The sequence below is a fragment of the Narcine bancroftii genome, unplaced genomic scaffold, assembly GCF_036971445.1.
Source record: "Narcine bancroftii isolate sNarBan1 unplaced genomic scaffold, sNarBan1.hap1 Scaffold_216, whole genome shotgun sequence".
Taxonomy (NCBI): Eukaryota; Metazoa; Chordata; class Chondrichthyes; order Torpediniformes; family Narcinidae; genus Narcine; species Narcine bancroftii.
Genome location: NW_027211951.1, coordinates 67276 through 137666, shown reverse-complemented (window position 1 = coordinate 137666; position 70391 = coordinate 67276). Strand labels below are relative to the sequence as shown.

The window sequence follows — 70391 nt, the reverse complement described above, 5'->3', positions numbered from 1 at the left end:
TGACACTTCCAGTCACCTGTTAGGTCTGCCTTGATGACCTGCGCCCCTTCGCATTTGGGCCCTGGCCTCACCTAAACCATTGGAACGACCAGCGCCTTCTCCCCTCAACAGCCCGAGGGAATCCACACCCTCAGCAACGTCCTGCTGGCACACCCTCGAATGCACTTCACCCCCCTTCCACTTGGGTTCCCTGCTCTTCTTGGCTCCTGGATAGACACCACCCTTCTGAAACTTCCCGTCATCTCTCTATAACTCTGCCTTCTGTCCAGGAGTCTGGGTTGTCTTGTGGGGCTGGTGGAGAAGAAAGCCCCAATTGCAGGAGACGGAGCAGTACAGACATCCCAGCTGGGGTTGATGGCTGTGTTGTTCACGTCTGGGAGTGGGTGGGTCAGGAAGTCTACAATGCTATGCTTCTGGCAGGCAGCATGTCAGACCATGTGGAAGGGCATCATTACCCATGTCTTCAAACGAGGGTTAAGGAGGGTATCGAGAGTTGAGACCCATATCATAATTAAAAGCCAAGTATAAAATCCTGTCCAAGGCATTTGCCAATCGAGTCAAGTCTACTTTAGGACAGATGATCCACCCAGACCAAATCTGCATGGTTCAGGCAGGAAAATCTTGGACTGCCTTCTGCTCCTCAGGGATACAATCACCTTTGTGCAGGAGAGGAGGTGTACACCTGGTCAGCTTGGACCAGGCAGAAAACTTTTGATTGGATATCGCACACATAAATGATGGACATGCTCTCCAAACTGGGTTTTGGGGAGGGAATCCGAATTAAATTAAACTGCTCCACACGATCAACCGTAGCACAGTCCAATCAATGGGTGGGAAACAAGTAGCTTCCCTATCAAGTCTGGAGTTAGGCAGGATTCCCCAATCTCTCCAGTCTTATTTGTGTGTTTGCGCGAAGTCATTTGCTGAATCTATCAGGAAGGACGAGGCCAGGAGTGACGTTGCCAGGCAGCGGAGGCACTCAGGTCAAGGCTTCCCTGTACATGGTCACCGTCTGTACAGCTACACGATCAGTCCCACAGACTGATCAGCATCTGCGATCAGTTTGAGTCTGCAACGGGAACCAGAGTAAACTGGAACAAGAGGGAAGCAGTGCACTTCGGTAAACAGTCCGCTGTCCTCCAGTCAGATCTGATGACCTGAAGGTGTCGGGCCACTGGCTTGGAGGGGCTGAGGCGTGGAACAGGAATTGATCAGAGCGGATTGTCAAGGTCCACCAGAAGTTGGGTCTGTGCCAATGGCACTCCCTCTCAGTAACGGGGAAGAACCTGGTCATCAGGTGCAAGGTGCTCTCGGTACTGCTGCACATGGGGCAGGTGTGGCCCATGTCCCACCCCTCCAACCTGGCAGCTGCAGAGCTGTTTCCCTCTTCATGTGGGGTCCAAAATGGATAGAGTGGGAAGAAGGACCATGTTTGTCGCCAGACAATGGGGGTAATAGTGTAACCAATGTGCCCTCATTGTGTGCGGCTGCATCAGGCTGAGCGTGGAACCAAAGTACAAGGGCCCCAATGCCGCTATGTGCCGAGGTTCTACCTGTCTCAGGTGTTCTGAAGGATTGGCCTGGTCCCGGTGCCAGTCAGCTGGACAATGCCACATCACCTTCGTGGAAAAGTTTTCAGAGACAAACACTTTTGACCACAAGGCCGTCAGGTAGTTGTCAGGATGGAATTCCTGCTGACAGAGAGACTAGGATACTACAGGGTGGTCCCTGAGGAGAGCATCCAGAGACAGACATCCAGAACTGCTGGAATACCAGTAACTCAGTTTAAGATGCCCTGTAGTCCGCCTAAAACCAGATGGGAATAGCAAAAAGTAGAAGACATCCATACAAAACAAAGGGAGGAATGTTGAGGGGAGATATCAGGGGAATTTTCTTTTACACAGAGTTGTGGGTCCCAGCAATGCCTAACCAGGGGTGGTGGTGAGGGCTGAAACAATAGGGGCATTTAAGAGGCTATTAGTCACATGGAGGAAAAAGAATGGAGGGTTATGTGGGAGGTAGGTTTAGTTATTTTTTATTTTGGTGGGAATACATCGGACAGCCCAACATCCAGGGTCGAAGGGATTGTACTGTGCTCCGTGTTCTATGTTAAACCTATTGGTCTTTCAGCACGCGGAGATGTCAGTGAGGGAACCTGCCAAGTGGCACATTCCAGGCTGCATGCTGAGGAATGCACGGCGTCTTGGTGCAGCCAACACGAGGGCATGATGGGATGGATCATAATCCTCCCTTTGCTGGGCATGAGGGACTGAGACCAAGGGAACCCCTCCAACAACAGAGGGAGGGTGGGGGGTGTAACCACAAGGTGGTGGCAATGCAGCTAAACAGAGTCCGTATGCAGCAATATGCAGTGAAGGGAATATATGGATGCAACACGAGGAGGTGAAAAACCTTGGAACGGTCTTCCTGTTTGGAAATAATTTGTGATAAAATCCATTTTGGGGAGTGGGGGGAAAGAGAAAAGCCCTCACTCACTCAACTTTGCTTCATGAGAGACAAATCAGGAAATCTCCTCTGCACCCACTCCAAAGTACAAGTTCAAATTTATTACCATTTGATTGTACAAGTACAACCCGACGAAACCGGGTTCTTGGGGGAAGCCCATGCAAACACACAACCAGATGGACACACTTACAAACAAATGATGCAGGTGAGGTCCATTCTGAAAAATAACTCAGTATTGTTCAATACATAGTAAAGTCGTGGTGTATTTGTATGAGCAATTCATCAATTGTTTAACATTCTCCCCTGCCCTGTACCTGGGGCTGATGGTACCGGCTCTGATATTCTTCGATCTCTTTCCAACTGGAGATGCTGTTGCACGGGTGGGGGCCGGGCAAGGCAAAGTAAATACGCACATTTGTTTCTGACGTACCCTGTATCCCTTTTAAGCTATGTCAAATACAACATTTTATTTTGACAACGATCCCGGTTGATCACATCGATATTTGGGGTGGCAGAGAGCAGGAGGGAGTCCCCAGTGTTATACTCGCCCCTCATGGTCCTATGGATTAACATCTGATCGTTTTAACACATATATTATTGATCAATTTGAAACCACAAAGGACAAATCCAACACAGATCCAGAGATGATAATGCAAAGGAGCCGGGAACTAAGAGTCCCAATTTCCAAATCTCCTCTCTTGCTGCTTCGACTTTAAGAAATGTCTTGAATGAAAATGTAATATCCTTGGGATTCTCCATCCTGGAGGTTTGAAATTGGGCTTCATGGACTTGTGATGCGTTTATTGCCGTTCACATTCGTGGAGGGGACATATGCATGGAACTTCGATGCAGAGACTAGGAGAAAAGGAGAGGACATGAAATGGAAAGTGGTGATAAAAAGGAACAAAGGGAGAGAATCAATAATCTCACTTGCAGTTGGAGTTCAATGTATTTCTTGAGATCAGAGGAATCCTGGAGCTCAGATAAAGAGAAACTGTGTTTCACCAGAATGGGATTGAGTTGTTGGGGTAGTTGAGGTGGAAGGGCCGAAGGGTCTTCTTCGCCTGCCTCTGTTTTCTGTCTGGAGCTTCTCATTGGATGCACATGTGAGATCCCTCGCTTCCTGGTTCAGTGGCGCGAGCCATTGGGTTGACTCGGTGAGGCGGCGATTCGATTGGACGCTGAAGGAGGGTTGGATTAATGTGAGGATTTGCGTGCTGATTGGCCCTTCCTTTGAGAGGGTGGGATGGAGAGTGCGGGCGGAGTGTTGACGGCGGCTCGTCTGCTCCGGGTCCGTCGCGTTGCCGTGGACTTGAACGGGAAGCAATTGGCGGCGGAAACCGGCACCTTCCTCAGCCGCGCGGTTTCAGGAAATCGGGTGAGTCGCAGGCAGCCGGATCGCACCCAGGAGCGGCTGGGCCGGCGGAGGTTTGGGGTGGTGACGAGGCGTCGGTGCGCCGCCTTATGTCACTGACAGGGCGAGGCGGGAGGGCGCGGGGGAACGGGGAGGGGGAGGTGCGGGGCAGGGCAGAGGGTGTGGCCGGGCAAGGGGAGGTGCTGGGCAAGGGGAGTGGGAGGGGCCGGGCTGGGGAGGGGAGGGGCCAGGCAAGGGGTGGGGCAAGGCGAGGGAAGGAGCAAAGGGAGAGTGGTCGGAGGAGGGGAGGGGCAAGGGGAGAGGGGGCAGGGGAGGGGCAAGGGGAGAGGGGTGGGGGAGGGAAGGGGTGAGGGGAGGGGTGGGGCAATGGGACGGGGAGGGGCAGGGCAAAGGGAGGGGCTGGGTAAGGGGAGTGGGAGGGGCCGGGCAAGGGGAGTGGGTGGGGCCGGGCAAGGGGAGAGGAGGGGCCAGGCAATGGGTGTGGCAAGGGGAGGGGAGGGGTAAAGGGAGCGGGGTGGGAGGAGTGGAGATGCAAGGGGAGAGGGTGCGGGGGAGGGGCAAGGGGAGAGGACAGGGGAGGGAAGGGGAAAGGGGTGAGGGGGATGGGCGGGGCAAGGGGACGGGGAGGGGCAGGGCAAGGGGAGGGGCTGGGCAAGGGGCGGGGCTGGGAAAGGGGAGGGTCCGGGCAAGGGGAGGGCGTGGGGCCGGGCAAGGGTAGGGGCTGGGCAAGCGGAGAGGAGGGGCCAGGCAAGGGGTGGGGCGAGGGGAGTGGAAAAGGGAGAGGGGATGGGAAAAGGGAGAGGGGATGGGGGAGGGGAGGGGCCAGGGGAGAGGGGGCGGGGCCCATCTAGGGGAGGGCGAGGGGCTGGGCAAGGGGAGGGGTGGGTCAAGGGGAGGGGGAGGGTCCAGGCAAGGGGAGGGGCAAGGGGAGGGGAGGGGAAAAGGGAGAGGGGATGGGGGAGTGGAGTGGCAAGGGGAGAGGGGGTGGGGCCGTGCAAGGGGATGGGCCGGGCAAGGGGAGGGGGTGGGGCCGGGCAAGGAGCGGGGGTGGGGCCGGGAAAGGGGAGGGTTGGGGCCGGGCAAGGGGAGGGTTGGGGCCGGGCAAGGGGACCAATGGAGCTTATGGACCCCGAAACACTGACTAACAAAGTAAATACACACATTTTGTTTCTGACATACCCTGTATCCCTGTTGAGCTATGTCAAATACAACATTTGATTTTAAAAATCTGCTCTAAAACTTCAGTGCTTCACACACGGGGACAAAATTCGAACTTGCGTCCATTTTGAGATATAACTGATCCTTCAGTCTCAATTACGGTCGTAAGACGGAGAGTACCTGCAGTGGTAATGGGGTAGCTTAGTCAGGGATGGAAAACTAATCCATTTTTCTCTGCTCGACAATGCTCATAGAATTTGTCTGATTCAATCAGTTTTTCCTGTTGTTGTATTCCATTCTTCATAAAGTTAGATGTCATTTTTTAAACTTGTGTCCCTTGAACAATCCTTCTCATCCTGACATATCATGTGTTTAAAATGTAATGTTTCTAAGTTGCTTCTCAGAATGCCTTGAAAATGACAGGGACTTTGGTGTAAACAATATATAGTAAAGATTTCACCAATCCTTTTGAATTTATTATCTCTGGCATTTCTTGTCATTTTTTCTATTGAGGTTGATGTAACTTGCACACCTGTGTGGTCGCATCAAATAAGAATTTCATCCATCATATTGTAGCGTCTGCTGTGGCAGCGCTACCAAATAAAGAGACGTCCACACAAGCTGAATGTCAAAGAAAGACTGGCTTTATTCGTTTGAATTCCCCAAGTGTGCTCGCTGGTCCGCCCACTTCTGGTGATATCCCCCCCCCCCATCCCGACTTCCAGAAGTGACGTCATTTCAACGTGGAAGTGAAGGGCTCCTTAGCCCGCACGTAGCGTGAGGCACTGGCTTCTTCATTGCAGTGAAGGGGCACCTGTGCCTTCTTGGACTGACTGCGTGTTGCAGTGATTCGGCCTGTTGCTCGTGCGGTGCCTCGGCCTGCCACAATCTCAGCATTTGTCAGGGGGAAATACTTTCAATGTTTCATTCACGTTTATGACAGAAGACTACCTTGAATATCTGTGTAACATTGAAGGTTATGGGCTTTCATTATCAGGGATCATGATTTTGCTCTTCATTTGGTGAGCAAATGGTTGGGACCTTTTTTGTTAATGTGCCATGGGAATCGAATTAAAAATGAAGTGACAAAATTGTGAAGGTTTGTTTAGCCTTATTTTTAAGCAGGATGTCAGGATGATTTTCATCTTGCCTCCTGAATTAATGTGATTGGTCAGTTCTCAATGGCAGCTGCCATATTGGCATTGCAAGGAGAGATGGAAAATGGGTCAGGTCTTTGGTGATCCCAGTAATGTAACCTAGGAAGATGTCACGGGGCTGAATGTGGTGTTGAGAGGGAGAGGGTATTAATTTTTAGGAAATGTATATGGCCAGCCATCTATCAATATTTTCCTCAACTAGAATCTCCTGCTGGTAGAAGCCATGTCCTACTTTGAACAGGCCCAATGTCATTATCCAAGCAGATATCACGTAAGGGACATTTAAGAGACTCTTGGGCATACTTGGATGAAAGAGAAATGTTTTTTTTTGGTGGAAATATCTTGGTTGGCACATCATGGGCCAAAGGGCTTCTCGTATGCTGAAATATTCTGTTATTTCTGTTATTGCTTGACTGTGAATATCTGTCGTAAGCACTGAGACATTTCAATAATGTAACAAATGTGCTCAGCAACATTGCAGTCGGAAGTTTGTATCTCTTGGTTGACTTGAGCTTTCCTCATTTTTACACTATGCTTCATAGTTCTGGTCAGTAAGAAAAGAAATATTGTGTGTGTTAAATATGATCTCATGTCTTCCAGTAATATTGAAGAATCAGTAGTGGCTGGTGCAGTTTCCTGATGGGCAGAAGTTATCCGTCAGTGGCCACAGTGAAGTTAAAATGTGGGGAAATTATTTTGTATGGAATTTATACATGGAAAAATTAGCTGTTGTTTGTTTCAATTTCAGGTGGGGTGGTTGCAAAATTATAATTTGTATTTGTTACACATAAGGATAAGGATAGAAAATGGTTGGGAATCAACAACTGGGGCTTGCATTTAATGGTGTGAAAGTCGAAATAGATACCCAGAATAAGGCTCATCTGATTTGGCAAGGCATTGGCTCCTACTCTTCCACCAGAATTGAATTTGGAGTCATTTACAGTGGGGAACTTCAAAGTATGTTGAAGGTAAGACAAAATGAAAAGCCCTTTGCACCTGTCCCTGTTGAAAGATTGTTTTGTTTATGAACTAAATCTTTCTGAGTGGGTGAGTGGACTGAAGCTGCTTTCCTACTCATTGGTGATGAATTTAGCAGTCAGATCTTTTAACAAATTACAGACTCCTCATTACCACATGCAATCCCCAGCATGTGTTGTAGCCAGTAACTTGATCGTTTCGGCCAACAACAACACGATGGAGTTGCATCATCCCCTCCCCACATTCTGTTTTTGTCAGGGTCTGCTTTCATCCAGACTTTCGAGTTCGCTCATCTCTCCCCACGCATTCCTCTCCAGTCTTGGTCATTTTTTCCAACCTGCATCAGTCACCACCATCCAGGGACATAAACAACCATTCTCTTGCAGGGTAAAGTTTCACATTCATCTCCACTGACCATGTCCGTGCTCTTCAAGTATCCTCCTCTGTGGCAGTAAATCCAATTCAGAGTTAATGACTGATTGGCTGGGCTCCATTTGATCACAATGGCCATCTTGGCTCGTGGTCACAAGCTGTTTTAAGTTCCATTCCATTCCCACACTGACCTTTGTCTTCTGCCTCCTCCACTGTCCGGGTGAGGTCAAATCCAGAGGAACCATCTCTTATTTCATTTGTGTAGTCCTATGACTCAATGGTAACCTGCCCACCCCCCCCCCCCCCATGTTTCATTCTGTCTCCTGCTGATTTACCCAGGTCCCCTCGTATTCTCCATTGCAAACCAGATAACTTATAAATGTGGGCAGAGAAATGGCAGATGGAGTTTAATCTGGACAAGTGTCTTGCACTTTGAGAGGACATGCAGTAGTGTTGCAAAGAGGGACTTTGGAGTGTAAGTCTTAGCTCCTTGAAAGTGGCAACACAAGTGTACAGTGTTAAAGAAAGTATTCTTTATTGAGCAGGGCTTAAAGTATAAATGTGGTTAGACCACATTTTGAGTATTTCATGCAATTCTGGTTGCTTGATTACAAAAGGAGTTTATCAGGGTGTTCCTTGGGTTGGAGCTTTGGCTCTGAGGAGAGGTTGGACAAATTTGGAAAGTTTTCTCTGGAGCATTGGCGGCTGAGAGATGACCTGGTTGAAACTTATGAAATTATTGTAGTCCCAGAGAGGGTAGATTTCTTCTTCCCCCACCCCCATGGGAAATGTCAAAATACTACGATGCCAAGATTGAACATGAGAGGGTGAAAGGAGAGAAGCGAGGCAGGATTTTGCACAATGCGCTGGGGGTCTGGACCAAGCTGCTAGGACAGTGGTGAAAGGAGATGCAATCACCACGATTTAAGAGTCATTTGGTTGGGCACATGAACAAGCAGGGAACGGGTGATGTGTATGGACCATGTGCTGACAAATGGGATGAATTGAAATGAGCTTCATGGTCACCACAGACATTGTTTGCCAAATGGCCTGTTCTTGTGGTCAGAGAACGTGGCCAGAGGTCACTCGTGTTTCATTTCAGTCTCATAAACTGTTTTGGTGGTTTTCAGTTGTAAATGTGGCAAATTCCATTTTGGGAATGGATTTCTTCTCTCATTTTTCATTGATGTATTTTTTAAAATCACTGTTTTGTGGACTGCAGTTCTTGAACGCAAGTGAGCTGCATTTGTTGTCCCTCCAATATCATCGACCACCTGACAAGCCTTCAACCTGGCTTTTTCCCTTTCCAAGCCTTGCTCAAGTATTTCCCTCACCTCGTGACCCCATCGTATCGCCATACAGACATGCAATAAGCTACCATATAGAGACTCAGGGTCTACGAGACGGGGGCTCATTGTACCCCTGAATTATCTTAAGATTGTACAATTGGAATTGCAAGAGTAGAGCATAGTTCACAGATCTGACAACTGCTGGGCTTCACCATTGCATACGGTTCTGGATAAAAACTGGGATTAGCAACTTTGCAGTGATTATCCTGCCCTGAACAATTCGACCGTGCCTGACTTATACCATATTCCCAATTACCAAGACTTCTCAGCAAACCTCCACGGAAAATATGTATTTGCCAACATAGATCGAGTCCGTGCTTGTTATTAGATTCCATTTGAGGTCTCTGATGTCACAAAGACTGTAGTGATGACGCCTTTCGGCATGTTTGAGTTTCTGAGAATACCATTCGGTCTATGGAATGCAGCTCAGACATTCCAGCAGTTCATGGACCACGGACTCACTGGCCTTGGGGTTTTATTGGTGGTTGATTTCATCGAGGAGATTCTGGTTGCAAGTGTGGATGAAGAGGAGCACAAGTGCCTCCTTTTCTCATGGTTCCAGCGGCTTGAGGAATTTGGCATCGTGATCAATCCCAGTCAAGCGTTTTGAGGGCTGCTGATCTTCTATTGTTGGGACATCGAGTTACACAACATGGTATTTTGCCTGATGAATCGAAAGTGAGTGGAATTTGAGAATTTCCTACACCTGTTACGTTTGGCCAGTTGTGATTTCTTTTCGGCATGATGAATTTTTATTGCTGTTTCCTGGTGAATGCCGCAGTATCCCTATGACCTCTTACTGAACTACTAAAAGGATCTGATGTCTGTTTCCAAAAAAGGCCTTAACTTTGGGAGACATTGTTTGCCAAATGGCCTGTTCTTGTGCTGCCCTGTTGTGAGATGATTCATTTCTTTTCAAGGATTGTTCAGATGGGCAGTAAATTGTTCAGAGGTCTACCTCCAATTATTGTCTTTAGAAGAAAATGTCTATTATTTAATTCCCTGTAGAAACAGCAGGTTATAATTCAAGCTGTGAAGCCACAGCAATAATGCAAAATTATTGAATCCATTTTAATCAGCCTTCACCTTGTACAGTGTTCAGTTGAGGCAAGGAAAACCAAATTCAATCTTTAACCTATGGGAAAGATTAGTAATCCTCTGTGCCACAGAATTATTTCTGAAAAAAATGTTTGGAAAATGTTGCGAATTCAGCTTGGAAAGTGGTGATGAAGAGGACCCACAACAACATTTAAAAACAATTAAACCCAGAGCATTTATTAGAAACCTTTCATCACAATTAGCATGTTCAGTCTAGGAAATGATAGATGGAGGAATGGCATGTGGTAGTTGTTCTTATTTGAGATAGATTAGTGAAGGCAACTGAGAAAAATGGAGGTAAAATAGAAAATTTCTGGGCAGTTGTTCGAGTAGGTTATTAGTTTGTCATTTAATTGTGGGCCAAAGGGCCTGAAATGTGTTACAGATCTCTATGTAAAACTCCATAACAATCTGTCACTTTGGGAGCAGTGCTGGTCCCTCCAACCCCTGAGGAACATAGACATTCAGTCATGTGTTCTTTCAGCTACAAATGATTCTCTTATTCAAGCATGGCCAGAGGTCACTCGTGTTTCATTTCAGTCTCACAAACTGTTTTGGTGGTTTTCATTTGTAAATGTGGAAAATTCCATTTTGGGAGTAGATTTCTTCTCTCATTTTTCATTGATGTATTTTAAAAAATCACTGCTTTGTGGCCTGCAGTTCTTGAATGCAAGTGAGCTACATTTGTTGTCCAATATCATCTGCCAACTGACAACCCTTCAACCTGACTCCTGCCCTTTCAAAGCCTTGCTCAAGTGTTTCCCTTGCCTCGAGACCCCATCATATCACCATACAGACAAGGAATAAGCTACCATATCGAGACTCAGGGTCTACGAGACGTGGGCTCATTGTACCCCCGGATTATCTTAAAATCGCACAATTGGAATTGCAAGAGTTGGGCATAGTTCACAGATCTGACAGCTGCTGGGCTTCACCATTTCATATGGTTCTGGATAAAAACTGGGGATTGGCAACTTTGCAGTGATTATCCTGCCCTGAACAATTCGACTGTGCCTGACTGTTACAATATTCCCAATTACCAAGACTTCCTCGCAAACCTCCACGGCAGATATGTATTTGCCAAAATAGATCAAGTACGTGCTTACTATTAGATTCCATTTGAGGTTTCTGATGTCATGAAGACTGTAGTGATGACCCCTTTCGGCATGTTTGAGTTTCTGAGAATACCATTCGGTCTATGGGATGCAGCTCAGACATTGCAGCGGTTCATGGACCATGGACTCACTGGCCTTGGGTTTTTATTGGTGGTTGATTTCATCGAGGAGATTCTGGTTGCAAGTGTGGATGAAGAGGAGCACAAGTGCCACCTTATCTCATGGTTCCAGAGGCTTGAGGAATTTGGCATCGTGATCAATCCCAGTCAAGCGTTTTGAGTGCTACTGATCTTGTCCAAGTAGCAGAGCAGAGGAACTCTTCTGAAGAAGAGTAAATCCAAAACTTGGAGACGGCTACAGAGCCGACAAGGGCAGCAACACACAATAAATCACTGTGGTTTCCGCAGGAGGAGGAGGAGGAGATGAAGATTAGAAAGGCCACTAGGCTAGGACTTCTTCTACGAACTGCATTTAGAACCACAGAACCATACAGCAAAGAAACAGGCCCTTCAGCCCTTCTAGTCCATGTCAAATTATAATTGTCCCTAGTCCCACTGGCCTGAACCCCAACCCTAGCCCTCCATATCCTTCCAATCCATGTACCTGTCCAAATTCTTCTTAAATATATAAAATAGAACCATAGGAAAATGCAGCACAAATTTTAGACATACAGCACGGTAACAGGCCCTTTCAGCCCACGAGCCCATGCTACACCCCCAGAACATTTTGAGTGGTGGGAGGAAACCCATACAGACACAGGGAGAAGGAACAAACACCTGACAAATAGCTTGGGATTTGAACCCTGGTTCCGGTCACTGGCACTACAACAGCTTTACACGAACCGCTGTACTTACTGTGCCTCCCCACACTGACTGTGTAAGGATTTGAAACTGAGGCTAAAACTTGAACATTCCTTTGATCAAAAAGATACCAAAATTACTCAAATATTATAAAAATAGAAATATCACATTGATATTGATTAATAGGGTGATTAATACGACTCAACAAGATTATTTTTGTGATAAATATACTTTCAGATTTATTTCTCATTTGGCAGAGGTCATCACTGTTTAAATATTTGGAGAGATTTGTTTTGCTTTGATATGTTAAACTTTGCTTTCAAAAGCTGCCTGATTGTATTGACTCTGATCAGATTACAATCAATGAGGGAGGTGGAGGGGAATTTAAGAGAGGAATTAATTCCCACATTGAGTATGTTTTTAATGGCGGTGCTGCCAAAGCTGCTGTTGTGGACCCGGGAGAGGGGAGACACAGCGCTGCTCCGAAGGGTTCAACTGCACCGTCCTCGTGCCGCTGGCTCCCCACAGTCATTAAAACGCCAATGGTGTTTTTAAACGAAAATCCTGCAGGATCTGGGGGAGCAGCGGACTGGCACAGGCACCAGAAATGAGGAGAACGCCCACCCGTTGGGAAGGAGAGGCAAAGGAGACAAGTAGACAGGACGGTGACCAGCGAGGAACTCAGTGACAACAAAGATTTTGCTTCCTGAACACTTTTGGGTGCATTTATGGATTTTGGGCTGCTGATCACAAAATTTGCCTTAAAATTTTCCTATCATGCATTGGTTTTTTTATATATAACCACTTTTTGAGAGTTCCTATGCCTACTTCAAGCAGACAAAACAATGAAGTGCAACATGTCATTGAAAATTCATTTCCTGCATTCGCACTTGGCCGTCTTTCCCGCTGATCTTGGTGCAGTCAGTGATGAACATGGTGAAAGGTTTCACCAGGACATTGCAATGATGGAAAAGCAGTATCAGGGCGATTGGAATCAATCAATGCTGCCCAACTGTTGTTGGAAACTGACACGAGAGGCATCAGATGCTGAGTACGAGCGGCAAAACATATTTAGGTCAGTTGAACTACGCAATGTGTCACCATCATTATGTGATTAAACAGGCTAAATATAATAAAAGTTAATTTAATTTTTCTCTACCTTCCTGTGATGCAGCAAATCTGAAATGATCTTTGTGTTCAGCTTGAAGATGTCTATCATAGTCCCCATTTTTTTTCAGGAAGCAAACCTTTTGGGGGAAAAATTTCTTGTCCAATGTTATTATCCCTCTGCTGCAAGAGGGAGCTTCCCAAGAACAAAGCTGCTGCTACATTTCCTGAATTACAGTGATTTTCTCAAACACATTTCATGAACCTTAAGATGCTTTGTAATATTCCCAGGGATGTGAAGGGCACCATATCAATCCAAATCTTTCTCGCATGTTGTGCACACTTATGCTGTTAGTATTTACTTCATGTTTCTCACCAAGGCACAACTCAAAGGAAGCCTTGAACTGCTGGCAACTATTAGCGTGGCTCGCTGAGTAAGTCCCAGGCTCGGGCATTCTCCCGCACGGGGGTTTCCACTGCAATTGAAGTCTGAAAGAGAGTGCTGAAGGGAAAGTTGGCAGATGAGAGGGTGGACATTGGAGAGAGAACTGAGGGGAGGCAGCAGACAGATAGAAGGAATAGATGTTGGATGAAAGGGATGGGACTCGGACAGATGATTTGGTGGGGAGGAGAAGTAGGTAGATGGAAGTAATAGGTGTGAGATAAAAAGGGCAGAACTCAGGGAGAGGGTTTGGTGAGATGGGGTCTGAGACATCAACAATGATGGAACGGGGCATCATTTGTGAGGTTAGGGATCTCTAAGGAAGAAGCAGCAGGAACTTGTCCACCCCAAGACCGAAGAGGAGCATTGACTACCAAGCGGAGGTACAGGTATGGTAACTCCCCTCTGCTTAGGATTTGCTCCACGTGCAGTCTGTGAGTCTGGACTTGTACATCACCTAATGTCACTCTGCATGTTCTATGGTTTCTGTGCATTATGCATGTCAGGTGAATAGAAGTGCCAGCTACAATTCTGGTATGTTGTCAACCCCCTTCACCCATTGCAAGTTCCTCTACAGCATGGCATTGCTACCTTTTCTTGGAACTTATGAATCTTAAAAAAAGCAGATGTTTCAGCTGAGCATTTTGATCAGAAAAAAAACCTCCAAAAGAAAAATGCACATGTCAATTTGCTGTGAGCATTTGTGTTTATTTAGAAACAACATCTTCCCAACAGCAAAGCTCTCTGGCTTTAACCAGACAACAAAATATCAACTATCACCAGTGCACAGAGTGGCACCACAGTGAGTCGAGGTTAATGTGAGATATTAGGGGAGACTCAAGGCTTGAATAAACCTGGTTTATAATGCAAGGACAAGGAGGAATTAAATAATCTGCCAATTATGTTCTTGACAGCTCACTGCAGCCCTAACGATTTAAGTCAGTAACATAATCTTGAGTGGTTTTGGTTTGCAAACAATGTTGAAAATTGGCAGTAACAGAACGGAAACTTCTGCCAAAGAGGGCTTTGTCTTCTGGCATCCATTTTGCCACATTATAGCAAGAAAGGAATTATCGGCATGCGGAGGGTGGGGTAATCCTTAAACTCCTTCAGATACACGTGGTGCTTTCCTTTCGCCCAGACCGTCATCTGGAAGAAACCTATCAGGGTGAACAGTCCAACTGAAAGGTATGAGAGAGAAAGTGTTCAATGAGAATTAGAGAGGTGCCCTTCCCAATTTTGTGACTGCACCCATACTTATTACTTTTTTATAGAACATGGAAATCTACAGCACAGTACAGGCCCTTCTGCCCACAGTCTTGTGCTGGCCTAATAACCTACTCTAACAACTGCATAATCCATTTTTTTCTCAGATTCATGTGCCCATCTAATAATTTCTTAAAAGATCATATTATCCAGCCCCCACCACTGTTGCCAGAAGCACATTTCACGTACCATCACTCTTGGAGTTCAAAACTTACTTCTTGCGCTTAACCCCCTGTACTCTATCCCAAGCATCTTAAAACTAAGCCCTTTCATGTTAGCCATTTCAACCCTGGGAAAATAAAGCCTCCATCCATCCATACGGTCAATAGCTCTCATCTCTAACCCTAACCCTGTTTCAGGTCACCTCTCATTCTCCAAACTTCCAGTTCACTCATCCTATCCTCATAAGGAATGCTCTCCAATCCAGGCAGCATCCTTGTAAATCTCTGTAACCCTTTCTTTTGTATCCATGCCCTTCCTGTGGTGAGATAACCAAACATAACACAATATTCCAGTGGGATCTGTCTGGGGTCTTATATAGCTGCAACATTACATCATGGTTCTTGAACTCAATCCCACAGTCACTAAAGGCCAACACTATAAATCAGTGCAGCAGCTTTGAGTCTCCTATGGGCACGGACCTCAAGGTCTCTCAGTTCTTCCACACTGTTCAGTCCTCCCCAATAACATTGCATTTTCCCTTCATATTTCACCTACTGAAATGAACCACTTCACTCTTTTCCGGGTTAAACTCAATCTGCCTCTTCTCAGCCCAGTTCTTCATTGTTTCAATGTCCCTGTGGCATCCCTCCAGACTGTCCAAAACACCACCCACTTCCCTGCCATCTGCAAACTTATTCACCCAACCTTCCACTTCCTCATCCAGGTCATTTATAAAAAAATCACAAAGAAGAGGGGTCCCAGAACAGATCCCTGAGGACCATCACTGTCATTGACCTCCATGCAGGACATGAGCCATCCGCAACCACCCTCTGCCTTTGTGGGCAAGCAATTCTGTATCGACCAAGCAAGGCCTCCTTGGGCTCCAAGCCTTCTGACTTTCCGAATTAACCTTGCATGGGGGACTTACTGATATCCATGTACACTACATCCACTGATCTACCTTTGTCAATAGGATCTGGAACATTAAACCAGCCTTACCTGGAAGACACTGTGTCATTATAGTGAAACCAATCCAAGATCCTACCTGGAGAAGGTGAGCAGATTTAGAGAATCACAGGCTGATTTGTAAATAGTAGGCATCCAAATAACTGTTTTTACTACAACTCCGTAGATTACACTTTTATGTAGGAAACGCTAAAGATAATAAAATTGGTATGTTCATAAGCTTTAAATGTTACATTTGCAGTTAAAGAATAATAACATCTGCAATAAAGGGACTCAGATTATGACAAAAAAATTCTAAAATCCATATTGTTTTACTGATACAAAGTGGACACCAACACTCTCATCCTGACCCTAAGTAATTCTGAAGGTCTAAGCTACTACCAGATGGAGCCGACCAGGGGTCTGAGGTCGAGAAGCTTCGAAAATCCGTACTGCTCAGGGGATTGGGTCGTTCTGGATTTTTCTGCTTCTCGGACGATACTTTTAAGATTCAAATTTAAGGAAGAATAAGGAGATGAACAGGTAAATGTGGATAGTTAATTCATTAACAAATACAGCATGCTTCATTTATCAAAATGAGCAGTATTAAATAAAGATCAACTCAACAAGTTGCTGCTGTACATTTGTGGCACTTACACATGCACACAAAATCCCACTAAATTTTAAAGGTTTGAGAGTTTTCAAAAAGTCTGGATTCGCGGTTGGTCTGGATTTTTGGACTTCTACTGCCCTTGTTTTTAATCAGGAATACTTGTCTTCACCACAGACCACCTGTGACAACCACATGGATTATCAGTGGCCCAGGGACCACAACTTGAGAAACACTGCTCAAACTCAGGAAACTCTGGTGAAGCCAGTAAGAAATTTGTGCAGCACGTCTGCTGGGTATAGATCATAACCAATGCATGGGAGCTCCCGGGGCACAACATACCTCGTAGGTGTAATTGGGACAGGTTACAAAGAAGAAGAGCCAGGTGAAAGGGTTCTTTGTCGGGTGGGGAATCTTGCGCATCTTGGATCCTGTGGAGGGAATGGGCGTACAGATACCATGAAAACTTCCAGACACTAAGAGACGGCCCCTAACACCCTGAAATCCCAGATTAACTTCCAGTGTGATGTACTGCATGGAGATTAACATTCTCCTGTTGAGTTAAGTAATTGAGTTCAGTGATTTTTAAAAAATCCATTGTTGAGCATTGGCATTTCAACAACGGAGCCACAATCGTAGTGTTGGGGTGGGGGGGGAGGGGGTTCACAAACCCAATAAGTTGGGTTGACTTAATAGAGGACTAGAAGATTCTAAGAAGCTTAGATGACAGCCAGCGCCTTTTTCCTAGGGCAGGAGTAGCAAACACAGGATTTCATCTGTACGAAGTAAAGGAAGGAAAGTTTAGGGGAGACATCAGGGGCAAGCTTTTTTTTTGTACAGAGTGTTGTGGGTGCCTGGAATGCATTGTTAGGGTTGGTGGTGGAGGCTGGAACATTAGGGGGATTTAAGAGACTCTTAAGACAGGCACATAGATGAAAGAAAAATAGAGGGTTACAAGGTTGGAAGGGTTTAGAATTTTTTTTTGGTAAGAATATATGGGCACGGCATGGTACCTGTTTTGCCTTCCAATCAGAGTCTCGTGAAGCCATGCATTGCACATGGTGGATGGTTTTTACAGGCAGATTCTACAAATTGGAATTTATGGTTGTAAAACTAAAAACATTGGCCAGATAAATCTGCAGATCAATGGCCAGGGGGACCCATCCAGTATGGACACTGCAAATGAAGAAGGCAACGAGAAACCACTTCAATATATTTCCCATGTATAATCATAAACTCAACATTGACTATGGTCTCAGATCAAAGATGGAGCCTTCACCAAAGGGGAACAGGGAAGGCAGTAACTACAATTTGGAGGGTCAAAGATCATGACGGATGATGATTGCCCACGCCGAACATCAAGGCACCTGAATGATGTAGGTTGGCACAGCATCAAGCGCCGATGTAGGAATAGTGTAAATGAATGCTTAATGATTTGTGTGAACTCATGGGGGGTAAAAGTCTGTTTCTCTGCAGTGTGACAATTATTCTAAATTAATGGAAAAGAACACATCACCTTATATGAAAGGTAAATAAACGAGTTTTTTTTCTGAAAATGTTACAATGCTCTTAAATTTTTGGATTAATTTTTGAGCAGAGCTTACAGTGGGAATTGTTTACATACTTATACAGCAAGGTTATTTATCCAACATTTTCTCAGCCTCTCTTGTCGCAAACCTGAACCTCATCTCCAACAAACCTCCAGATGGGTGGGGATTATTTAAAGGTGAAATTCGAGACTGTTCAGCTTGCCAAGATCTGGCCAACTCTACACAGATGATCCTTGTGTGACCATTAATGTGGAGGTTGAGTTTCAAGTCATTGCCAAAGGTCCTTCATCTCAACCTTCCTGCCAAACAATGTAGCTGCACCCACAATGGGATCCTGCAAATTATGGACGACTTCCAAAATTCTAGGAACCACATCAAAGCAAAAGCAGGTATCAATGAGAAAATTCACTATCATCTGCAGTGCACCAGGACAGCCATTGGCCATCTGAGGAAAAGAGAATTTGAAGAGCAAATGATCCCTGCCTTCTTGTGTCCTTCCAAGACATGGATGACTTACAAAATGCACCTCAAAGCACTGTGGAACTAGGACTAAAACCATAGAACTTTACAGCATAGTTCAGGCCCTTCAGCCCACAATATTGTGCCGACCTATATAAACATACACAACAAAGTAATTCTTCCCTACCTTACACCCATAGCTCCTGATTTTTCTTACATCCAAGAGCCTTTAAAATGTTCCTATTAGAACAGCCTCCACCACCACCCCTGGCAATGCATTCCAGGCACCCACGACTCTCCATGTAAAATATTTACTCCTGGCCTCTCCCCTAAACTTTCCTCCCCTCACCTTGTACAGATGTCCTCTGGTGTTTGCCAGTCTCTCCCCAGAAAAAAAAGGTAGTAGACTGGCAGCTGTGACAAAGGTCACAACCTGTCCACCAGGTTGTACGATCCAGGTCTCTGATGCTGTAGTAGCAGTTAATTCGTGAGAGGGACCTGAGTGGGCTGGTTCAAAGTGGGGGGGACTCCACACTCCATTGTGCCATTAACCCTTTCCCATCTTCCCTTTGATTACCTCTCCTCTCTTCCCCACTTTCTCTCCATTCTTTGTCCCTTTACTCCAGCATTCCATGTGAACACCCAAGTTCTAACGGCTCCAAAAGGGAGAAAATCACAAGATTGCTTCTTAAAATGGGGACAGCCCAATTTCATTGGTGGAAGAAATAAAGGCGTGGAGTATTTTCTGAGTACGTTCAGAAATTAGAAATGCCGAGGGACTTGGGGAGTTCTCATGCAAGACTCCTTAAACACCAATTTGCATGTAGAGTCAGTGGTAAGGAAGGCAAATGCTAGTGTTCATTTCGAGGGGGTAGAATATAAAAGCAGAGATATGATGTTGAGGCTTTATAAGGCATTGGTCAAGCCACACTTGGAATATTGTGAGCAGTTTTGGGCTCCTTACCTAAGGAAGAATGTGTTGACACTGGAGACGATCCAGAGGAGATTTACAAGAATGATCCCCGGAGTGAACGGGTTTTCATATGCTTGAAGGCTCCGGGATTGTATTTGTGGGAGTTTAGAAGAATGAGGAGGGTTCTCATTGGATACTGAATGGACGCTATTAAATATTGAAGGGCTTTGGATATGGAGAAGATGTTTACTATGGTGGGGGACCAGAGGGTACAGTCTCAATACAAAGATGTCCCTTTAGAACAGAGAGGAGGAGGAGGAATATCTTTACCCAGAGAATGGTGAATTTGTGAAATTCAATGCCTTAGAGGCCAAGCCATTGGGTATATTTAAGGTGGAGTTAAGTGCATTCTTGATAGGAAGGGAGAAGGCAGAAGAATTGGTTCAAAACGTATAGTAAATCAGCCATGATGGAATGATGTGTCAGACTCGATGGGCCGAATGGCCTAAGTCCACTCCTATGTCTTACGGCTCCCGCTTTGGTGTTAAGAATGGGTAAAATCCAATTTCAAGACAGCAGTTTTTATTTCTGACTCGAATTTCTGAACATGGAAACAGACTGAGAGAAGTAGGTGAAAAATGGAAAAACAACAGAACAGAGTGGTCTCACTTACCCTCTGACCGCAGGTTTCTCAGAGCTATGTGGATGGAGAAATTCCCAACTTCACACACCTGCAATGACACAGAATAAACAGTTCATTCTTTTCTGTTCTCATGGCAAGGTGGATGTTCGAGCAATCCCAGCAATTCAATTCCCTTGTTTCTTTAGCTCTTACTTGCCCATGAGTTTACATGCTGATTTCTTTGCCAATTGACTGACCAACCCACATGCCTTTGGTGAGTGGGGACCAGAGTACCCAGAGGAAACCCACGTGGTCACAGGTGGACTGTATAATCTCGACACCCGTAGCAGCAGAGGTCAGGATTGAACACTATCAATAATACCAAAAGACTGGCAGTTGCAGGACGACAGGCTTTTAATACCACAAGACATAACCATGCTCCTGTTCTGGTCTGATCCCAGGACTCGTAAGTTGGGAAGGACTTGGCTTAGCTACCTTTATTAGGGGATTCCAGGGGGTGGAGTTACTGAGGGAATGCAGGCCAGCCATACATATACACAGTGCCAGTAACCAAGCAACAGTATACAGTGGTGTATCTCCACAACTACTACTTTCTCTGCCATCTCCATGTTTAAGATGCTCTGAATGTACATTACATTTTCTGAATGTACATTACATTTTAATTGTCTTGCTTGAAACTTGAATCAGTATCTTATTATTGGTAGGCCTTCATCTTCTGGAGGTGGAGAATAACACACTGGCCATGTAGAGTCTAAGATTTAGTCCATTGGTTAATCCACATGTCCGCAACTTATGGGGACATGTCAGTGAACTATTCAACTGTAGAGCTGCAGCCAATTGTCATAAGAAAATTGGAACAAGAGAAATGGGATCAGAAGTCTGCCATATGCCCCGTTGAGCCTTTTTCACCATTCCTCAAGATCGTAGTAGATCTGGCCATGCAAAGCTACTGGAAGCTGAAGCTGATCGCACACTGGTGGAGGAAGTCAGCAGATCCAAGTGCCATCAGTGGGAGAAAAAGAATGATTAGCGTTTGAGCCAAAACCCTTCATCAAAACTGGGAATGTAGAGGAGCTAGTGTCTGAAGGAGTTAAACAGGAATGTCTGTAGACGTTGGGGTAGAGTGCGATGCCCAAAAGTGCTATTGAAACTCAGCAGGTCACGCAGTGTCCGTAGGAAGCAAAGAGCAACCAGCGTTCTGGGCCTGAGCTCTTCATCAAGGTAAATTAGTTGCCAGGAAGGACACATGGCTGTAGAAGCATGTTTGGGTGAGTACATGGTCTTAGAGCTTGAGAGCAGCAGGGATCACAGAAGAGTAACAATGAGAGAGACTCTCTCTGAACTCTCTTTGAAGAGAGGAGAAGAACCTCTTCAGGGTAAACATTCCTTGAAGAGATTTTGCAGTGGAGTAGTTGAATGGAGTTAAACAGGTAATTCTGCCAACACTAGGATTTTAGTGCCCAATACAAAAGCGTTGGAGATACTCAGGAGGACATGCAGCATCTGTAGGAAGCAACGGGTAACCAACATTTCAGGCACTTTTGGGCACTGCACTAGTGTATGAGGGAATCTCTGCACCACCTCCAAAACCAGTACAAGTATTCCCGCACTATTCAAAAGTTCACTTTACACCACTTCTCTTTTACAAAAGACCTACATTAGTATCTTTTTTTCTGCTAACTGAAAGAAATCCGGAGGATTTTCGCTTTTATAAAAAAGGCGAAAAGCGAAAAAAGCATTCAGCGGGGCTGTCAGGAGAGCACGGGACAGTGGGAGTAGTGTGTGGATTGAGAGTGGGCTGTCAAGAGAGCATGGGACAGTGGGATCAGTGTGGGGACATAATGGTATGTCAGGAGAGCGCGGGGCAGTGGAATCAGTGTGTGGATTGAGAGTAGACTGTCGAGAGAGCATGGGACAGTGGGATCAGTGTGGGGACATAGTGGGCTGTCAGGAGAGCGCGGGACAGTGGGATCAGTGTGTGGATTGAGAGTGGGCTGTCGAGAGAGCATGGGACAGTGGGATCAGTGTGGGGACATAATGGGATGTCAGGAGAGCACGGGGCAGTGGGATCAGTGTGGAGACTGAGAGTGGGGCAGTGGGTCTGGGAACGCTCAAAAACGTTTCCCCTATAAATTAATGGTAATTGCTTCTTCATTTTACAGCATTTTAGCTTACGAAAGGTTTCATAGGATGCTCTACTTTTGGATAGCGGGGATACCTGTATATCCTTTCTTGAGTGAAACAAGAAAGTGTGCAGACCCTGCAATTGTAGTTAATACAGAAAAATGCTGGAGAATCTTAGCAGGTACTGCAGTGATCATAGGAAGCAAAAATATATATCCAACATTTCGGGCCTGAGCCTTTAACAAGGTACGAGCAAAAAGCAAGAGGCATCTGAATGAAAAAGTGGGCAGAGGAGCACAGGCCAACAGCCAAGAGGCCATAGGTGGGCAGGAACAAGAGGGAGGAGAGAAAAGCTGAGAATTGATCGGTAGGTGGTGGGGGCTAGTTCTGTGAATGCAAAACTGGAGGAAAGGAGACAGAGAAAGGGAAAGAGAGAGAGACGGGGTTATTAATGGAAAATGGAGGTCAATGTTAATTCCATCTTGTTGGTGGGCCCCCAGTTGGAATATTATGTGTTGTTTCTCCAGTTTGCGGGTGATCTCAGTCTGCCAGGCATGAGGCTGTGGTCAGACACATTGGCATGGGAATGGGATGGAGAACTGAAATGGGTTGCCACTGGGAGATTGCCACTATTGGAGCGGACAGAGTAAAGGTTCTCAGCAAAGTGATCTCCAAGTCTGTGTCCAGTCTCTCCGATGTAGAGGAGGCCACAGCAGGAGCATCAGATGCAGTAGAGAACCCCTGGAAATTCACATGGAAGGACTTTTTGGGGCCCCGAATGATGGTGAAGGAGAAGAGGCAAGCACAACATCTCCTGCTGTGACAGTACCAAGGGGGCGATTGGTGGGAGGGATTGAACACTATCAATAATACCAAAAGACTGGCAGTTGCAGGATGACAGGCTTTTAATACCATAAGACATGACCATGCTCCTGTTCTGGCCCAATCCCAGGACTCGTACGGAGGGAAGGACTTGGCTTAGCTACCTTTATTAGGGGATTCCAGGGGGTGGAGTCACTGAGGGAATGCAGGCCAGCCATACATATACACAGTGCCAGTAACCAAGCAACACTATACAGTGGTGTATCTCCACAACTACTACTTTCTCTGCCATCTCCATGTTTAAGATGCTCTGAATGTACATTACATTTTAATTGTCTTGCTTGAAATCACAGGATGAGGTGAGAGCAGACTCTGCAGAAGGTGGGGAGGGGAGGAGAGGGGAAGATGTGGCTGGTGGTGGGATCAGGTTGGAGGTGATGGAAATTGCGGTGGAGACCAAAATTGTACACCATACTCTCGGGTCTTCCAGCAGTTGGCAGTGGGGAATGATTAAGAATGGAGACCCACATTGCAACTGGCAAAAGTTTTTGTTCCAACTCTTGAGCAGCACGCCAGCTGGAGACACCACTAATTAATTAGATTAATTTTATTCATTCAAGTGATGCTAAGCCTGCGGGCTCCACGGGCTTAGCATCATTTAATTGCCCAACCCTAATTGCCCTTGAGAGGATGGTGGTGGACTGTCTCCTTGAGGCACTCCAGTCCTTGAGGTGTGGCTGTTCCTGTGACATTGCTCGAGACACAGTTCCAGGATTTTGACCCAGCGACAGTAAGAAAGACAATTAAGTAAAACAGGAAGCACTCAGCAAGTCAAGCAGCGTGTGTGGAAAGAGAAACCAAGTCACGTCAACGACATCAAGCTCAATACACAAATGTGCTGGAGAAACTCAGCAGGCCACGCAGAACTTCCGATGGATGCTATGTGACCAGTTGAGTTTCTCCAGCACGTGTGCATTGCACTTAACCCCAGCATCTGCAGACTTTCTAGTTTAGGGTCAATGATCTCATTACACACTTCACTGATTCTGCCCGGCCTGTTGAATTATTCCAGCATATTTCATGTTTGTTTCAAATTTCCAGGGTCGACATTTTTACTGCTACAAATGACAGCATCCAGCTTCTGTCAATTAACCCTCAGTACGAATGGTCAGAAAGTGAAAGCAAGGGCCTACTCATTGTTCGCTGATAACCACTGCTATGGGAGTCTACTCCTTACGATAGCCCATTGGTTGCAGCTTGGGTTTGGGTCGCTCCAGAGGTGGACAGCTGGCTGATGTGTTCTCACCATGACTTTTTACCCCGGGGAGTGTTGACAGACTGCCACTGGATATGACAAGAAATATTTGTGTGCAAATTCCTTGCTTTGAAACACAGAATTTCCCTTGTCTGTTTGTAACCAGATGGATACTGTTGTTCTATATCAGAGCCACAAACGAGCCTGCAGCTGACGTGGACTTTTACCCCCTCCATAAATCTTCGTCCGCGAAGCCAAGCCAAAGATATCAGAGTAGTGTGCCAAAGATGTCCAGCTCAAAGAACCAAGCAGTAGGTGCACCTTGTTTTGGAAAAGCCAACTAAGAGAGGAGAGGAACCCTTCATGAGAAGGGTTCTGTCATCAGGCATACAAGCTAAAGAGGAATCTCAACAACAAGTCCTGTGTAAGAAGTTGTGTTTTGTTGCCCTCTGACTGACTACCATAGAACCAACATTTGATGGCTATTGACAACATCCAAGTTCAACTTGTGAAACTCCTGGCCTGTGTTCCTTTGGAAATCAACCTCATTCCCTTGGATAACTTGAACACCAGGGATGGAAAGCATGCATTCTCTGTGAAGGTGAATCTGAAAAGTGGCAAATGGAATTTAATGCAGACAAGTGTGAGGTGTTGCATTTTGGAAGGACAAATCAAGAATGGACATACACGGTAAATGGTAGGGCACTGAGGCGTGAGGTAGAACAGAAGGATCTGGGGAAAACAGATACATAATTCCCTGAAAGTGGTGTCACAGGTGGATAGGGTTATGAAGAGAGCTTTTGGCATATTTGCCTTCATAAATCAAAGTATTGAGTTGGTATGTTATGTTAAAATTGTATAAGACATTGGTGAGGCAAAATTTGGAGTATTGTGTGCAGTTTTGGTTACCTAACTACAGGAAAGATATGAATAAGAAAGAAAGAGTGCAAAGAAGATTTACTAGGATGTTACCCAGACTTCAGGAACTGAGTTATAGGGCAAGATTAAACAGGTTAAGTCTTTATTCCCTTGGGCATAGAAGAATGAGGGGAGATTTGATAGAGGTATTTAAAATTATGAGGTGTGTAGATAGAGTAAATGCAAGTAATCTTTTTCAACTGAAGTTAGGTGAGAAACAAACCTGAGGACATGGGTAAAAAGTGAAAGGGGAAAAGTTTAGGGAGAACTTCTTCACACAGGGATGTGGGATGAGCTCCCAGCTGAGGTAGTGAATGCAGGCTCAATTTTCACATTTAAGAAAAATTTGGACAGGTATATAGATGGGGAGGGGTATGGAGGGCTATGTACTGGGTGCAGGTCAGTAGGATTGGACAGAATAATAATTTGGCACAGACCAGAAGAGTGGAAGGGCCTGCTTTCTGTGTTATTATGTTCTTTGGTTCTAACCATAACCACCACAGGCTTAGCCAAGATATCTTAGACCCCAGCCTTGGCAGACAAAAAAAAGATGGTTATCAGAGCGTATAAACAGTTGGTGGCTCCTTGTTTAACATTCATGTCTTCAGCTCAAAGCCTCAGTGAATACCTGGCCAAAGCTTGCCTCCTCAAGATATCCAAGGTCCATACACCATCTACAAAATAATAAGGCCTTGGGAGCAGATGATATCCACACTGAAATTCTAAAACCTAATGGGCAGGATCTTCAAACACAACCATATTGTCTGCATCTGGATAAGAGTAAATTTAGTCTCATTATTTTATTGTGATCGCTTGACATCTGGTCAGTGAAACTGATGAATATGGTTGTGTTTGGAGAAAATAAATCCTAACCAACTATAGGTTGCAAGATCCCATTGTTCTGCAGACTGCCAATTTCGTACTTCCAATATGAATGGAAATTGAGTCATTTGATGTGACTGGATATCATAACCTACCAGAAAAGTGCCCAGAGCCAGGTTAACTTGTTGGTCACCATATACTGTAAAAAAAATAAGAATTGAGTGAGAAGGAAAGGTTAAAAAGGTGAGGACCTTATTCCCTGGATCCCATCAGAATGAGGGGACATTTGATAGAGGTATACAAAATTATGAGGGGTATAGAAAATAGAACACTACAGTACAATACAAGCCCTTCGGCCCTCAATGTTGTGCCAACCCATATATCCCTTCCTAAGTACTAAACCATCCCTACCCTATAACCCTCTATTTTTCTCTTATCCATGTGCCTGCCTAAGATTCTCTTAAATGCCCTCAATGTTTCAGCCTCCATCACCATCCCCAGCAAGGCATTCCAGGCACCCACAACTCTCTGTGTAAAAAACTTACCCCTGATGTCTCCCCTAAACTTCCCTCTCTTCACTTTGTACATATGTCCTCTGATGTTTGCTGTTCCTGCCCTGGGAAACAGGTGCTGGCTGTCCACCCTATCTATGTCTCTCATAATCTTGTTGACCTCTATCAAGTCTCCTCTCATCCTTCTAGAGAAAAGTCCCAGCTCTGCTAATCTTGCGTCATAAGACTTGCTTTCCAATCCAGGCAACATCTTGGGAATCTCTTCTGAACCCTCTCCATAGCTTCCACATCCTTCCTATAATGACATTTATAAAAGTCACAAAGAGCAGGGATGGAGTAACTGCAAGCAGGCTTTTTGCACTTAGGTTGGGTGAGATAAAAAAAAACAAAATGACATGGGTTAAGGGTGAAAGGGGAAAGGTTTAAAGGGAACATTAGGGGAACTTCTTCACACAGAGAGTGGTGGAAATATGGGATGAGCTGCCAATTGCTTTGATAAATGCAGATTCAATTTTTGGCATATAAGAAGAATTTAGACAGGTTCATGGATGGGAGGGATATAGAGGGATATGGACTGGGTGCAGGTCAGTGGGACAGCTATAAAATAGTTTAGCACAGACTAGAAGAGCTGAAAGGTGAATTTCTGTGCTATAATATTCTATGGCAAATTAGGGCCAAGCATTTCTTAGAATAGATAATTGACAGGTTTAGGAGTGGGTAGAGGGTACAATATCTCATTACTTACCGGGAGGTGTGTAGAGAGGATGGTTGATGAAATAAGCCAGCCAGGCCGTGAAGCCCCAGTAATAGAAACAGTTCTGTGGAGGCAAAAGGCAACATTCAGACAGCAGGCAGCACCACTTAACCCAAATTAATAGTCTCTGGCGTGATTCCAGGGGATTGGAAAGTTGCAAATGTGGTTCCTCTGTTTAAGAAAAGTGGGAGACAGTAAAAAGGAAACTATAGGCCTATTCGTCTGACGCCGATGGTTGGGAAGATATTAGAGTCAATCCTCAAGGATAAAGTTTAGAAATACCTGGAGATGCACGACAGGATACGTCCAAGTCAGAATGGTTTTTTTAAAGGGTAGATCCTGCCTATTAAAGTTAAACTATTAAAGTTTTTTGAAGAAACCTCAAGTAGGATAGACAAAGGGGAGGCTATGGGTGTTGTGTATTTGGATTTTCAAAAGGCTTTCAATATGGTTCCACATGTTAGGCTGCTAAATAAGATGAGGGCCCATGGAATTACAGTGAAGATATTAGACTGGATAGAAAATTGGCTGATAGGCAGGAAGCAAAGGGTTGAAATTAAGGGTTCCCATTCTGATTGGCTGTCTATAACAAGCGATGTTCCACAAGGGTCGATCTTAGGGTCGCTGCTGTTTACAATTTATATTAATGATTTGGATTATGGAATGAATGGTTTTGTAGCCAAATTTGCAGATGACACCAGGATACGTGGCGGAGCAGAAAATGTAGAAAGAACTGCAGAAAGATAGACGGTTTGGGAGACTGGGCAAAAATATGGGAGATGAGATACAGCGAAATGTAAGGTTCTACATTTTGGCAGTGGAAATGAAAAGGCAGAGAACTATTTGAATGGGGAAAAAATTCAAACCTCAGAAGTACAAAGGGATCTGGGCATTCTTGTGCAGGGAAACCTAAAAGTTAATGACCAGGTGGGATTGGAAGTGAAGAAAGCGAATGCTATGTTAGCATTCATTTCTAGAGGAATAGTGTACAAGAGTAAAGAGGTGTTGATGAGGCTCTATGGGGCACTGGTGAGACCCCATTTGGAGAACTGTGTACAGTTTGGGCCCCCTATCTTAGAAAGGCTTTGATTTTGTTGGAGAGGATGCAGAGGAGATTTACTAGGATGATTCCTGGAATCCAAGGACTAATGTATGAGGAATGTTTGGAATTTCTTGGATTGTATTCATTGGAGCATATAGGGATCTCATAGAGACATTTCGAACCTTGAAAGGTTTTGACAGAGTGGATATAGATAAGATGTTTCCCTTGGTGGGTGAATCAAGGACAAGGGGTCACAGTCTTAAAATTAGAAGTTATCCATATAAAACAGAGATGAGGAAGAACTTCTTTTGTCAGAGAGTCGTGGAACTGTGGAACTCACTGCCACCTACAGCAGTGGAGGCCAGATCATTGGGAGAATTTAAACAAGAAATTGATAAGTGTCTAATTAGTAAGGGTATAACGGGATATGGGGAAAAGTCTGGAATTTGGAATTAGGTGTGAGCATAGTTCAGCTTAGTGTAGAGTCACAGAACAGGCTCGATGGGCCTAGTGGCCTGCTTCTGTTCCTTTATCTTGTGATCTTGTGAACCTTTTTGCTGGCTGCAGTCCCGGCATCAGTCTTTTGGTCCAGTTTTAGTCTCAGATTGGAGCATTTAAAGCATCTCTGCTGAATAACCAGCCAGCCTAAGAAGTGGCTTTAAATTAGTCATCTTCCATTGTAATTCTTAATCACTCTTGCATCCTGAGAGTCTACTTTAATTAAAGTAAAAGAATCTGAACAATGAGTGTGTGTCAATAAACTCAAAAGGTATGTACTACAAGACTTCCATATAATTCTGGCAGTTTTGGAAACCCAGTTAGGTAACGGGGTATCTTCCTCGATCATATATAATGAGACAATTTCTGCTTTGCAGTAAGTGCTCCAAGTGAATTTCTGCCTTAAGTTGTTTTTTACCTCCAAGAATGGCAGGGAGTTCACCATTCCTACAGAGCTTAAAGTCATGGAGGCACACAGCTTGGAAACAGCCCCCTTGGCACAACTCATCCATGCCAACCTTTACAGAAAGTATTATCTCAAAGAAATCTCGCCGGCAGCTTTACTTCATGAGGAGTTCGAGGAGATTTGGTATGTCACCAAGGGCTCTGGAAAGTTTCTACAGGTGAACTCTGGAGATCATTCTGGCTGGTTGCATCACTGTCTGGTATGGAAGAGCCAATGCACAGGACAGGAAGAAACTCATGAGAGTTGTTAACTCAGGGCCAACGACATCACGAGCACCAGTCTTCACTCCATTGAGAACATCTACAAGAGGCAGCGTCTCTAGACCCCCAGCACTCAGGTGTTGCTCTCTTTTAAATTTTTTATTTAGGTAGACAGCCAATTCAGCCCTATGAGTCCGTGCTGCCCAATTTACACCCCATTAACTTACACCCCGGTAAGTTTTTAAAGGGTGGGAGGAAACTGGAGCCCCTGGAGGAAACCCACGCAGACACAGGCAGAATGTATAAACTCCTTATAGACAGCGCGGGATTCGAATCCTGGTCCAGTCCCGATCACTGGTGAAGTAAAGGCACTGAGCTAACCACTACGCCAACCGTGTTGCCCTGCTACCATCTGGAAAAGAGCCTGAAGATGAGCATTCAGTGGCACAAGGACAGCTCCTTCCCCTCTGTTATCAGATTTCAGAATGGGCAGTGAACCACTGACATTACCTCACTCTTTGTTATTTTCACACACTATTTAATTAATTTTGAAATGCAATTTATAGCAATATTTGCACTGTAGTGTTGATGCAAAACAACAAATTTCATGAAAAGTTCTTGACAATAAATTTTGATTTTGATTCTGACCTCCTTAGCTTTCATGCGTGTGGTTGGCTGACAGGTAAGTAGAGCAGCTCAGGCTCTTCTCTTTGCTGCAAATAATTTGCCCAAAGCTATCTCTCATGATTGTTCACACATAATATGGGGCCAGGAGGAAGTCCACAAGCCCAGGCCAATCCAACCAATTCAATTAGTTCCTCGAAGATCCTTGCTTAAACTCCAAGTGCTGCCTTATTGCCCTATCTCCACAACTTTGCCTGAATAAAATCCCTCAACCTCATCTCCCATTGATCTAACAATTTTGGCCGAGTGTGTTCCAGATTTCCCCTGCTCTTTTTGTGTGAAGGAATATTTTCTGATTGCACCCTTTAAAGTTCTGACAGTAAGGCATTGCCACTCGTGGTGAACAAACCGCACAAGTGATGGGAGTTTCCCTCGGTCAGTCTCAAATTGACTCACAGGTTTGTGGGGTGTGGAGAAGATTGCCTTTGGCCACGGGAGTATTGGTGGGTGGCTGGACCCACTTCCTGCTCATTCAGTTCTTATGAAATAAAAGGATGAGACTATTGAACAGAGAGTAAAGCCACAATCAAAGACCAGCCCCCTTGAGGGATTACCAGGTTATTCTCATCTTTGAGAAAGGTGAGCATAAACGAAGGCTTACAATGGGATCTCTTCAAGTTCACACAAGCCTTGCAAGTGGTCCCAGGAATTAGCAGCCATTCGACCTAAAAAGGGTCTAGCGTGAAAGGAAAATCTCAAAACCACCGTCATCTCATACCAGGGACAGACGGCCTCGACCCCTCGTACAATCCCTGCCATCTGCAAATGCCGGTGTTGCAATCAGGCAAGTGTAGAATGAACAATTGCATTCTGGGATAGAAATGACCAAGTTTTTGCATGAGGGCAGGAATGCGAAGGAAGAAAAGATTAAAATGAAGGTATAAACTTTGCTGTGAGAAAGTCACAGCGGGGGAAGGGGGGTGGGAGAGAGAGGAAATAAATAACAGTAAATAGTAATAGCAGACAATTTTTAAACAGCGTGGGAAAGTTGGTAGAGCTATAGCACACAATTTATAAAGACTGTGGAGAAAAGCGATGGTGGATCTGACTTCTCAGAATGCTGTGCGGCAGATAAACCCCTCCATGTGTGCTCCGTGCCCTTTCTCTGCCGCACGGCATTCTGGGAGGGCAGGTCCGCCATCACTTTTTCCCGCAGTATTTATATATTGTGCGCATTAGTGTTACCAACTTCCCCACGCTGTTTATCTTGTTCGCAATAATACCACCAACTTTCTCATGCTGTATGAATTGTGCAAGATAGCGCTACAAACTATCCCACGCTATATAAATTGAGCGCTATGGGACTGCCAACTTTCCCACACTGTTTAAAAATTGTCCGCTATTACTAACACTTTCCCACTTTCCCTCATAAAGATTTATATAGGTCGGCACATCAACAACAGGGGCTGAAGGGCTCTTACTGTGCTGTACCTAAAGCTTAATTACATTATAATTAGGCACAGTTAATTTTGTCCAAATATAAGGTCATAATACATTGATCAGGATTTAGGGCAGGTCCTCCATTACTCAATGCATCATGTCGTCACTGGTAGAAGTTAGAACAGTCCTAACCCCGGGGGTGGCTCCTTGCAAGTGTTAAAGCGTGCAGTATCCCAGTTAGAAGTGGTCAAATGTGAACAGCAAAAATGCCATTTCTATCCCGGGACACTGAATTTAGTGGTTGCAAGTGTAAAAGGGACTTACAGTGAATCCCAGAGCAACATTTTCTCTCTCAATTCCTGAAAGAGTCTCACTAATTAAATGGGATATTGTGCTTGTCTCATTTTCAAAAGCCTCCACCTGTAGTCCATCCAGCTCCCCACAGTGGATGCCTATACAAACCCTTCACCCCAGGTCTCCCTCTTTCCCAACCCCTCTGTCTCCTATCCTCCAGCTCCCATCCCCCATCCCTTTCATCTTTCCACTCAGAGCTACCCTCACCCCTGATGTCTTCCCAGCTTTTTTCTCTTCTACCCTCCCACCTGTATCCACCTTTGACTTCTTACCTTGTGCTCACCCCTCCCTCCTCTCCTCCCCCCCATATTTTTATTCAGCCATACCTTGATGAAAGACTCAGGCCCAAAACACTGGTTACCCTTGATTTCCTATCGAACTTGCGTGATGTGCTGAGTTTCCCTGGCACTACAACCTCAGCCTCAGCTAACTCTCGTTCAACACTATTTACAAAAAAGCTTGAGAAGATACCTTCAAATGGCTGTCCTTCTAATACGAAGAAATCAAAGTAATTGCAATAAACACTGTCATTTGAACAGTATTACATCTGTGATCAAGTACCAACCACATGCAATACTCCCAGATCCATTGAGCAATGGCTTTCAGTCAATTGTGAATGAGAATTCATTATAGGTCAACTGCTTGGAAGTTCTTACCTTGATGGTGTTGCGCAGAGGCATTGTGCCATGAGAGAATCGATGCACAAACAGCGTTTCAATCAGCCTTTTGACGTAGTGGAAAGAATGGCAAAAACCAGCCAAGCTGCAAGAGACAAGGAGATAAATGTGTGAGGAAAGCTGCCTGCAAGAGCCAAATGTGCCGCTTTTCCCAAACTCTCTCCTGGCGACGTCACCAGAACTGGATGGTTTGAGTTGTAAGGAGAGGGCAGTGAATCTGTGGAATTTCATTGCCCCGGTTAGCTGTGGAGGCCAAGTCATTGGGCGTACTTAATGCATAGATGATCTTGATCAGGCAGGGTTTCAAGAGTTATGAGGCAGGAGAATGGGTTTGAAAAGGATGGCAAATGGAATGGCAAGATAGACTCAATGGGATGAATGGCCTGCGTCTTATGGAAAGACTGGATAGGATAGGGCTTCTCTCCTTGGAGAATAGGAGGCTAAGAACACCTTATAGAGGTCTATAAAATCCTGAGAAGTACAGATAAGGGGAATGGTTGCAGTCTTTTCCCCAGGGTAGGGAAGTCTAAAACTAAAGGGGTGTCGATTGAAGGTGAGGTGGGAAAGGCTTAAAAAGGACGAGAGGGACAACTTGTCCCTCCAGACGGTACGTAGAGCAAGCTGCCAAAGGAGGCTGCGGCGGCAGTTACAATTATGACATTTAGACACGCACATGGATAATGTTTGGAAAAATATTGGTCAAATGGGAGTAGGTCAGATAAGCAACTTCTTCAGCATGGATGACTTGGGTCGTAAGGTCTCTTTTCATGATGTGCCGCTCAATGACTCTATGATTCTTTCTCTGCACTGATGGGCCTCACCCCAGAGACATGACCTTCTCCTTGGTCTCCCCACGGGGTCAGATTGGATTTCTGCAGATTCCCCTCCCCAACACCATCACTAATGCAGAGCCACCATGGACTTCGAGTCAAACCCATCTCCCAAAGGGCACCCAAGCTCATCAGGGAGAATTGTTTCAGGGGAAGAAAACTTCTCAGCAACCTTGGGAAACCTGGATACTGTTTTGATTCCTCCTTGAAATAATCGCAAGATTAGGGTCACGAACTCTTCCCCTCTCTCAGTGGAATCCAGGCCTGTCTTCAACTGAGATATTAAAAGACCAAAGCACCATTCTTGCATACTTACTGCACCACAGTATGAGGACTGGTGGTAAATTCATACTCCTCCTCATAGATAAAAGGTAGGCGGGAATAGAACAGCAGGTAGATAAAGAGTGGGCCTGCGTACTCTGTCAGGAACACCTACAAAGTACAAAGGACACAAAGAGGGCAGCTGAACATGACAATCAAAATACGCAAGATGCAAGATGGAAAGTCCTTAACCTTGTGCGCAAAATCTCAACCTGTTGTACCACACAATAAGATGTTGAAAGACGAGGGGGATCTGAAGGAAAGTGGGATGTTGTCTCACAGTGTTCCCCATCAAGATGTAGTTAAGTTTCACTTTGTTTTCATTTTCCTGTCCCCTCTACCTCTGGTCCAGCACCCAAAGTTGCAGCTCCACGCGTTGGGCCAGGCTCCTGGTTTCTGTCTGCGATGGTCCCTCATTGTGGCAGTCCTACCTACCAGCACCTGACAACCAAGCACTGACCCTGTCTATGGTCGGTGCCAAGGAGGGGTGTTCAAGGGCATGGCCCCTCCTTGCGAGGTAGTGCCCCCATATGCTTGTGTGACTTGCTCCCCGCAAGGTGCTGTGCCCCCATATGCTTGCAGCCATTGCTCGCCGCCAGACCCACTCCCGCCCACGTCACTAGTGTGCGTCAAGAGTCACTAGCCTCCAGTTTGATGCACGCTGTCAGATCCACCCCCACCCGCGTCACTAGCATGCATCAAGCATCACAAGCATCCAGTTAGATGCATGCTGTCAGACCCTCCCCACACTGCATCACTAGCATTTGTCAAGCATCCCTAGTGTCCATTTTGATGCATACTGTCAGATCCTCCCCACTCCATGTCACTAGTGTGCATCACATGTCACTAGCATCAGGTGTCACTAGCGTCCAGTTTGATGCACGCTGTCAGACCCACCACCGCCCGCATCACTAGCGTCTAATTGGTGACTCTCCATGCAATAAAACCAGCACTTTCAGTTGCTACATCAGAGAGACAGAGGAGGCTTGTAGAGCTCGTCGAAAGAACCAAAGACTTGTTGATCCAAACCAAGACTTTTATTAGCAAAAGACGGGAGCTCTTCACAGGTGGCCGACCAGTCCAGAATGATCCGACCTGACTAGGGACACAACCCTTTAAGGCCCAGACAGTAGGCGTGGCTAAGCTCTCAGCCAATCGCTGTAAGCACAGTCTAGATACTGTAACTATATACACTATATACATTGGTGATAGATCTGGACTATCACAAGGTTTACGTCCACTCAGCAGGTAGGTCACCATCAGGCCCCCCCCCTCACCACTGATCGACTTTACAACTGTCAGACTATGCCCTCCTCCTGGTTACCCTAATGCGCCCTCTAACACTCATTCTGGCGCCAACCCTATCTACCAACCATCGGATGGAAGGAAAGGACAAATTCCCAACAAGATGGTTCTCTCCTTCCCTGGTCAGACAGTCTCAAAACCAAGGGAATACCCTCCACCCTCTGGATTAGGTTGTGAAGATGAACCGAGAGAAAGGCTGGAAAGGTAAGAAATAACTAAGTACACCAAGGATGGACCAAAAGCCCCAAGGGCACAGTAAATAGTTTAATAATATATTGTAATTTGCATGCAATTGCAGATCATGGACAATAGGTGGTAATGTAGTCCACACCATCATGTTGAGGAACTTTGGGGGACATCCGATGCGCTCTAGTATTTGCCAAAGCCCTTTCCTGCTCACGGTGTCGAAGGCTTTGGTGAGGTCAACAAAGGTGATGTAGAGTCCTTTGTTTTGTTCTCTGCACTTTTCTTGGAGCTGTCTGAGGGCAAAGACCATGTCAGTGGTTCCTCTGTTTGCGCGAAAGCCGCACTGTGATTCTGGGAGAATATTCTCAGCGACACTAGGTATTATTCTATTTAGTAGAATCCTAGCGAAGATTTTGCCTGCAATGGAGAGCAACGTGATTCCCCTGTGGTTTGAGCAGTCTGATTTCTCGCCTTTGTTTTTGTACAGGGTGATGATGGTGGCATCACGAAGATCCTGAGGCAGTTTACCTTGGTCCCAACAAAGCTTGAAAAACTCATGCAGTTTGGCATGCAGAGTTTTGCCGCCAGCCTTCCAGACTTCTGGGGGGATTCCATCCATACCTGCTGCTTTGCCACTTTTCAGTTGTTCGATTGCCTTATATGTCTCATCCAGGGTGGGAACCTCATCCAGCTCTAGCCTTAGGGGCTGTTGAGGGAGCTGCACGAAAACCAACAAGGTCGGGTCAGATACAGCAATGAGCTCTCTGAACCCTTCTCCATTAACAATGGCGTGAAGCAAGGCTGTGTTCTCGCACCAACCCTCTTTTCAATCTTCTTCAGCATGATGCTGAACCAAGCCATGAAAGACCCCAACAATGAAGACGCTGTTTACATCCGGTACCGCACGGATGGCAGTCTCTTCAATCTGAGGCGCCTGCAAGCTCACACCAAGACACAAGAGAAACTTGTCCGTGAACTACTCTTTGCAGATGATGCCGCTTTAGTTGCCCATTCAGAGCCAGCTCTTCAGCGCTTGACGTCCTGCTTTGCGGAAACTGCCAAAATGTTTGGCCTGGAAGTCAGCCTGAAGAAAACTGAGGTCCTCCATCAGCCAGCTCCCCACCATGACTACCAGCCCCCCCACATCTCCATCGGGCACACAAAACTCAAAACGGTCAACCAGTTTACCTATCTCGGCTGCACCATTTCATCAGATGCAAGGATCGACAATGAGATAGACAACAGACTCGCCAAGGCAAATAGCGCCTTTGGAAGACTACACAAAAGAGTCTGGAAAAACAACCAACTGAAAAACCTCACAAAGATAAGCGTATACAGAGCCGTTGTCATACCCACACTCCTGTTCGGCTCCGAATCATGGGTCCTCTACCGGCACCACCTACGGCTCCTAGAACGCTTCCACCAGCGTTGTCTCCGCTCCATCCTCAACATCCATTGGAGCGCTCACACCCCTAACGTCGAGGTACTCGAGATGGCAGAGGTCGACAGCATCGAGTCCACGCTGCTGAAGATCCAGCTGCGCTGGATGGGTCACGTCTCCAGAATGGAGGACCATCGCCTTCCCAAGATCGTATTATATGGCGAGCTCTCCACTGGCCACCGTGACAGAGGTGCACCAAAGAAAAGGTACAAGGACTACCTAAAGAAATCTCTTGGTGCCTGCCACATTGACCACCGCCAGTGGGCTGATAACGCCTCAAACCGTGCATCTTGGCGCCTCACAGTTTGGCGGGCAGCAGCCTCCTTTGAAGAAGACCACAGAGCCTACCTCACTGACAAAAGGCAAAGGAGGAAAAACCCAACACCCAACCCCAACCAACCAATTTTCCCTTGCAACCGCTGCAATCGTGTCTGCCTGTCCCGCATCGGACTGGTCAGCCACAAACGAGCCTGCAGCTGACGTGGACTTTTTACCCCCTCCATAAATCTTCGTCCGCGAAGCCAAGCCAAAGAAGAAGAAGTCCACACCATCACTCTTCCTCCTCCACAGAGCCTCAGATTCCAGGATGACTCGCTTCCACTGTTCCATGGGTTAGCTCATGTGGGGTCATCAGACTCTACCACGTGAAGCAGGAGGCTTCTGATGGGGTCACACAAGAACTGCGGGAGCTGGAACCTTAAACTAACAGAGGAGCTACTGAGACTTCAATAGGTCATGTAGCATCCAGGGAGAGAAATGGTTGTTCAACATTTCGGGTCTGGAGCCTGCATCGTTTATGGGCTTACACTGGCCTTCTGTGTGATCCCAGCAAGTGGGCTCCAGGTTTCCAGCACCATCCATTTTGAGAGATAATGGGCCGCAGGTCAGGAGGGATATTACACTTAGAAAAAGTGAATTGACGATATCCTCTGTTCTGTTGGTAACCTCTTCCCCTGATGGAGTTTGGAGGAGAGAGTCTGTTTCGGGGATTTGGTATTGGGCTTTGACTCCAGAGGTGAACAAGTATAATTAGGACCTCACTGCTGGGGATGTTAGACTTGGAGAGAATCATTAACATTGGTTGGAACATTGAACATTACAGCACAAAACAGGCCCTTCAACCCACGATGTTGTGCCAACCTATTTAAACCTTGTGGTGAATCTCTGCCAAGCTGCCTGTCTTCCCCTCTGGCGAGCCTTGCTGTACTAACATTGGCTGCGCATTATCTCTACTGTTAAGGGCACACCCCTTGGGTATAATTGTCTTGCATTATTGTACCATTAGTTTCTACTAATAAAAACCATGATTATTGTTTGACCACATCGCCTTTGTCTACTTCATCGACTGGCACCAATTCCTGACCTCACAGCCATAACACTATTTTTCATACATCATGAGCCTGTCTAAGAGTCTTTTTAATGTCCCAAATGAACCAGCCTCCACCACCACCTCAGCAATGCATTCTAGGCACCCACTCCTCTCTGTGTAAAAATATTTACCCCTGATGTCTCCCCCTAAACTTTCCTCCCCTCATCTTGTACAGATGTCCTCTGATATTTCCCTGGGAAAAAGGTGCTGGCTGTCTACCTTATCTATACCTCTCACAATCTCATAGACCTCCTTCTTCACTCCAAAAAGAAAAGCCCTAGTCTGCTAACCTTGCCTCGTAAAAACATGTTTTCCAATCCAGACAGCATCCTGGTAAATCTGCATCCTCTATAAAGCTTCCACATCCTTCCTGTAATGAGGCGACCAGAACTGAGCATAATAATCCAAGTACGGTCTAGCCAGAGTTTTATAGAGCTGCAACATTACCCCTCGACTCTTGAACTCAATCCCCCTATTAATGAAGGCTACCATACCGTAGGCCTTCTTAACTACCCTATCAACCTGCGCAGTGACCTTGAGAGATCTATAGAATTCAACTCCAATGTCCCCCCGTTTTTCCACACTTTTAAATTCAACCATTAACCATATACTCCAACTTCAAGTTCGGCCTTCCAAAATTCATCACCTCACATTTATCCGGTTGAACTCCAACTGCAACTTCTCCACCCAACTCTGCATCTTGTCTATATCCTACAGCAAACTTCTACACTATGCACAACACCTCCAACCTTCGTGCCATCTACAAACTTACTGACCCATCCTTCCAGTAGTTTTGGAGAATTTTGCATTGCTGATAGCTCTTCAATGCTTTGAGGAGGCTCCTGTTGATAATCCAAGTCTGTGACGTGTCCAAGAGGGCAGGAATCACTGCTGCCGATAAGACTATGAGCATTGAACTTCATGACAATCTCTTCCTTGTTTGGCCGAAAGTTGTTCTACTGTACTGCAGGTCTTGGAGAATTTCACCATCTTCTCTGAGAGATGGCCCTCAATCTGGAACGAGAGGTCCACCAGCAAGTCTAAATGGGATATCAGACTGAGAACCCTTCTCCTTCAAGCTGCTTTGTAAATGCAATGGGCGGATGCTCTCCATTCCCAAGACCTTGTTGACAAGGCAGTGAAGCTGGATCAGATCATTTACTGGGGGATGCAACCAAGGACACTTGCATCAAGGACAGAGTCTTGGCTGAAGGGTTCTTCAAAATACTTCTTCCAGAAATCACTGACTGCCTATTCATCCTCTCAATTCTTGCTTCACATCAGAATGGGCGAGCCAAAGATTCACCCATTCTCCTTTCTCCACCCTGTGTCCTTTAATCATGTTGCTTGTTAGGCAACAAACTCTGCTTGAAGGAAAACTCAAAATCTGCAGACACGGTGGTTGAAGTAAAAACACAAAATGCTGGAGAAACTCAGCAGGTCAAACAGTGTCTTTTATATAACAAAGGTAAAGATACATAACCGACGTTTTGGGCTTGAGCTGGAAAAATGTCGGCAGGCGTTCAAACAATAGACACCTGCCAACATTTTTCCATTCCTTGATGAAGGGCTCAAGCCCAAAACACTGTATATGCATGCAGTAGTAGTGATTGGCTGAGAGCCGTAGCCACACCTACTGGCCAGGTCATAAAGGGCTGCACCTAACCAGATCTAGGTCAGTCTGGACTGGTTGACCTCGATGTACTATGCTCCAGTCTTTTGGTAATAAAAGCCTTGGTTTGAGTCAACAAGTCTTTGAGTTATTCGACGCGCTACATGTATTTTTACCTTTGCTATATAAAGGGCACTGTTTGACCTGCTGAGATTCTCCAGCATTTTGTGTTTCTACATCAGACTTTGCTTGCCTCTTTATTATTTTCCCAGTGGAGTGATGGAGTTTCAAATCCAAGAATCCTCCTGGACCTCCCAGTCACTTTCAAGAAGCCCAATCCAGTGTTTTCTGGAAGTAAGGTCTTAGCGGGATCTAATTCTGGAGGGTTTCAGGACAGTACAGATAATGTGAACATACTGTGGTTCCTGTCAGATCATGCGTGAGTTGCAGTTCAATGAGCTTGCCTTGCAGGGTTCTTGAGATCTGTTAATATTAATTTGCTTGTGGTGGCATTTCTGTTGCTCCCATGCTGCTATGTCATGAATGAGATAACGGAACAGGATGGACCATCCCAGAAGTGATCAGTATCCATTGAGGCATGGACGACTTGGTGGCCTTGAGAATTCTTTCTGAAATGATTACAAGATCTTCTGTGGTTGTACCTAGATTGGAGGTCTTACTGGAGCACTTTCCCAATGGTGAGAAAAGGAAAGGTTTTAATGTTCACAGAGAACTACTCCTTTAGTATTAATGTTTAGGTCCTGCAGACAATGAGGAAGGGAAGTAGGTACTGGGGGATTTTAGTGTAAAGGTTTAGCATTAGAGTTTGTGGAGGTTTGGTATGACATCGGAAACCCTGGCAAATTTCCACAGAGGTGTGGCAGAAAGTGTGTTGATCAACTATATCATGGTCTGGTTTGGGAACACCAATGCTCCTGAGCTTAAATCCCTGCAAAAGGTAGTGGATGCAGCCCAGGACATCACAGGCAAAACCCTCCCCAATATCGAGAACATCTACAGGGAACGCTGCTGTTGAAGACCAGCAGCAATCATCAAGGAACCAAACCACCAGCACACACTCTGTTCTCGCCTCTGCCATCAGGAAAGAGGTATAGATGTCATAAGACTCACATCCATCAGGTTCAAGCACAACTGTTACCCCTCCACCATCCTCATCAATAAAGTCCATCAGGGACTCAGTTAAGGATCTTACCTTGGCACTTTATTGATTTTTTCTCTCTCTGAATTGTAGTTTGTTTACATTTCTTTATTTGTTTACATCTTACACTGTGTAGTTTGTTTTACACTACCAATAAGTGTTAATTCTGCTTTGCCCACAGGAAAAAGAATCTTGGAATTGTATATGATCTCTGACAATAAATCTGCATTCTGAGTAAACCACTCATGGAATATTGAGTCCTAAGGAAGAACATTCTTGCAAGAGACGGAACACAGCAGAGGTTCACCAGATTGATTCCTGGGATCAAATTTTAGAAGAGATTAAGCAGACATGGACTTCATTCTCTGCAGTTTGGAAGGATGGAAGGTGATTTCAGTGAAAGGTACAGATTTGTCACTTGGCTTAACAGGGTAGATGTGGAGTTGGTATTTCAACTATCTGGAGTTTCAAGAAGCAAGGATCACAGTTTCAAAATAAAGGGTTGGCCATTCAGAACAAAGATGAGAAGAAATTTCTTCACCCAGAGAGCACTAAATCTTCAGGCTCGGTCGCTGAATAACATAATATAACATAACATAACAATTACAGCACGGAAACAGGCCATTAGGCCCTTCTAGTCCGCACCGAACCAAACACCCCTTTCTAATCCCACCTCCCTGCACAATGCCCATAACCCTCCATCTTCTTCTCATCCATATACCTGTCCAACCTTTTCTTAAATAATACAATTGACTCCGCCGCCACTATTTCTCCCGGAAGATCATTCCACACAGCTACCACTCTGATAGATTTTTAAATGTGAATGGATTCATGGACCATGGACTTGGGATTGAGGTTAAAAAGCAGCCATGATCTTATTGAACAGCACAATAGGCACAAGGGGTCAAATCTCCTGCTCCTGCTATTGTTTATGTTCCTATCCTATGGGGTCTCGTACATCTTCCTGAAGCATCCGGCAAGGTTTTGAAAATGTTGCCTACCAGTCATCCTGTCAAGAGGAGGACCCCTTTGGAGTCAATTTTCCATAAACTCTTCCTGTCAATCCTGCTTTACCAAAGGGCTACAAGCGTCTTGACCTTGATGTCGCTTCACTTCATTCACATTCTCCACCAAACTGATTTCTTCTGTTTTCTTCATGATGCAACTTCTGCACCTTCAGTGTTCAACTGTAATTAATGTTCTTCTTCTCCCGAGGCACTTACAGCATCTTCAGACCCAGAGTGGGCCTTAAGCTCAAAGTATTTCCATTCATGGATATTTCTTTATCACTTCCCTATACACTAAGGTCAATCTACAGCAACCAATCAACTATCAGCTCACATATCTTTAGGTTGTGGGATGATATCCACGCAATCACACGGAGAACACCCAAACTCCGTGCTGAAAGGATTGAACCTGGGGTCGGTGAAGCTGTGAGGCTGGAACCCAAATCCCACTACCCTGCTTTATGCTACTCCTCTCCTCAGAGAAAGAAAGTAATTGAGGTGGGTGATTGGAGTAAAATGCAAAGGCACCAGGCTTGGACTCCAAGGTGAAAGGGTCAGATGATGGTCCTGATCAGCAACAGGTGAACAGAGCAAAGCTGTTGATGGAAAGCAGTGAGACTCCTTCTACCGAAAAGCCTTGAACTCCATGGGAGTGGAGAACATTCAGTCCATCATACCCGTGCCAGCTCTTTGAAAAAAATCCCATCAAGCTCCAATAACATTCTCATCCTCAAGTACTTAGTCTAACTCCCTTGTTGAGCTATTTGTCAGTTTCACTATCTCTTCAGGCAGAGTGTTTTGGATTCTGTGGGACCTTATTAACAAATGTTGCCTTTCATACCACAGCGAACCAAGGAACACTACATCAGAGAAACAGGCCCTACGACTCATCTAGTCTGTGCTGAACTATTATTCTGCCTGGACCCACTGACTGCACCCGGACCATTTTCCTCCCTTTCATGTACCTGTGCAAATTTTTATTGAATGTCAAAATTGAGCCAACATTCAGCTGACAGCTCATTCCACACTTTCACCACTCTCTGAATGAAGAAGTCCCCACCACAATGTTCCCATCTCACCTCTCACCCTTACCACATGTCCTCTAGACCTTGTCTCACCTAACCTTGCAGGAAAAACCCTACTTACATTTACTCCGTTTATGCCCCTCATAAATTTGTATGCCACTATCAAATTTCCCTTTCTTCTGTGTTCCAGGGAATAATGTCCTAACCTATTTAATCTTTTCCTGCAACTCAGTTCCTCTAACAGGTTGGAAACTGTTTAGGACAGTCAAAAAGGAGTGTGACTAAGAAGGCACATGGGTTCGAGTTGCAGCTATATGTAAGACCCCACTTGGATACAGTGTTCATTTCTGGTCTCCTCACCATAGGAAGGATGTGGATGCTCTAGAGAGGATGCAGAGGAGATTTACAAGGATATTGCCTGGATTGGAGAGCATGGCTTATGAAGATAGATTGACTGAACTTGATCTTTTCTCCTTGGAATGACGGAGAATAATGGGTGACAAGATAATGAGAGGCTTCTGAGGGGGCATAGTTTTAAAGTGCTTGGGAGTAAGTATAGGGAGTATGTAGAGGTATGTTTTTCACTCAGAATGGTGGCTGCATGGTGTGCATTGCCGGCAATGGTGTTGGAGACAGGTACAATGGGATCTTTCAAGACACGATCAGATAGGTATATGGAACTGAGAAAAATGGAGGGTTATACAGAAGGGAAATTCTACACAGTTGTTAGAGAAGGTTGTTAGGTTGGTACAATACTGTGCACTGTCCTGTACTTCCTTTGTTCAATGAAAGGGGACCTGTAATAAACACATCTCTCTTGATTAACTCTTTTCACCTCCCTTTGAAATTTGGCTCAGCTGACACCTTGGCGCCTTTAGAACCATAGAACTATTCCTCTTTGACCCTTCTAGTCTGTGCCAAACTATTCTTTTTGCTTAGTCCCACTGACCTGCACCCAATCCATAGCCCTCCACACCTCTCCCATCGATATACCTGTCTAAATTCTTCTTAAATGTTAACATTGAGCACACATTCACCACTTCTGCTGGCAGCTCATACCACAACCCCACCACTCACTATGTGAAGAAGTTCCCCCTAATGTTCCTCCTAAATATTTCCCCTTTTAACCAAAAGCCATGACCTCTGGTTTGTATCTCACCTACTCTCAGTGGAAAAATACGATCTACATTAACTCTGTCCATCCCCCTCATAATTTTAAATACCTCTATCAAATCTCCCTTCATTCTTCGATGCTTCAGGGAATGAAGTTCTAACCTGTTTAACCTTTCTCTGTAATTCAGTTCCTGAAGTAAGGGCAACATCCTAGTAAATCTTCTCGGCACTCTTTCTATCTCATTGATCTTTCCCGTTGTTAGGTGACCAAATCTGCACACAATACTCCAAATTTCACCTTAAACAACTTTTCCATAACGTCCCAACTCCTATACTCAATACTTTAATTTATGAAGGCAAATATGCCAAAAGCTCTCTTTACACCCCTATCCACATATGATGTCACTCTTATGGAATTATATAGCTGTATTCCCAAGGCCCTCTGTTCTACCGCATTCCTTAGTACCCTATCATTTACCGTGTATGTCCTTTCTTGGTTTGTCCTTCCAAAATGCCACACCTCACACTTGTCTGCTTTAAATTCCACCTGCCTTTTATCAGCCCATTTTTCCAGCTGGTTCAAATCCCGCTGCAAGCTTTGAAAACCTTCTTTGCTGTCCACAATGCCTCCCATCTTAATTTCATCTGCAAACTTGCTGATCCAATTTACCACATTATCATCCAGATCATTGATATGGATGACAAACAACAATGGTCCCAGCACTCATCCCTGAGGACAACCACTAGTCATAGGCCTCTAGTCTGAGAGGCAATCATCCACCACTACTCTCTGGCTTCTCCCATCCATTCATTGTCAAATCCAGTTTACTACTTCACCATGAATACCTAACGTCTGAACCTTCTTGACTAACCTCCCATGTGGAACCTTGTCAAAGGCCTTACTAAAGTCCATGTAGACAATATCCATGGCCTTTCCTTCATCAACATTCCTGGTAACCTGCTCAAAAAACTCTATAAGATTGGTTAAACACAATCTTCCATTTACAAAGCCATGTTGACTTTCCCTAATCAATTCCTGGCTATCCAGATAATTGTATATCCAATCTCTTAGAACACCTTCCAATAATTAACCTACTAATAAGTGAGGCGCACGAGCCAGGGTTACTTTTAGAGCCTTTTTTTAAATAATGGGACAACATGATCTATTCTCCAATCCTCTGGCACCTCACCTATGGCTAAGGACATTTTAAATATTTCTGCCAGACCCCCTGCAATATCTACACTGTCTGAGGGAATATCTTGTCAGGCCCTGGGATATTATCCACCTTTATTTGCTTTAAAACAGCAAGCACTTCCTCCTCTTTAACTTGTATAGGTCTATGACCTCATTGCTTGTTTTCCCTACTTCCGACAATTCTGTGACCATTTCGTGAGTGAATACTGATGGGAAAAAAAAAATTAAGATCTCCCCCAGAAGATTTTGGGGAAACATTTTTCAATCTTCATCAACTATTTTTTAAAATCAAGATAGACTCATGCCTTTTAATTGTCTTATTTGGTTTTTCTCATGAACCAGATAAACTTGTGCCTGCACCTCAAGAGAAAGTTTTAGCTTTTAGTGCGTTAATAGCCAAACAAGCAGTTTTAATGAAATGGAAAGATGACTCTTCACCTACTCATACACAGTGGTTACATGATGTCATGTCCTATTTAAGCTTGGAGAAAATTAGATACAACATTAAAGATAGAAAGTTTCAATTTGAAAAGATGTGGGGCCCATTCATAGATTACGATCATGTTTGGCAAATTTAAGTAATTTGGATGCTTCAGCAATTCTCTGTCTGGTTTCTAAAGGTCATTATTTGAGTCATAATTTTACTTTTTATTCTACAAGATAACGTTGATTAGAGAGAGGGCGTAGATTAGATTTTGTTTTTTTGTTTTTTTTGTTTTATTCTTTTTGTTTAAATTAACTGGTTATATCTGGTTTTAATTATGGTTATCCTCGATCACATCACCAAATTAGACAGATATTACTTGGTTTTGACCAAGTAACTCAATTGGTTTCTATCCAGAATAATATTAAATCAACAATTATGGATGGATTTTTAAAATTACATTTATATTAATTTGTGATATGATATGACATGCTTTTTGATATATTAGTAGAGTTTGTATGTAGGATTAATATGTTAAACTCTTTTAAATATTTTATTGAGTTTAACATATAAGCATGAATACAGAATTGAAAATTGCATATTAATTCATTCATATACACATTAAAAAAAGCAAATGAAAAAAAATAGATAAAACTGCTTCAATAATTGCTATACCTCAAAAACATTTAATTGAAATGATCTATGCGACCATGTTAAACCCATTTGTTGAGATAATTTGTATAAAATGAAGGGAACAAATTTTTTAAATAAAACTAAATTTAATCTAACCCCTCCCTCTAATCAAGGTTACCTTTAAATTAATTTTTTAAAATCAATAATGTGGATCCATTGGCAACCCCCGGAGAACAGACAAAAAACCTCTGGAACATATAGTAATTGTTAATTCTTCCAATTATAAAAAAAAATATTCTAAGAATGGGCCCCACAATTTCATAAATTGAAATTTTATATCTTTAATATTATATCTAATTTTCTCCAAACTTCAATGGGACATTACATCGTACAAGCACTGTGTATGAGTAAGGGATGAATCATCTTTCCATTTCATTAAGATTGCTTGTCTGGCTATCAGCGCGGTAAAAGCTAAAACTTTTTTCTGAGATGCCGATGTAAGTTTATCTGGAAAAACCAAACAAAGCAAGTAATGGGCGAGGTTCCAAATGAATCTTAAGAATCATTAAGAATATCATGTTAAATTCAATAAAAATATTTTTAAAAGGAAAGAAAGATCTCCCCCATCTCTTTTGACTCCATACAAAGCTGACCACTCTGAACTTCAAGGGAACAATTTTTGTCCCTTACGATCCTTTATTGCTCTTAAATATACCTGTAGAAACCATTAGGAATTTTACTTCACATTGTCTGCCAAAGCAACCTCATGTTTTTTTTTAGCCTTCCTGATTTCTTGCATTTTTTATACTCCTCAAGTACCCCATTTGTTCTGTGTTGCCTATACCTGCTATACACCTTCCAAACCAGATCCCCAATATCCCCTGAAAACCAAGGTTCCCTATGCTTGCTTACATTGCCTTTAATCCTAACAGGAACATACAAACTCTGTACTCTCAAAATTTCACCTTTGGAGGCCCTCCACTTACCTCACACATCCTTGCCTGAAAACAACTTAACCCAATCCATCCATTCTAGATCTTTTCTCATTTCCTCAAAATTGGCCTTTTTCCAATTTAGAATCTCAACTCGAGTCCTAAACCTATTCTCCACCATAATTAATTTGAAGCTAATGACATTATGATCACTGGACCCAAAATGTTCCCCTACATAAACTTCTGTCATCTGTCCAGTCTCGTTCCCTAATAGGAGTTCCAATATTGCATTCTCTCTAGTTGGTACCTCTTGACATACACTTTTGACAAACTCCAAGCCATCCAGCCCTTTTACAGTATGGAAGTCAAAGACAATATGTGGAAAGTTAAAATCTCCTACTATCACAACCTTATGTTTCTTGCAGCCGTCTGCTATCCCTCTACAGACTTGCTCGTCCAATAATATGAGGTTGACTATAATACAACCCCATGAACGTGGTCTTACCCCTCCTGCTCCTCAGCTCCACCCATATTGACTCAATAGACAAGCCTTCTGGTCTGTCATGCCTGAGCACAGGTGTGATATTTTCCTTGAGGAGCAATGCCACTCCTCCCCTTTCATCCCCCCGATTCTCTCACATCAACAGCAGTGGAAGCCCAGAACATTGAGCTGCCAGTCCTGCCCCTCAGGCAACCAAGTTTTATTAATGGCCACAATGTCCGACGTATGTCAGGTGACCTGCCAGCAGGCATGCTCCAATTGCTGGTGGATGCAGGAAGACTCACCGTGGTCCAGCCAACCTGTGGGCCGAGGTCTTTGAAGTAAAAGGTTGCAGTTGTGCCCACCGGGAGATTTTGCAGCACCTCTTCGTCCCTGACACACTTGCCCTCTGCAGAATAAATGAACAGCAGCGAGAGATATTAGGTTACATGTGTGCTTGGAACTAACTGCATCCATTGATAGGGAGCTTCAAATTTAAACGCAGTGAGAATGGGAACCAAACTCCCTGTGAGGTCATCAAGCTGACTATAAAGATTGTATGAACAGAATATCATGGAAACAGTCAGCAGGACAGACGGCATCGGGAAATAAAATCCATCGCAGATGCTCAAAATCCATTTTATCTCAGATTTCCAACATCTGCGTGGGTTTTGATTTCTATTTGTAATACAATTGAGACTGACAGAGGCAGTGGTGTTTCATTACTGGTGAACAAGACTAAATAAACACCTGGACCCACTGAAATTCACCTACCACCACAATCATTCCACAGCAGTTGCAATCTCACTGGCTCTCCACTCAGCCCTGGATCACCTCAACAAGAACATGTACATCAGGCCGGGCTTCATCGATTGCAGCTCAGCTTTCAACACCATCATCCCCTGAGCACTGGTCAGCAAAACCTGGGCCTCTGCACCTCTCTCTGCAACTGGATCCTTGACTTCCTCATCAGAAGACTACAGTAAGTGTGAGTGAGTAACAGCGTCTCCTCACTGACAATCAACACAGGTGCATCTCAAGGATGAGTGCTCTACCCTCTCTACACCCATGACTGTGTGGCGAGACACAATTCAAATGCCAACTACAAATATGCCGATAGCACCAGAGTTCTCAGTAGAATCCCAGGCGGCAATGAGGAAGTGTACAGGAGTGAGATATTTAGAGTCACACTTTGCATGATAAAATTTTCTTTTTGATATATTCTTATATTTGTATCATGGATGCTTTATAGTTTGTTGAGTTATCTAATTTGTCATTATTATTATGTATTCCATAAAGGTTTTGTACATGTATGTTTATTTGTGGAAAATATATAAAAATATTGAAAAGGGAGGAATGAGATAGATCAGCTTAGTTGAGTGGTGCAACAAGATCCTTGCACTCAAAGTTAGTAAAGCTAAGGAACTGATGGTCGACTCCAGGAAGGGAAAACCAGAACACAAATCAGTCCAGGCCAAGGGGTCAGATGAGGAGAGAGAAAAGAACTTCAAATTTCTGGGTGTCAACATCTGTGAAGATTTAGGGCGGCACAGTTAGCATAGCATTTAGCACAACACTGTTACAGCGCCAGCGATCCAGGGTTCAAATCCTATGCTGTCTGTAAGGAGTCTGTACGTTCTCCCCGTGTCTGTGTGGGTTTCCTCTGGGGGCTTCGGTTTCCTCCCACTCTCCAAAACGTACCAGGGTATAATTAGGCGACTCGGACACGTAGGCCGAAAAGGCTTGTTACTGTGCTGTATGTCTAAAAAAATTTAACAAAAATATTATTTAATTGGCATTCTACAATTACCTTAGATATCGATCCTGGGGCCATCATGTTGATGATATCATGAAGAGGGCTATATTTCATTAGGAGTTTGAGGAGATTTTGTATGTTAGCAAAGACTTGCAAATTTCTACAGGTGTAGAACATGGAGAGCATTCTGACTGGTTGCACCACGGTCTGGTGTGGAGGTGCCAATGCACAGGACAGGAAAATGCCAGAGGGCTGTAAACACAGCCAACACAATCATGGGCGTTAGTCTTCACCACATCGAAGACATCTACAGAGGCGGTGTCTTAAGAAAGCAGCATGTATCATCAAGACCCTCACCACCCAGGCCATCACTGCTACCATCAGGAAGGAGGTACAAGAGCCTGAAGCCTAAACACCAACATTGCAAAAAGTAACTTCATTGAACCATTGACACGACCTCACTTTTTTCTCTTCTTTTACACTAATTGTTTATTTTTAAAGAGTGTATTTAAAGAAATGTAATTTAGAGCAATTTTGCACCTGTCGTGCACAATAAACTCGGCTAAAAAACAACAAATTTTATGACCTATTCATGGCAATAAACCTGATTCTGATTCTGATTAGATAGCCCTCAGTAATTAATGTGCACACAGGCCAAGCATTAGTACCAGTTACAGTCTACCTTAGCTCATCTATGTTTCAGTGTGACGATCGCTTGAGGAACACTCCTCCTCTAGAGGCTCCTAGCAGTGCTGGGTGGACTCCAATGGGATGCATGGCCTCTGGAGGTCTAGAGAGGGAGTACAGTAAGTTGTGTGGTGTTGCATCTCTGGTACTGGAAGGCCTGTAGACGGACTGAGGATCCAGGTGATGACTTGAATAATTTCCTCTTGTCTCTTTAAGTCTCCTGGATCCTAAGGGCTGCTGGTCACCAAGGCAGGAGCCAGAGGGAACCAGACTGTGAGTGCAGAGAATAGGGCAGAAGGTCAAAAGCATGATGCTATGTGTTCTGAGATTGTGAGGAAGGACACGGAGGAGACAAAACATAAATGTAGCAGTTAGAGGGGTTGAAATATGTCTATTTCAATGCTTGGAGTATTAGGAATAAAGTCAACTCAAGTCATATTTATTGTCATCTGATTGCACAAGTACAACCCAATGAAATGACGTTCTCAGGTCCTGGGTGCAAAAACATGCAGACACACAACCAGATATAACACACATGCAGACAAATAATACATAAAGGGGATGAACTTAGAGCATGGATCAATACGTAATGTTGTGGCCGTTACAAAGTCTTGGCTGAAGAAAGGGCAGGATTGGTGATGCAGGGACCAGGGTTTAGATGTTTTAGAAGGAATAGGATGAGATAAAAGAGAGGGCAGGGAATAGCATTACTGGTTAGAGATAGTATCATGGCTATAGAAAGGGAGGAGGCTGCAGAGGGAGTGTCCACTGAGTCAGTGTGGGGTGGAAGTCAGAAAAAGGAAGGGAGCAATCGCTGTACTAGGAGTAGTCTTTCGGCCCCCAAATAGCCCTTGGGATGCTGAGGAGCAGATAAGCAGTCAGATTTTGGAATGGTGGAGGAAATTCAGGGTGGGAGTTACTGGTGATTTAAACTTCCCTGATGTTGGCACCTCCTGACTGCAGGAGGGATAGACAGGGCTGAATTTATCAGGAGTGTACAAGAAGGATTCCTGACACAGTATGTGTACCGGCCAACTAGAGGAGAGGCCGTACTGGATCTAATTCTGGCTAATGAACCAAGTCAGGTGGTGGACCTCTCGGTGGGGGAGCATTTTGGTGAGAGTGGCCATACCTCCCTTTGCTTAAGCCTAGCAAGAATAAGGATAAAAGCAGACAAAATGGGAAAGTGTTCAATTGGGAAAAGGATCGTTACGATGGAAACAAGAAAGGCTCATGAGAAGTACGTGGTAACCAGGAAGAAGCTTAAGAAAAGATTTAGGAGAGCTCAAAGTGGGCATGAGAAGGCCTTGGCATATAGGATTAAGGAGAACTCCAAGGCATTCTGAATAACAGAATAATGACAAGAATGAAGGTGGGGCCACTAAAGGATAAATGAGGCAACATGTGCCTGGAGGTGGAGGAGATTGGGGAGGTCCTAAATGAATATTTTGCTTTAGTATTCACAAAAGAAAAATTCCTTGATCAGGGTGAGGTTGGAGTAGAACAGGCCTGTGAGCTGGACAATGTGAAGATTAAAGAAGAGGAAGAGTGTTGGATCTTCTTAAAAACATGAAATTGTTAAATCCCCGGGGCTGTATGCAATATACCCCAGGTGGCTGTGGGAAGTGAACAAAGAGATAGCTAGAGCAGTAGCTATGATCTTTGAGTCCATTTTGGCCACATGGAAGGTGCCAGAGGACTGGAGAATGGCAAATGGAGACTCCTCGTTTAAAAAGGTAATAGGGAGAATCCTGGGAATTATAGATCAGTGAGTCTTACGTCAGTGTGGTCCAAACTATTGGAGAGGATTCTTCAGGATAGAACCTATGGGCATTTGGAGGAATGCAGTCTACTCAAGGATAGTCAGCATGACTTTGTGAGGGGAAGGTCGTGCCTCACGAGCCTAATTAAGTTTTTTTGAGGAGGTAAGATGATAAATTGATGAGGGTAGGCTGGTAGAAGTGGTCTATATGGATTTTAGTAAGGTATTTGACAAGGTCCCCCATGAGAGACTCATTTAGAAAGTAATGAGGTATGGGATCCATGGAACCTTAGTTGTGTGGATAAAAAATGGACTCACAGGTAGAAAGCAGAGAGTAGTAGTGGAAGGACAGTATTCTGCCTGGAGGTCAGTGACTAGTGGAGTACCTCAAGGATCTGTTCTGGAAACCCTGCTCTTTATGATTTTTATTAATGACTTGGATGAAGAGGCAAAAAGATGGAGAAGTTAGGTTGGAGGAGTTGTGGATAGAGGTGAAGGTTGTCAAAGGTTAGAAATGGATACAGACAGGATGCAGAGTTGGGCAGAGAAATAGCAGATGGAGTTTGATCCAGATAAGTGTGAGATGATGCATTTTTGAAGGACAAACCAGAAGGCTGAGTACATGGTTAGTGGTCGGTTATTTAAGAGTGTGGATGAACAGAGAAACCTTGGGGTTCAAATCCATATATCCTTCAAGATTGCTGCACAGGTTGATAGCATAGTTAAGGAAGCCTATGGGATGCTGGGCTTCATTAATGGGGGATTGAGTTTAAGAGCAGAGAAGTCATGTTGCAACTCTCCAGATCTCTGGAGAGACCACACATAAGAGTATTGTGTTCATTTCTGGTCACCTCATTATAGGAAGGATGTGGGAGCTATGGAGAGGGTGCAGAGGGAATATGCCAGGAAAATAAGTCTTATGAGGAAAGGTCGTCAGAGATGGGACATTTCTCTTTGGAACATAGGAGGAGACTTGATACGTGTCTACAAAATTATGAGAGGCATAGATAGGGTGGGCAACTAGCACCTGTTTCCCAGGGCAGGAATAGCAAACACCAGAGAACATGTGTACTAAGTGAAGGGAGGGAAGTTGAAGGGAGACATCAGGGTATGTTTTTTTTAATGCAGAGTTGAGGGTGCCTGGAATGCCTTGCCAGGGATGGTGGTGGAAGGATGGTGGTGGAGGCTGTAACATTAGGGGGATTTAAGAGACTCTTGGACAGGCACATGGATGGAAGAAAAATAGAGGGTTACGGGGTATGGAGGATTTAGTACTTTTTTAATGAATACATGGGTCAGAACCATATTGAGAGCCAAAGGGCCTGTACAGTGAAGAGTGCCAATGCCAGCCTTTATTGACTCTCATTTAGAGATAAGTCATGTAAAGTCAGAGTGGGTAAGGACATCAGGTTTCCTGTAATGATGGGATTTTACAGCAATCCACGGATGCTATTACTGATTCCGGATTTATGTCGTTATATTCCCTAGGTTCATAATGGGATTTGAACTCACATCTTCAGTCAAGGGCCAGCCACATGCATTTACCCACCTTCAAACAGGTGCTCATCAAACAGCCTCTATTCCCAACCCCCCACTCCCCTCTGTTCCCTGTTAAAGTGGACCTTTAGTTGTTTAAAAGCAAACATGAATACAGCTGCACAAACAGATTTTAATCACTTTGCAAAGCATGAGAATTCCTTTACAGCATGAAGTACTGCCACAAACAGCTTGTCTTGCCCCAAGAGAGTCTGCCTCATGACTTACAAGTCATGTATTTTATACCCTCGGACCCTTAGGTTTCTAGAACATTTGAACAGACTGCTCCATACAAGTATATATTCCTTAGAATTCTCCTAGGTTCGTTAATCAGGATCATGTCCCTCACTCAATAGTTAATTGTATTTTACTACCTTACAAAATAAGGAAGTTCTTATCAGCTCCTGCTCATAACAAGAAAGAAAGGAATGCTGCCAGCACCTATCTTCCAATCAGCCTTTTAAAAATTACATTCTCACCCCCAGCACCAGACTGCCTGCCAGTGTCAACCTCCTGACCAGTGGTCCTGTCCGTCCCCAGTATACAATATGTCCCTAATCAATGCTAAAGTGGCAGTCTCTCTGTGCCATCTTCCCCTCTGTAACCACCATCAAATAGCTAATGAGAGGAGGAAACTCCATCAACGTCCCCATCCTCTGTGAAGGTGGAACCAGTGTAAAAAGTCCCCTTTCTGAGATACCACCCCTAAAAAGGCCAGTTCTCCCCATGTTCAATCCATGTCACATGATATCAAGAATAACTGAGAGCACCCGATGCAGTAAAGGTTTTGGATCCAAGCAGCACTGTGGCTGTAGTCATGTGAACATGTGCTCCACGAATTCCCAGCTCTGGTTAATTCACAAGAGCAGGACCGGCCCTATCAATCTACAATTGTTATCCAATAGCGAACAAGTGGCAGCCGTTCGTTGGTACCTTGTTTGGGTTCCACCAAGACCACTTGAATCACGGCAGGTTGTAGCCTTGGTACCAACAAAGGCCAAAGAATTCCAGATGAGGTGAGATTGTCTGCCCTCAATCTGAAGGCTTCATTTGACTGGGTGGCATTGAGTAGACCTGGTTAAACTGAACTCAATGGACATCAAGAGGACATCTCGCCATTCACAGTAGTTATACATTATATAAAGGAAGATGCTTGTTGGAAGTCAATAATCCCAACCCCATGGCTTCTCTACCTCAGAGTAACAGCCTTCAGTTGTGACCTACAAAATAAGTACAGGTGCATGGGGTGTTTCTAATATTTGTCTTTGTCCTAAGCTTCATTTACGACTCCTTAGATCAGGAAGGATCCACAAGATCTCGTGACATTCAGTCTTGGGCAAGAAGCATTTGTGCAATCCAAGTGCGAAGCAGACCGTCTCCAAAGCAGTTTTGTATCACCCCACTGGCATTCAACATTACGAACATCTCCGACTCCTCCACTGTCAACATCCAGGGTTTCAACAGTGATGGGTGAGTCCAGTGAACATGTGATTACAAAAGAGACCATTGACTGGCAGGGGTGAGAGTAATTTAATTTTCTGAGTGGCACAGTCATGTTACTAACATTACTGCTTTAACCCATGAGTTCTGAATGCATTGACCACTCTCCTACCAATCTACATTGGCTCACATTCTCCTCTAATTGACTGGGTAACCTTTGTCAGGTGATTCAGCTCAAGCACCTGTCAGAAACATGATGAAATGCTCCCATGTACAACACAGAAGGATATGGAGATAGTGCAGGCAAATCAGTGAAGATGGGCCAAAGGGTGAGAATGGACATAATGGGTTGAAGGGCCTGTTTCCATGCAGTACTACTCTGTGACCAGAATACACCAATGCCATCTTCAAGTTTGCCGATGACACCACAGTTTTCATGAGGAAGTGTCCAGGAGGGAGCTAGACCAGCTCGTTGAATGGTGCAATGATAACAACCTTGCCCTCAACGTCAGCAAAACCAAGGAGATGGTTGTGAACTTCAGGGGTACTTCAGGGGTAAGTCAGGAGAACACGATCCAGTCTTCATCAAGAGCTCAGTAGTGGAGAGGGTCAAGTACCTGGTGTCAACACCTCCAAGGATCTGTCCTGGAGCCTCCACATTGATGCAATCACAAAGAAGGCTCGCCAATGGCTATACTTTGTAAGGTGTGTGAGGATGTTTAGTATGTCACCGAACACTCTCAGAAACTTCTGCAGGTGGGGAGCATTCTTGCTGGTTGCATCACGTCCTGGTACGGAGGCGCCAACTCTCAGGACAAGAAGGTTGTTAACTTGACCTGCAGCATCACAGGTACCAGACTTCACTCCATCAAAGACAACTACAAAGACGGTGTCTTAAAAAAGCAGCCTCTCTCCTCAAAGACCATCACTCTTCACTCTGCTACCATTGACAAAAAGATACAGGAGCTTAAAGACGGGCTCTCAGTGGCACAAGGACAGCTTCTTCCCCGCTGCCATCAGATTCCTGAATGATCAATGAACCAAAGACACGGCCTTACTTTTCGTCCACTATTATTGTTATTAATATTTTATTTTATTTTTTATCGTAATGTCATAAGATGGTTTGCTCTATGACGTTGCCGCAAAACACCGAATTTCATGACTTGTTCATGATAATAAATCCTGATTCTGATTCTGAAGCTCAATTCCAGGCAAGCCAAAGCTGCTGCATGTCTGACACCTCCTCCATCACCCTGAACTTTTGCTCTCTCCATCACAAGGTGCTCCATGGCTGCCGTGTGATCGCATAAGCCAGAAGGTTTCTTTGGCAGCCTTCCTCGTCTGCGAGACCTACCGTCTAGGGGAAGGCAACAGTCACTAGCTGTAAATTTCCATCCAGACCACAAGTTATCCTGAGCTGGACAATGAGTTCCTTCACTTGTCACTGAGCCAAATCCAACTCCTTACCTAGCACACCAACAGTTCAAGAAGATTGCAAGGATGGGTACTGATAGCCAATAGATGTAGCCCTCAACATGTCACAGAGAAATAAAATTAAATGCGACAACCATAGCACAAGTATTGCACCAGCTATTCCTTTATCAGCACAGGGTCTGAAAGATTCAAGATTCCATTTATTGTCATGTACATAAAATGCACAGAAATCTTTCCTTTGTTTCCTCTTGAAGAGCGCACAAAGATGTGTTTCTAATCAAGTGCAAGTAGCAAGGTGAGAAAACAAGAGACCCATCAGAGGCACTGAGATGGCATGGATCCTGCCATCTCCTCCAATCACGCCCCCATAACCTCTTCTTCAGTCCAGCAGTAAGCCTGAAATCAAAGCATCCGTGTCACCCTTCTCAACCCCAAGTGTTAAGAAGCCGACGGGACCCTTTGGGAGTCCTGCTCGCTATCGGCACCCTCTGCACTGGATACCTACTCCCTGGAAGCCAGTCGGAAGTAGGCCAAGCCCCGGCATGAAGCCTCCATCCACTGAGCCCTGACCTAGAGCTTGGACTGCTACTGTGATCTCCTCTTCTGCAGGGCACTGTCCAAGGGTTCTCCTTCTTTGATGGGGGAGGGGGTGTTGTCGGGGGGGGGGGTGTTGTTGGTGGGTGCGGGGGTGGGGGGGGTTGTTCTCCTTTTCTGCCCTGCGCCATTCCACTGCTTCCTCAAAATTCTGGGGTGTTGAATCCATGCACAACCACCTTAGGCATGGAGCTAGACTGGCATGGGCCATCAGCGAATGGCCTGGCAGTAGGACCCTGCAGATATGTCACGAGGAGCCGCGACAGAGGTCTCCACTCCTCCTGGGTCCATACAAGCGTCAGTGCCACCTTGACACCAGCAACACATCTCGTTCTGGAAGTGTGAACCTCCCCTATCCCAACAGCATCTTGGGTTCAAGATGGCAACTCCCCACCTCCTTCTCAAGGGCAAATGGGAATGGGCCATAAACCGGGCCATGTCTAGATCCTGAAAAATGAATAAAAGAGCTCTGGGAGGATGTGAGGCTGCAAAAAAAGGAGTTACTTCTTTTAGGGAGTGGGGCGCTGAGTTCGCAGACTGCAATAATACTGGCACAGCAGCTTATTGTGATATGCACAGTGCACAGTGGATGATAGATTGAACTGTCACTCGGTATTAAGCCCTGTGATCGGAATCACACAGCCACATCCACAGGATGCTGAACATGCCTTCACGAGCAGATTCTTTCAGCTGGGAGCATTTCTGAAATTCCAGAACTATGAAGGCAGATAATCAGTGTGTATTATTTGTAAGTTAGTCTGGCACCACATTCAATCCCTTCATCCTCCATGAATTTGTCAAAGGAAGACAAATTATCCACTTGGCTCGGTGAAGTCAAATGAGTGCCAGTAATAATGAAGTTGCATTGACTTCAAGTTGGGACCGTCAACAAACCCTGGCAGCAGGAAATCTGAAAATAAATGAGCATCTCTAGCACTCGATCAAGGGTCCTGACAGTGAAAGGACTCGCTCAAAGCTGTGGGCTGCTGGAGACTGGCTGAAGGTGTCGGAACCAGGATGCAAGAGGGTGCCGAGGATGGGAGAGGGGCCTCGAATGCAGAAGGCTTTCTGATCATGTCGGATCTGGAGCTTGGGTTGCTGACAGTTTGGACTTTAAAGGGTGTTGGGCAATTTCTGGTGATACTGAATCTTTGTCTTATGGCAGACTAAATGCAATTTCGTTTTATTGCATGACAATTAAAATAATCTTGATTTTCTCTTGAGAAACACTGGCCATTTCTACTCATGGATGCTGCCTGACCTGCTGAGTTCCTCCAGCTTCTCAACGGTGTCGGAGAATATCACAGTACCCACAATTCCTATAATCGGAATCTCCAGAGTTGGAACAGGTAAAATTACACAGCCCATGGAGCTGGTGCTGGCTCCACTAAAGAACATTGCAAGTAGTTCTGCTCTCCTTCCCATTGCCCTCTAATATTTAGACATGTCCCTCAGCTCCCTTTTTATAGACACAAGGATATGCAGAGAATGGAGGGATAGGGTTCATGTGCAGGAAGGAGAGATTTAGTTTAATTTGGGCATCATGTTCAGTGCAGGCATTGTGGGCCAAAGGGCCTCTTCCTGCATGTTCTTTAAACTTTACTATTGCATATCCCCAAAAACTAACTAACGGACAGGCAGGAGTAGACAAGTACTCCTGCAGTTGCTGATGTGAAGACTTTCCTCAACCTGTACATGCTTTACTTCAGTGTGGTTCTACAGACTGCGGTCCATGAAAAAGAGGAGCCCATCGAGGCTGCCCCGCCATTTTTCCCACACAGCCCCACTCCCTGGCCTTCTCCGCATATCCTTTGATGTTCTGGCTAATCAAAAATCTATCAATCTCTGTCTTAATACACTCAGTGACTTGGCCTCCACAACCACCTGTGGCAACAAATTCCAGAAATTCACCACACTCTGGAGAAAGACATTCCTCCGGCTTTCTGTTCTAAGCATGCCCTACAGTCATGAAGTTGTGCCCTCTTGTCCTTGGCCATCCGACCAACCTTTCCCTATCAACATTTTAAATGTTTCAATGAGATCCCTCACTTCCCCCCCCCCCATTTTCCTAAATTCCAACGAGTATAGGCCAAAAGCCATCAAAAGCTCCTCATATAATAATCCCTTCATTTCCAGAATCATCCTTTTGATTCATGTTTGAGTGAAAAAGTAGATTTTTTAAAATCTCTACATCTAAACACACCTAATACACCTGAAACACATTTACATAAATTGTATGCAGTAAGGAACAGATGTCAAGCAATCTTAGGGGTTCTAATTCATTCCAAGGTTATCATTGTTTGTTGTGCAAAGATATTCAGCCAATATACTCCAAATCGTTACCGATAATTAATTCCGGATTTTATAGTGTATTTTGGTGAACTTAATAATGTCTCATCTTACATTGCATGAACTAGATAACTTCAAATGCAATAAAGCCCAAAATGATAATTGATAGCTATGTGATACTTACTGGGATCGAGCCTGATGGATTGTCTTGCTGGATACCACTGTGGGTCTAAAAACAAAAGAGATGCAAAAAGAGAATTTATGTTATGGCAAAGTGTCATAAAAAAAGTAAAGGCCTTTTAGTGGAGAGGTTCTGGAATGAGAAAACTCAATCTCCCACAGGTATTCTTGATATTGATATGTCTCAAGCTTAGGTATATATGAAAATGATTTCAAAGTTCCCTGAATCTATTAATTTCTCTCATTCTCTCTCCTTCAAGACAGGTGAATTTGAATGATCTCCCTGTAATTTTGTGGGATTCTCCTGGATGTTTCTATTTCAGAGATATGATGTAAGTGCCCACCCAAGCTCACATCTGTTTACCTGCCTTAGTTTCCATGGTTAGTATAAGCAAGGGTTTTCTGCGTAGAGATGGTCTAGTCCAATGGTTCTCAACCTTTTTATTTGCACTTACATGCCATAGGTGCTCTGTGGTTAGTAAGGGATTACTTAAGGTGGCATGTGGGTAGAAAGAAAAAGGTTGAAAACCTCTGTTTTAATCGTACCTAATTGACTCGTTATGTGCACGGTTTCATAACTCCAAAGGAAATGGGCCAATGACAATTTTTCTCAAGCAAAATATTTCAGTAACAATTGTATCCAGAGTCGTGATTCTCAACCTTCCCTTCCCACTCACATTACTATCTTAAGCAATTCCTTAGCACCGATGGCATAAGGATACTTAAAAGTGGTATGTGAGTGGAAAGAAAAAGGTTGAGAACCACTGGATCAGATTGTTGTGGACCAGGTTTACATAGGTTTGCACAACATCATGGGCTCACAGGCCTGTACTTTGCAGTAATTTTCTATGAAATTGCTCTTTCAGACATCAGAAGGAGAAACTAAAGGGAAGGCCGTTGTGACATTGTGCCTGAGTTGGTTCTTTCTTTATAACACTACTCCAATTAGTGGCATCTCTTTGTTTTTTGCACCTCTTGGAAACACTTCATCAATTCCCTTTCCAAAGTGATGCTTTGACCTATTTTCAGAAAATATAACTTGCTTTGTTTTAAAAAAAACTTTCTATCCCACTCCTCTGTAACCTTTGCTAATTTAATTAAATCTATATCCCTTGGCTATTGCACACCTGGCATCTTCTCCCTGCCACTAAAAATTCCTTTCCTGGTTATCAGGGACCAATCCTTGTTCTGAAGTCTCTCCAAACAACTGAAGACTCACACCCTATTTCCATTCTAGTCCATATTATTTGCATCCTCTCTAAAGCTTTGATATCCTTCATCGAGTGTGTTTGCATGAATTCAACACAGATCCCATCAACCAGTCATTTAGAAATGCCTGCCATAACTTCCTTGCTCCATGTGCTATTAATAAAAAACTAAGATCCTGTATCCTGTTTTAAAAACCTCAGTATGACCTGCCACTGGGTGCTTGCATAGAACTTTAAATATGACCAATTTTGGAAGGGCAATTAACCATACGAACTGTCGAACATCTGTGTGCTTATGGGGACCCAGTTCAATGAACCTCCCTCTTCCTTCATCAATTACACAGTCTCCCCTGTCTCCTGCCAGAACCATTCCATCTGGACCATTGGTTGCTTTGTTCAACCATCTTCCTTAAACTTGCGCTGTTTAATATACATCCTCATTGTTTCTTTTGAAAAGATTGCTTCAAACGTCTCTGCTCTAAATTTCTTCCATGTACCTGTCCACATCAAAGGTCTGTCAATCTACTTTCAACTCAAGCAAAGAGCTATTTGGCCCATCAGTCTCTACAGCACAGAAACAGGCCTTTCAACCCTTCTAGTCTGTGACAAACTCTTTTTCTGCCTAGTGCCACTAATTTACACCCTGACCATATTCCTCCATAGCCTTCCCAACCATGTACAAATTTTCCTTAACTGTCAGAAATGAGTCTGGATTCAGCAATTCAGCTAGCAACTCATTCTACACTCCCATCACTCTCTGTTTAAAAAGTTCCCTTTAATGTTCCCCTTACTAGTGGTTCTCAACCTTTGACTCTCCACTCACATCCCACTTTAAGCAATCTCTATGCCATTGGTGCTCTGTGATGAGTAAGGGACTGCTTAAGGTGGTATGTGGGTGGGAAGGGAAGGTTGAGAATCACTGCTCTAGACCCAATTGTTACTGAAATATTTTGCTTGAGAAAAATTGTCATTGGCCCATTTCCTTTGGAGTTATGAAACTGTGCACATAACGAGTCAATTAGGTACGCCCACATACCACCTTAAGCAATCCTTTACTCATCACAGCGCACTTATGGCATAGGGATTACTTAAAGCAGTATGTGAGTGGAAAGAAAAAGGTTGAGAACCTCTGCTTTAAACTTTTTCCCTTCACCCTTAACCCATGTTCTCTAGTGTATCTCTCTCCTAGCCTCAGAAGAAGAAGCCTACTTGCATTTACTCTATCTGTACCCATCATAATTTTAAATAACTTTATCAAATCTCCCCTCATTCTTCTATGCTCCTAGGAAAAGAGTCCTCACCTGTTTAACCTTTCCCTTAACTCAGTTCCTCAAATTCTAGCAACATCCTTGTAAATCTCCTTTGCACTCTTTCCGTCTCATTGATATCCTTCCTGTGATTAAGTGACCAAAACCACACAAAATACTCCAAATTTCACCTCACCAATGTCATACAACTTCCCCCTACCATCCCAACTCCTATGTTCAATATTTTACCCCACCCATCCTATTTCTCTGCAGCACGTTGTCTCTCCCCACTCACCACTCACTCACAGTGGGGAGAGGGAGAGAGAGAGGAGGCTACAGTAGAAAATAATACATCTTTGGGAGTCACGGGGAGAATGTGAAACCTCCACTCCTTTAAAAGATAGAGAGGTTGAGAAATGAATTGATTGAAAGAACCTGCATTCCCAAGTTTTGGGTATTAACATTGCTCTCAAAAAGAATAGTTCTCTGCCTAGGAGACTTTTAGTTAACCTACTCCTTTAGGCCCACTAATGAGCATTTATTCTATATATATAATTTGATCAAAGTATTTTGTGCTCCCTTTTAAGTTACCGACTGATCTATTCTCATTCATTCTTTGAACCTCATATTTCCCTTTTAATTCTATTCTATGTTTACGCTTGGCTCCCCTCTTTGATATGAGCCTGACACACATTAAACTCTCTTTTTCCCTTTCATCTTAATCTTCAAATCTCCGGTCATCCAGAGAACTTTAATTCTGAATTCCCTTGATCACATCTTTCTCAGAAATGAATCTGTATCCAAACCACCTTTGACTTTAAATGTCTCCCATAACTCATTACATGTTTACATTCATTTTTATGCTTTTATTTTCTGGGTATCAGATGTCACTGGGTACATTGTTAAATTTATCCTTGAGGGCAGATGGTGGAGGAATAAATAACCCAGATCCAGGAATTGTCATCCCTGCAAAATGGATTTGCATGAAGTGATTTACAACCTCCCATTTCAGACGAAGGTTTCATTATATAGCATTAATATGGCAAAAATTCCTTTTGCACTAAGACGGACAAAGCAAAATAACATGAATTTTGGCATAATAAAGAACAAAAAGCAAAGAATAAACTAAAAGCAAAAAATAGCTACATTCATTTAAAAACCAAATCCACGTTCTCATTAAAGTTTACCCAAGAAGTATTGTCAGACTTACATGTTTTGTGGAACATGGATTTTATTTCTCCGACTGTTGCATTTGGTTCAACCTGAGTTAGAGGTGAATGAAATACTCTCAGTAACATTGCTTACCGGAAAGAAAGCTGCCTTTGGCAATTGTATTTTTATGACCAAAGCATCCCTCATGACCCAGGAACATTCTCTTCCTTCTCTAAGGGCATGATTATTTAATGTGACATTCGAATCCTAGGCAGCCTAATGTGAATTCCACCGCCTTGCAACAAAGTCCTTGACAAAAGTGACCATCCTGAGCAGGGATTCTTCAATTCATCTCACACGTGTTAGTAAAGTCACTTCAAAGCTACCCTCCCAATTAATTACCAATTTTACATCCAACATAAGGCTTATCTAGATCCTCCTTAAATGCTGCTTAACTATTAAAACCACGAGTTAGATACTTCATTAAATAAAATGCAAACCCAGCAGTGTAAGAGCTCCTTGGCTACAATTGTACCGAAGGCACAACTTGAACTGGTTAGGCTCTCACCTTGTCCAGGAAGCAGAGTTGCTCTTTGTTCTTGGCATCAAGGATTTCCACCTCAAAGAAAACAAATGATTTTACTTTTTTAGTTGAGGCTGACAAATCTCTTGCTTGCTGAGTGACGTTGTTAGTGGCTATTTTCTTTTTAAAACTAGAGGCAGTGAATATTGCCGTTAAGTCAATGTTCTGCATTGACGCCATTCTTTTGCAGCGGCTGCACGGGTGATCCTAAGTGCCACACAGTGGAACCAACAGGCTGGATGTGAAGAAAGAGGCAGCGACGCATGTCCTTGACATTTCCATATGACAATAATTGTAAAGAGGAATCGTGACAGCAGTATGATAGAAGAACCCAACTGATGGAAACGTCCTTGTAATTTGATAGTCTGGAATAGTGTACTCCATCAGCCACAGTTGTAGTAGAGTGGATCCATTTTCTTCACACCCAGCTGTTTGACTGCCTGAATATTCATCCTTCAAACCAATGCTATGTTACAGTCACAGGAAACTATTATCAGAAAAGATTCATCTACAAACTATTCCCTTTGAAAGCTGAACATATTTTATCAGATGTAGCTGAAACAGATCACACCTTATATTTCATATAGTGTGGGACTGAATATCATAATTACCATATGAAATAGGCAAGTTTTGGGAACCAAAGTTTTGGGTCAAATTTGGGGGGGGTGGAAGGGTTCCACTTTTACAGGGGTACTACTTTTGACCGCAGCAAGTACCTGTGTCATTCAAGGCGTCGGGAGCTTGGATGGCCGGGGCCTGATGGTAAGAACACGTTTGGGGGTCAGAAGCTCAGGTGAGCAGGCGGCCGAGGCAAGGATCCAAGGTCGGACCGTCGGGAGCTTGGATGGGCGGGCAGTTAGGGCCAAAATGGGGAGGGAGGAATGGATACAGACCCAAATCTGTGTCCTTCACTGCCATAAAGATGCTGACAATTTGATACAATGCAACATCAGCATTCCCATAAAGATACAGTAAAACCTCTGGTATCTGACACCCGTAGGGATTGTTAGATGCCAAATAAGTGAATTTTCTGGTTGCTTGAGATAGCATGGTGTGTGATTAGTGAACTAACTGCTAGGGCACACCAATTTAAACTTCTGAATTTTTTACCTACTTATTTTCCACTTTTTTTTTGCCGGTGAGCTGCACATCACGTTTCAGTATTGCAATACTACGCTGCACTCTTATGAATCCAGTATTACAGTTACAACTGTGTGAATTAACCACATGTAAATAGGAGGAATAGTGTCTTATCTTCTGTCATGGCAGTCTTCAACCAGATGACATCAATATTGACTTCTTCTCTTTCCGATAGCCCACCCATTTTTATATTTCTTCCCCTTCCTCCCCGGGCTTTCTTTATTTCTCTGTCCCCATTGCTCCTTCTCTTTGCCTACTCTTTCCCCTCCCCATCTGCCTTCCCTCCAGCCCCCACCCCATTCCTGTCCTTCTTCCATCACCTCCTGGCAACCTTTCTTTTAGGGTTACTTTCACCTACCTCCTGCCAGCCAGTCCTCCTCCCCCATTCTCCCCAGCCCTTTTACTCAGGCTTCCGTCCAGTTCTTGCTATTCCTGATGGTACCCAAAACGTCGACAGTCTATTGTGTTCCACAGACACCGCCAGATCCAGTGAGTTCCTCCCTTCTTTGCGCTCTGTGAAACTTATGCTGTGCATTATGTAAACCGTAGCCCTTTTTCCACTGGCATCCCAGCTAATTGGCTGTGCAGCATCCCGGGGTAGGAAGCCGTTTGTGCTGTTACAATTGGGCCACCTTTTAACTGAGACACTGACTGCTTTTCCACTCGTCCCCGGGGATTGGAGAGTTTTCTTTTGAATGGAATGGAATGGATGGAAGTTGACCTTTTTCCACTGGTTTGACATCATTTGATGCTGATTGCTTTCCTTTTCCACTGAACCCTTAACTGATTAATTCCTGGGACAAGGTGCCGGTGGAAAAGAAGCTAGTGTTTGTGCCTCAAGAGTGCCGTGATTATTTATTTACAGTAGACAGAAGTAAAATACAAAAGTCTGCATATATTATGGCTGAAGTAAAAACATAAGGCTGGAAAAATTTAGCCCGAAATGCCGATTATGTATCTTTATCTTTGCTCTATAAAGTACACTGTTTGACCTGCTGAGTTTTTCCAGTCTTGTGTTTTTACTTATTTACAGTAAATGTTTTTTTTTATTATTTATTCACAAATAGCTGAACTGAATGGCTTACTGGACAATTTCTGAGGTGAATTAATTGTTGAACCTTGACTGAACCAGGTAAAGGCGGTAGAGTTCCTTTCCTGAATTATTTTAATGAAATGGATTTGTATTTAAGGGCTTTTCTCATTATTTTTGTGACACTGTTAAAATATGAGCCGCTAATAGTTTCTGTCTTCACTTGCCCACCGAACATGCATTTCCTGACCTGCCTTTCATTCTGTACATAACTTTGGTTAGTTCCACAGTATTCGCACAGCCAGTTTAGCTCAAGGTCATCTTATTCCTTGTGCACAAAATCCCAATGGACGTCGCATCCATCAAGGCTGTCGATAGTACCAATCATCTTCAGACATGCCCACACTAGCAGCTTGCAATAACTCAGTGCCGAAAACATGGTAACCCGAGCCAAGGCATTTTATGGACCTGTTGTCAAACATTCCTTAAACCAGTAGTTGAGAAAGAACATATGCATGTAATGGATACTAATGTTTAATGTGCAAAAATATCCCAGCTTCCATATGGTTTAATTCTGATTTAATTTTAACTGCAGTTTATGATGTCAGGATTAAGAATAGCATATAAATCAATATAAATACAAAGATAGAAGTAAAAACACACAAGGCTGGAAAAACTCAGCAGGTCAAACAGTGTACTTTATGTTCAAAGATAAAGATATATTACAAACGTTTCGGGCTTCAGCTCTTTATCAAGGCGTAAGCAAAATGTAGGCAGTTGCCCAAACAAAATGGTGAGGAGGAGGAGCAGGGGGAGAAGCTCAAGAGCAGCAGAAATTACCGATGGGGAGCAGTGAGAGAGAATCCCACCAAACTCCCCTCAGAGAGTAAAGGAGAACTTCTTCAGGGTAGGCATCTCTCAAAGAGATTTCACCAAGTTTTGCAGCAGACAGGAGTAAAACGTGAAAGTCTGCAGGCGCTGTGATTGGAGTAAAAACACAATGCTGAAGAAACTCAGCAGGTCAAAGATAAAGATACAAAATCAACGTATCGGGCTTAAGCCCTTCATCAAGGTAGGACGAAATGTTGGCAGATGCTGAAACAAAAGATAGTGGGATACAAAAGCAACAGGATGTTTCTCAGTAAGGAAAGTCACCTGAAGAGTTTCGGAGTTAAGCAGTTTTCAGTCTTTTGTTCTTAGAAAGTTAACACAGCAAAATGTTTGCCCACTTTTTTTCTTTCCAGTCGCCCACTGTCCTGCTGTGTCTTCTCCACACTTTTGGTCTATCTTTCCCTCCCTGGTAACGACACTGTGAGGCACTTCAATCATGCCAGTGTGTCTTTCTCTGGGCTGACTGCTTCCAGGGCTGACTTGTTACAAATAGATCCCAGCTAATATTTTTCTTCCAGGGACAGTTGTGATTGATGATTTGCGATATTGAATATTCGCCTGATCATTTTGATGTCATCCACCACATAACCCACGTGCCCCTTGGGGGTCCTTGTGCTTCAAATTGAATCCATGCCACCATCACCCTGATCCTCTCTTCCACGTTCTCCCAAATCACCTTCCATACTTTTAAGAAAAATTGAACTACAAGACCAGGAGACTCAACCCAAGATTGCAGCTATTCCCCTTTACTTTTGCCTGAATCTACTGTGATGTGATATCGAGCAGAAAAGCAGACACAAAACATAAAGTCTGTTCCACCAGGCTTAATTCCACACAAATTTCCACAGAGCTGGCCGTGAGAGTGGCTGTGCTGGCTCTGAAACTGACCTCGAGGAGCCAGATCTAGCTTATATCCCGGAGGGTGATTGCCAGCTGACTGGGTGGGGCTTGGTCCATTCAGTTCGGTTGATTGACAGCTGGCCAGATGTTGTCTTGTCCTCCAATGCACTTCCTGCAGGTACACAGGTCACCCCCTGCAGGTTTATCACCACATCTACCTCTGCTGTTGTCCTTATGTACTGGGTTTTCACAATTACATTCTGGCCATTCAATGCATTGATTCAGAACAAAATTCTGGAATATCCCTGGAGCACGTTGCCATCACGGACATCACTAAGACCCACTAAACTTTGCGCTCCTCCCCCTTCCTCCTATCCTCTCCACTTCCCCCTCCCCCATACCCCCACTTTTTTATTCAGGCACCTACCTTTTTTCCAGATTCCCAACAAAGGGTACAGGCCCAAAACTCTGGTTGCCTTACTTACTATGAATGCAGCTGGACCTGCTGAGTTTCTCCAGCACTTTTGTGCCACCCACTAAACCCTTCAGCACAAAATTCATCAAGAACCCTGTCCTCCTTCCTCTATACCAATGGTTTTCAAACTTTTTTCTTTCCACTCACGTACCACCTTAAGTAATCCCTATGCCATAGGTGGTATGTGATTAGAAACATAGAAAAATAGGTGCAGGAGTAGGCCATTTGGCCCTTCAAGCCTACACCACCATTCAATATGATCATGGCTGATCAGTACTCGGTTCTTGCCTTCTCCCCATAGCCCTTGATCCCCTTAGCCACAAGGGTTAAATCTAACCTACTCTTAAATATTGACAAGGAACTGGCCTCAGCTACTTCATGTTGCAAAGAATTCCACGGATCCACCATCCTCTGAGAGAAGAAATCTTTCCTCATCTCAGTCCTAAAAACTCTCCCCTTATCCTTAAACTGTGACCCCTGGTTCTAGTTTTTCCCAGCATTGGAAACAACCTACCTATGTCTAGTCTATCTAAGTCCTTAAGAATTTTATGTTTCTAAAAGATCCCCCCTTCAATCTTCTAAATTCCAGAGAATACAAGCCTAGTATATCCAGCCTTTCTTTATATGCAGGTCCTTCCATCCCTGGTATCAGTCTAGTGAATCTTCTCTGCACCCCCTCCATGGTGAGGATGTCCTTCCTCAGATAAGGAGACCAAACTTCCACACAGTACTCCAGATGTGGTCTCACCCCTGTACAGCTGTAGCAGGATCTCCCTACTCCTGGACTCAAATCCTCTCGCTATGAATGCCGACATAGCATTCGCCTTCCTCACCACCTGCTGCACCTGCATGTCCACTTTCAACGACTGATGCACCGCAACACCTAAGCCTCTCTGCAACTCCCCTTTTCCTAATCAGATACTATTTATATAATAGTCCTCTTTCCTGTTCTTACCTCCAAAGTGGATAACCTCGCAGTTATCCACATTATATTGCATCTGCCACGTCTTGGCCCACTCACCTAACTTGTCCAAATCACTCTGCACCCTCCTAACATCCTCAACCCAGCCTTTCTGCAAATTTTGAGATATTGCTATCTATTCCCACATCTAAGTCGTTGATATATATTGTAAACAACTGTGGCCCCAGCACGGAGCCCTGCAGTACCCCACTAGTCATTGGCTGCCATTCCAAAAATATCCCATTTATACCTACTCTTTGCTTCCTGTCCATCAACCAATTCTCTATCCACCTTAATACCATACCCCCTATACCATGCTTTTTAAGTTTGTACACTAGTCTTCTGTGCGGAACCTTATCAAATGCCTTACTAAAGTCCAGATATGCCACATCCACTGATTCCCCCCTATCCACTCTACTGGTTATATCCACAAAAAAACTCTTAGATCCATCAAACATGATTTTCCCTTCACAAAACCATGTTGACTCTGTCCACTGATACCACTACTCTTCAAATGGACTGTGATTGCATCTGCTATCACTCCTATAATGTGCACATACATATCAAGCAAAAAATCATAAATTGTGTAAAAATATTTTTGTATAGCGTGCACTCGTATATACTGCATGTGTGTTGTATTCTAAATTCTGACGGACAAAAGCAATTTGCATTTAATTGGGAATTGAGACAAAACATATTCCATAGTCCCAGTATCCGCCACATTTAATCTCCCGCTATTTACACCCATTCAAGTTCCCCCAGAGGTGTCAATCGCCCATTGTATAGATGATATTCTACTGCTGCAACACATTAACAAGCTTTAGCGATGAATCAATTAAATAGATTGAAGACAGGCTTTAGAGTTAAGCAGGATTTTAATTCTGTCGTGATTTAAATTGTGCGCATTGTTTCTGTGGTTCTGGTCTCCATCGCTCCTGATACAATCAAGCACAGTGCACACAAATCTCTTTGTTAACTCTTTATTAGGTAGGAACTACCTGGAAAAGCCCTCTCCTGCTGTCACACTTGAAGCAGTTTCTTCAGGTCTCTGACTGACAAGGGGATGCACCAAATAATTATACATTCAAGGAAGGTAGTTAGAAAAAAGGTTACATCAGTCACAAACTCACATGATCTCACAATAAAGCATTACATGTAGGCACTAAGGCACTCCTCTCACCTCCCCCCCCCCCCACCACCCCCCACCCCCCGCCAAGCCTGCAGCATCATAAATTATAATTCAAGGTTAAAAGCATGTTATTAGAACAAGACAATTTATAATTCTTCAAACTGAATGAAAAGCCATCTTTCATTCCTTTGACTCCATCCCCAGGCACCCCAAGGTTGTTCCAGTCAGCACCAGACTGTGAGAGGCACAAACTCACAGCATTGCTTTTAACCTTTCACCTCTTCCCTGAGTCCCACCAGGCTTCCAACAACCTCTATACATCATTCAACATGTAAAAATATTGTCATATAACGTGCACACGCATATAATGCACGGGGGAATCCATTTAGTAAAAAAGCACATATTAATATGTGGGTTATATGCATAAAAATATGGTACTTAAGGTGGGATGTGAGTGGGAAGGGAAGGTTGAGAACCTCTGCTCTAAACCCAATTGTTACTAAAATATTTTGTTTGAGAAAAATTGTCATTGGCCCATTTCCTTTGGCATT

The 70391-nt window shown here is 44.2% G+C and overlaps 1 protein-coding gene across 1 annotated transcript; it reads right to left on the bottom strand.

Moving 5' to 3' along the window:
- Window positions 1–14104: 14104 nt before the first annotated feature.
- Window positions 14105–63598, bottom strand: LOC138750647 (very-long-chain enoyl-CoA reductase-like). Its single transcript, XM_069912749.1, has 12 exons — window positions 63360–63598; window positions 62850–62901; window positions 59189–59233; window positions 47812–47915; window positions 33620–33735; window positions 32453–32558; window positions 27164–27236; window positions 26062–26105; window positions 19996–20053; window positions 16743–16831; window positions 15845–15890; window positions 14105–14598 (listed from the first exon to the last, which is right to left on the bottom strand). The coding sequence occupies exons 1-12, from the start codon at window positions 63552–63554 to the stop codon at window positions 14471–14473; spliced, it is 1056 nt and encodes a 351-aa protein (XP_069768850.1). The 5' UTR covers window positions 63555–63598; the 3' UTR covers window positions 14105–14470.
- Between the last annotated feature and the right edge of the window lie 6793 nt (window positions 63599–70391).

Coding starts and splice junctions, on each gene's coding strand:
- LOC138750647 (XM_069912749.1), bottom strand. CDS start 63,554: ATGGCGTCAATGCAGAACATTGACTTAACGGCAATATTCACTGCCTCT. Junction 32,559..33,619: donor AGTCCTCATACTGTGGTGCA/GTAAGTATGCAA, acceptor TGTCTCTTGCAG/CTTGGCTGGTTTTTGCCATT. Junction 16,832..19,995: donor GAGAAACCTGCGGTCAGAGG/GTAAGTGAGACC, acceptor TTCCCTCCACAG/GATCCAAGATGCGCAAGATT.